The sequence below is a fragment of the Mustela nigripes genome, chromosome 10 (assembly GCF_022355385.1).
Source record: "Mustela nigripes isolate SB6536 chromosome 10, MUSNIG.SB6536, whole genome shotgun sequence".
NCBI lineage: Eukaryota > Metazoa > Chordata > Mammalia > Carnivora > Mustelidae > Mustela > Mustela nigripes.
This window is the reverse complement of record NC_081566.1, coordinates 43,146,928-43,217,072: the sequence shown is the minus strand read 5'-3', so window position 1 is coordinate 43,217,072 and position 70,145 is coordinate 43,146,928. Positions and strand designations below refer to the sequence as shown.

The following is a 70,145-nucleotide window of genomic DNA, read 5'->3' as shown; positions in this document are numbered from 1 at the left end:
TGGCTCTCTAGCACCCGAGCCTCCAACGATCGAAGCCGGGGTGAGCCTCCTCCCTTGTTGCTGGCAGATCTTTACCTTTTGAAAGGGAAGTTGATTTGAAACCACCCCAAGTCCCCCCGAAACAACCAAACCGAGTGATAAAGTAGAGATGGGCGTGGCAAAGTGATAAAGTGGGGAACGCCGGTTTGGGAAACAGGGGAGCTGAGCCTACCACACACGAGAGCGGTGTCCTGGAGGCACCTGCAGGAGGACGCCCTTCCTGGGCCTGGGGTAGAGTCAGACAGACGCAGGCCACCGGGCGCCATTGCAGCCACTCAGCCCGTGTTCAGGGTTTGAGGCGAGGACAGAGTAAGTTTAAGACCAAATAAAAGAGGATCTGTCCCCTTCTGTCCCCCAGAACCCCCCCCCCCAAAGACCTGCAGAAGCAGAAGGGAAATCCCTTAATAAGGCAAGATTTAGAACCAAAAGCCCAGGTGATGGGGGTAAGTCATGGAGCCTGCCTGGACTCCATCGCCCTATTTGTGAAACGGGGCCAGGGTGACGAGATTAAGGCACCACTGCAGAGATAGCCGGTTCTTGTCACCAACGCATGTCCTTGCCTCCTTCTCGTGTCCCCTCTGCACATGGCCCCATGCGCATTATACATTCCTTCTCATAGTCCCACCACTCACATAGTCCTGAGGACTCTTTGGAGAATAGCCTTTCTAAGAGTTAGGAATCGTTTTATTTTTAATTTTGAAGGGAGGAGGAAACATCCTTCATCTTTTCGGTTTGGGGCTTCTTTCAAAGTTTTTGTGTTACTTATTTTATTATTTATTTATTTATTTATTTATCGGTGAAAAGTTCCTGTTTCATCAGGGAGCTTTCAGATCATTCAGAATTTAAAAGGTACAAAAGGAGAGTCTTTGAAACACTGCTTTCCCACACCTTTCACCCCAGTCAGCCTGTTCCCCTCCCTGGAGGTAACCAGCATTTCCAGTTTAGCATACAGCTTGTGTATACATAAGCAGACAGACAGACACACACAGACATACAGACACACACAAGCAAAACAGTTTTTTCCCGCCAGGTGATAGCATGCTGTATCTGTTGTTCTGCCTCTGTTATTTCACTGAATATATCCTGGAGTTAACTTATTATCAACAAGTTCCAGAACTTTCTTTCTTTCAGCTGCTGAGTGTTCTATTCCACGAATGCACACCATTTATTAAACGGGTCTCTGGTAGTAGACATGGAGATAGTTTCCAATGTCTGCTCTCCAAATGATGGCACAATTCTCAAACATGCTCGAACCTCGCTTTGCACACATATAAACATTGGTGTAGACCCGGCGGATGGCTATTAAGGTAGACTTGCAATCCAAATTGTAAGGATTCGGTGTTACTTTTGAAAAATCCAAAATGTAGTGTTACCCAATTGGCTACGCATATTATTAGCCAGACTTCACTCTACATGGCCTTTGGCTGTTCCCCCAAATCAAAATGCTTCTCAAAACACAGAGATCTGAGAGCACAGAGAGTACAAAACAGAACTGCCGGCGCCTCTTGAGGCTGGCCCCCCCCCAAAGAATCCAAATGCTGTCGGCCTCTGTAACATCACCTAAATAAGTGCAGTATTTCCCCTATTGGGCTACTGCCATGGCGGGGGAAGGGGGGGGTGCCCCCAATGTCACAGATATTTCCAAGTATTTCAAACAAGATTTACTGAGTCATCACCATAATTTGCTTAAAACCCAGGCTATAAGGATGAAAAAAGGTGGCCTTGCCATCAAGAAACCAATGGTATCAAGCAGCAGACAGTTCTCAAAGTAGAGTCCGGGGACTCCCTGGGGGTTCCAGAGATCTTTTCAGAGGGTTGGTGAAGTCAAAACTATACCCATAGCAGTACTAAGATGCTGGTTGCCTTTCTCAACTGTTGAGAGTACTTTGTACTCAAGTGTAATTTCCCAAGGCTGCATGCCGTGTGATTGGGCTACGGACTGAATGCAGAAACGTATCAGAGAATCCAGTTCCCAATGATCAAGCCAGATATTAATAATGAGATTGGCAAAAATGTAAATCAATGCCTCTCTTGTCACTGCAGTTTTCATATCTTGGGAAATAAGGTAATTTTTTTCATAAAACTATGTTATTTATGTTAATACAAAATGGTTTTAGTATTATTTTTTATTAAATTAAATAGTTAAATATGTTCTTGGTGGGCACCTGGGTGGCTCAGTCGGTCTGCCGTCAGCTCAGGTCATGATCCCAGGGTCCTGAGATGGACACCCGCATCGGGCTCTCTGCTCAGCAGGGAGCCTGCTTCTCCCTCTCCCTCTCCCGGCTGCTCCCACTTATGCTCACTCGCTGTCAAATAAATAAAATCTTTGAAAAAATATTCTTGGTTTTCATCTCTAAAATGGAAACTATAGATAGATATAACCTGCATAAACAATAGCTTTTTGGGTTCCTTAATAATGTTCGGCTCAGGTCATGATCCCAGAGTCCCAGGATCGAGTCCCGCATTGGGCTCCCAGCTCCACGGGGAGTCTGCTTCTCCCTCTGACCTTCTCCTTCTCATGCTCTCTCTCACTGTCTCTCTCTCGAATAAATAAACAAAATCTTTAAAAAAATAATAATAATGTTTAAGAGTATAGAGGGACCTTGAGACAAAAAGTTTGAGAACCTCTGGTCTGGGGGACTCATGGTGTATTTGCACCAGAGAGTGGGAGGGGGGCATTTCTGCAAGCGGTGCAAACCACAAGCCACAGGAGAATCAGACTTAGCTGTCCTCGAAAGGCTATATATGTCAAGGACAGAATCTCTTGGAACAGAAAACTCTCCAAGCCTCCTGGCTGACAATGCAGCAGGCATGTAGACGGCCCCGCTAGAGCCGGTAGACACCAGGGGTGGGGGAAACACGGCTCTGAAGTCCAGGAAGTCTCTGAAGTCCAGGAGGGAGGAAGAAGCACACACCAGGCTAAGCTGCTGACCGCCTCCCACTGAAATTCCCAGGGTCACCTGCCCTGCCCGGAACCCTTCCTGGCTGGCTACCAGTGCCTGAAATTCCAAGGCGGTGTTTCATTCCCTTAGTCAATAGGCAAATTCACTCCAAAACAACATCAAGAGTCATTCAAGCTGACACAAACGTGTAAATAACTTTATGGTTATTTAGACAGATTAGAGGCTGTGCTTTTATTAATAAAACAATGGCAGGAGTGGGGTGGTTGAGTGGGAGGGAACGGGCATGCGGCAATATAGGAGACCAAAAAATAATACATGACTAAGCCATAAGAGCCATGCCTGGACTCAGGAGGGCAGAGAGCCGCCAACAGAAGGACGTAATCGAGCTAATTCCGGGCAGAGTCAGGGAGGAGCTGGACATGGCCCTGGCACAGAAAGGGAGCTCCCAGATCCCCCGTCCCACCCCAGAGAAGAGAGACGGGGACTCCAACAGTTGTAACCAAGGGCAGGTGTGGGTCAGTGTGAGAGTGACACACAGACAAATGGCTCTTGCATCAGAGAGGAAAGACGGTTCCTTTCCAGCTTGGGTGACAAGACAAGGCTGGTGTGGAGCCGGGGGAGGTGGCGTTCGTGCTGGGGCTGGACAATGGCAAGATAACTGGGCAGTGCTGGGGCCACGACATCAGAGAGCTACAAGCGACACTGAAAGAAGGAGTGCCAAACTCCTGAGGGAGGGAGGGAACCTGATGCCTTGGATAGAGGAAGGAAGGAGGGACAGAACCCAGCAGGACAGGGTGAAGGAAAGACCATTCACAACCTCGACTTCAAGAGCCCCGGGCGTGCGGACCGAGGTCCTGTCTGATTTGATTTATCTGCCCCAGGGCTAGGCCAGCGCCTGGAACGGAGCCGGCCACGGTGAGCGCTTGGCGAAGAGCTGGAACCTTGGACACATTCCTTTTCCCCAGGATGGCCAAGGACACAGACGTGTCGCTGTCATCGAGCGGGGTCAGCAGAGCAGATAGGGCCCGGAAATGGGGGGAAGACATTTAGGCCCATTTCCTCCTGGTTTCCTCTGAAGTAAATACTCTCACCATTTCTGGGACTTTGACTGTTGTTTTCAGGTTGTTTTTGCCAAATTTCATTTCTCAGAATAGAAACCCGTGTGTTCTTGAGGTTTGTGACAAGGCCATTTATTGGTTGGAGGCTGCTTTAAAGATCTTTAGGCTTTCAGTTTGCACAGTAGCTTATTCGCAAGCCTCCGACAATTGCCTTAACCTTCGCTTCCTAAGAAAATCAGAATATCAGCTTCTTGGCTGACAGTACTTACTCTCATCTGTAGATGGGGTGACTAAGGTTTCCTAGGGAGTAGTGAGTGAACTGCCCAAGGTCACAGCAAACAGGGTGACTGGCATCCAAACACAGGTCTCACGATCCTGTAGTCACTCCTGCATTTCCTATGTGGGCTGTTTCTATGCACGTGGGAGCACTGTATTCCCTGTAATGGCCACATAAATGTCTAGAGTAGTGAAGCACGGTTGTTCAAGTTGCTTATTGCTCAAGGACACGGCATCTAAGACAACTACCGGCTTCAGAAACATCATTTAATTTTGAAATTTTTTCACATTTTTATTTAACTGCTCATTCCATAGGTAGGAGTATATATACACCTATACCTATATACTATATAAAAATATATATAGTATAATATATTATATTACTATATATTATTATATATATTTTTAAGATTTATTTATTTACTTGAGAGAGAGAGAGCCCAGGGGAGGAGGCAAAGGAGAGGGAGAGAGAATCCCAACCACACTCTGCACTGAGCATAGAGCCTGAACCAGTGACCGATCTCAAGACCCCAAAATCAGGACCTGAGCAGAAACCAAGAATTCTCTGGTCAACCAACTGCACCACATGGGTGCCCGAGGTGGTTTATATTCTTATTAATTTTCTGGTGGATAACAAAAATAAATGTCTAAAATCTAACCAAATCCATTTATTATGATAAGTTTCTGACACATGGAAATAAAAACTTTTTCTAACAGTGTTGACATTTACTTACTTCACACAATGAAGCAGAATGAGTTGATAAAGAGCTCGCTGATCTGAGACATCTACATTAACTGTTTCAAAACAAGAGCTGCTTTTCCAACGGCTATTTTGATTTTTACCTCAACTAAAAAAAATAGTAATAAATAAATAAATCCTCTATTAGTATTGGTGTATCAGTAAATTTGAAATTCTGCACTAAAATTCAAATGGATGCCTGAATAGTAGTAGCTTGGAGCTCCTAATGATAATCTATCAGCTTTCATTATACCATAACTCATGTTTGTAACAATTAATGCTCATTTTATTTTGTCTCCATAAAATAATTACTTTAATTATTTTTAGTATTTCATTTCTTTTTAACATTAGTATCTTGATTTTAATATTATTCTTTTAATTTTCATTACCATACGTTAGAAGTGTCTACATAATGGACTGCGAATTAAAGCACAGCTTTTGGGCGCCTGGGTGGCTTGGCTGTTAAGCATCTGCCTTTGGCTCAGGTCATGACCCCAGGGTCCTGGGATCGAGTCCCACATCGGAATCCTTGCTCAGTGGTGAGCCTGCTTTTCCCTCTCTCACTCCCCCTGCTTGTGCTGTCTCTCTCTGTCAATTAAATAAATAAGATCTTTAAAAAAAAAAAAAGCACAGCTATTATTTATGGGTTGTAAAAGGAAGTTTCTTCAAGATAAAAATTAATTGCTATTAAATGTCATAGCTTGCTACATACTATTTTTTAAAGTTACAAATATCAAAATTAAATACTAGGTTCATATGCTGCTTTTCTAAGATATTGGAGTAGAAAAAAAAAGGTATTGAATGATAAATGGGAAATGAAAAGCTGCCTATAGAAGAAACGAAATGCTTTGAATTGTTGAATAAAAGTGGGGAGAAAGAGGTAAAAGTCGAAAAAAGTAATAAAAGAGCACACTACCGTTGGTTGCATGAGTCTCTCACAGAAATGTGAGCAGGAGGTGAAATTACCTTTTGGCCCCATTGTCAACCATAACTGACGGATTCCAAGAAGAATTAGGAAAAAATGCAAAGAACCCAAACACATGACATAGAGTTTGAATATGAATCTAAAGAAACTGTAGTCTCTTGACATTGATAACAATTTCTCCAAAAGAAAAAATTGTAGAAAAAGGAAAGAGGAGAGTCATCTCAACCATGAATTCTAAGACCAGCCGTGTCTCGTGAATCCTTGCACGCTGCCCTATTTCCCAGTCTCCAGCGCTGAACCCATGTTCAAGATATGTCTGGACAAAGACATGCAAATGGCCAGATCCATCTATAAAACATTTATGAAAGAAGGTATAACCCAGTCATAAGCAAAGCAGTTAAATTAAAACAATTTAAAACCGTTTTTCTGGGGCGCCTGGGTGGCTCAGTGGGTTAAAGCCTCTGCTTTCGGCTCAGGTCATGATCCCAGGGTCCTGGGATCGAGCCCCACATCGGGCTCTCTGCTCAGCAGGGAGTCTGCTTCCTCCTCTCTCTCTGCCTGCTTCTCTGCCTACTTGTGATCTCTGTCTGTCAAATAAATAAATAAATAATCTTAAAAAAAAAATAAAACCATTTTTCTGTTTGTTTGTTTTGTCTTGTTTTTGTTTTGTTTTTAAGAAGGAAAAGGCTCAGTCCTGGCAAATGTTCTCGGGTTGGACACTCTGGCAGGAAGTCAGTTGTTAGAATCTTTGTGAAGGGAAATTCAGTGGTGTATATCAGAAGACCCTACAGATGACCCTATTTCTTTGGCCCAGCAACTTCACTGAAAGGAATTTATCCTAAGAAAATAGCCAAGAATGTGGGTTGTTCAAAAGAAAACCGCAGACCCAGAATAGTGTCCCTAAGGCCAAGTCTCCAAACGGGGACTTGAAGCCTACTCGAACTGCAGTTTCCACCTGCCCCAGAAATCTAGTCTCAACCAGTCAGTTTTCCCGTCAAGACCAAGAAGACAAACTGTCACATTGGTTCTCTCCATCCCCCAAAGGAAGATCAACTAATCTACCTTTTAATACCCTTTTATCCCCACATGAAAGTGACCTCTCCTGAACTCATTTTTTTTTTTTCTATTTATGACTTCTTTGTTCTGCCTTTAAAAACCTTTCCCTTTCTGTAACACTTTGGAGCTCCCCTCTACTTGCTAGAAGAGATGCTGCCCAGTTCATGAATCACTGAATAAAGCTAATTAGATCTTCAGATTTACTCACTTGAAATGTGTGTGTGTGTGTGTGTGTGTGTGTGTAAGGGGAGGGGACGGGGGAGGGAGAGAGTGCAGGAGGGAGGAGCAGAGGGAGAGGGAGAGAATCTTACACAGGCTCCAAGCCAGTTCCCCACGCAGGATATGCTCCCAGGACCCTGAGATCATGACCTGAGCCAAAATCAAGAGTTGGACACTTAACCAACGGAGCCACCCAAGCACCCCTTGAATTTTGTTTTCTAACGATATGCAAACATTTGGGTGTCAGACTATGACTGTTAAGTCATTTACAACAGCAGCAGTTGAGACACGTCTTTAATACCGAGAAATGGATTGTAGGACATCCATAAAGTGAAATAACATTTGACCATTAAAGTGATCTATGAAAACTCATTTATTAACGGGGGAAGAGGCTTACACTGTTGTGTCAAGTCCATAAAAGACAGATAACACAGCAGAATGTCAGATATGTCCCATTAAAATCAATACGCCAGACGCATGTGTGTCTGTGCATGTGTGCCCTGAGTATCCTTTTTCCCCCACTTGGCCACATATTATGGCCATCTTTCCATGTCCACATCAGGGAAAAGTAAGTACCCAAATGTTAGCAATAATTATCTTGCGGTGGTGAGGTTTCTGGTGAGTTTCCTTTTCTTCTTTCTTACTTCTCCATGTTTTTCAATTCTTCTGCAGTGAGCATTTACCATGTTAAAAGAGAGTGAGGGGGCGCCTGGGTGGCTCAGTGGGGTAAAGCCTCTGCCTTCCGCTCAGGTCATGATCTCAGGGTCCTGGGATCGAGCCCCGCAAAGGGTTCTCTGCTCAGCAGGGAGCCTGTTTCCTCCTCTCTCTCTGCCTGCCTCTCTGCCTACTTGTGATCTCTGTCTGTCAAATACATAAATAAAATCTTTTTTTAAAAAAAGGGGAAGGGGAGCAAGAAAGAAGAGAGGGGAAAAGAGAAAAGGAGAGAGGGCAGGGTGGAGAGAGAGCTGGCCCCCCGCCATCAGGCTGGAGATGAAGGGGCAGTGAGCCTCAAAAAAGGGAGGGAATCAAGATAAAGGAGAGGAAGCCGGTGTGAGGTGCCTGAGTCGAGAACCCTAAGAGGCCACTTCTGATGGAACAGAAGTGTTGGAAAGTGAAGACTGTTTTTAACAAGAAGGATTCAGAGGCGAATGGAATTGCCAGAAGCAGCCCGGGCATCCTTGAAGCTGCCTGTGAACCCAGCGCCTGGAGGAGAATAAAAATTTCTCCTGATGGTCAAGGTTCTTTCAACAACCCTGGGTTTCCCCTTCTGCTCACAGAGCATCTCCCCTTCTTGCCTCTGGTGAAGCCCGGATGCACGTGCGGCTCTGACCTCCTTCTAGTACTGTCTGCTCTTAATGTAGGTCAGTGATGCAGCTGTGCAATGAACCTGGGTTGTTGGCTGTTTTGTTTGTTTGTTGCCCTGTATCGATTTTGATACGTGATGAGCGAGGGTTGGACGATCTCCACGTTCCTGAGACCCTATTTTAAAACACATTCCAGTAAACGTCACCTTAATAATCAGGTGCACCCAGTGCCTGAGCCTCGCTGGAGTCACTTTACATTTAGCTCATTTTGAAATCCAGAGCTGCCGGCAGAGTAGATGTTAAATAAGCAAGACAGGGGCCCGCTGTGAAAGAGGGAGCAGGAGAGCGTGGCCGGAGGCCCGGGAAGAATCCACAGGGACCGCCCCGTTTAGTCCCAGATTCTCCCGCCTCCCACCCTCCTGTCTGACCCACCCCTCCGCCCCCCACCGGAGGCCAGTCTGCCTTCGTCTTTCTCTGTCTGTGCTACTAGTAGGAAGGACTTGCTGGATGGCCCAGAGGGAGGAGGAGCATGACCTTGTCCCTCGGAAGCCTTCCAGGCCCGCCCAGAGCACCATCAGCCACCACCCGCATGGGAACAGCGCTCCTTCCAACACCCTTCCTCCCTCCCTCTCTCATCTCCGTCCCCGCCCAGGGATGCCCTGGGCAGCACTGCCAAGCCTGCTCCATCAGGATCTCAAGACTTGCATCTAAATGGGGATGTCACTGTGAGGAAGGAACATGAATGCACCTCACTCCCTCTGTGATTTAGAGCATGCGGGGTGCTTCAGAAGCAGCTCCAGGAATCAGCGAGAGCCCCAAGAATGGCAAATCAGCCAAGGGCTGGCTCCCTACCACATCCTGATTATTCAGCATCTATTGAGTGCCTACTGTGTGCTCTCTGCCTTGGAAGGCTCTCAACCCAGTTAAAAGCACACGTAAATTTGAAAGTGCCACACTGTGCCTTGGATGACATGTCCTGGTAGCCATGTTAATAGTGAGCCTTGTCCTTTTCCTTTGGAGTTTTGTTGGTTTATTTGTTTGTTTGTTTTGAGATACAGTCTGAAGGTTATGATCTTTTAGGAGGATATAGATAACGGGCTTTAGCAAAGCAGAACAACATCACTGTCTTTTCCTCCCCATCAGAGCTGCTGCCTGCAAAGTTGACCAACAGATTCTTTACTTCCGGATTTTCACAGCAAAAAAAAATTAATTCAAGGGTAACATATATCTTGATCTTCATTGTTGACATGTTAAAAGATTTTTTTTTAAAGATCTTATTTATTTATTTGAAAGAGAGAGAACACAAGTGGGGAGGAGAAGCAGAGAGAAAAGGAGAAGCAGGCTCCCCTATGAGCAGGGAGCCCAATGCAGGGCTCTATCCCACGACTCTGGGATCATGACCTGAGCTGAAGGCAGAGGGTTAACCGACTGAGCCACCCAGGCACCCTGACAGGTTGAAAGATCTTCAAAAGAGCTCGTTCTCCAGAAGTAACTTAACAGGGCTTTCGTTCATATGAAATGTTTCCCTCCTTTTATTTGCAGCTACCCAGTTTCGAGCAACGATCCTTGATTAGTTAGTAGTCACGGAATGTGTTGAGTGACAGGAACTTGATGCTGATAAGCACACTCAAGAAAGAAACGGGTTCAAAACCCCGAATAGCCAATGCAATCTTGAGAAAGGAGGATGAAGCAGGAGGCATCACAATTCCAAACTTCAAGATACAATACCAAGCTGTAATAATCAAAACAGTGTGGGACCAGCACAAAAGTAGACAATGGAACAGAATACAGAGTCCAGGTATAAACCAACGCTTGCATGGTCGGTTAATCTATGAGCAAGGAAGGAAGAATATACAATGGGGAAAGTCTCTTCCTCAACAAGTGCTGTTGGGAAAACTGGAGAGCAACATGCAAAAGAATGAAACTGGACCACTTTCCCACACCACACACAAAACTAAACTCAAAATGGATTAAAGACCTAAATGTAAGACCTGAAACCACAAAACTAGAAGAAAATGTAGGTAATAATTCTTTGACATCAGGTGTAGGAGCATTTTTCTAGATATGTCTCTTTGGACAAGGAAAGCAAAAGCAAAAATAAATTATTGGGACTACACCAAAATTAGAAGATTTTACACAGCAAAGACAATGTACTGAATGGGAGAAGAATATTTGCAAATAATATACCTGATAAGGGGGTTAACACCTATAATATATAAACTTACGCAACTCAACAACAAAAGGAAAGAAAGAAAAGAAAAGAAAAAGAAAGAATCTGATTAAAAATGGGCAGAGGACTTGAATAGACATTTTTCCAAAGGAAACATACAGATGGCCAATGGACACATGAAAAGATGCTTAACATCACTCATCATCTGGGAAATGCAATTCAAAACCACAGTGAGATACCACCGCACACTTGTCAGGATGACTAGAATCAAAACGACCAGAAACAACAAGTGTTGGCAAGGATGTGGCAAAAAAAGGAACCCTCGTGCACGGTTGGTAGAAGAGCAAACTGGGGCAGCCACTGCGGGAAACCGTATGGAGCTTCCTCGAAAAGTTAAAAATAGAACTATCCTATGATTCAGTAATCTGTAACTGGGTATTTGTCCAAAGAAAATGAAACAGCATATGAAAAAGGATAAATGCACCCCTATGTTTATTGTAGAATTTAGAATTGCAAAGATACGAAGCAAGCCAAGTGTCCATCCATTGATGAAGGTTTAAGGAAGAGATGGTGTATAAACACATTGGAATATTACTCAGCCATAAAAAATGAGATCCTGCCATTTGCAAAGACATGGATAGACCCAGAGGGTATAAAGATAAGTAAAATAAGTCAGACAGAGAAAGACAAACACCCTATGATTTCCCTCATATGTGGAATCTAAGAAATAAAACAAAGGAACAAAGAAAAAAGAAGAAAATAAATTTTTTTAAAGATTTTATTTATTTATTTATTTGACAGATCAGAAGTAGACAGAGAGGCAGGCAGAAAGAGAGAGTGGGGGAAGCAGGCTCCCTGCTGAGCAGAGAGCTTGATGTGGGGCTGGATCCCAGGACCCTGAGATCATGACCTGAGCTGAAGGCAGAGGCTTAACCCACTGAGCCACCCAGGTGCCCCTAAAAGATTCTTAAATGCAGAGAACAGACTGATGGTTGCCAAAGGGAAAGTGGGTGGGGGGATGGGTGAAATAGGTGAAGGGGATTAAGAGGTACAAACTTGCAGTTATAAAATAAATAAGTCAGAGAGTTAAGTACATAATAGGAGCTATAGTTAGTAAGATTGTAATAATATTGTTTGCTGACAGATGGTGACAGCAGTCAGCATGGAGTAATGTATAGAATTGTTGGATCATTATATTGTACGCCTGAAACTAACATGACTGTATGTTAATTACACTTCAATGAAAAACATTCTATATCCGGTGATAATATTCCTTTAACGTGAGAGTAAAATAAATGTATTTTCAGATAAATAAAAGCGGACAGAAATCATCGCCTAATATGTAAGGGAAATGATACAAGGTAGAATTCAGTAAAAACGGGCCAACTAAGAATGTTACAAAATGTGTATTTAAATAGAAACACAACTTTAAAATAATGCCAAATGTTCAACAGTATACAGACCATGATCTCATAAAATTCAATTAATGAAATTAATAACAAAAAAGAAACAGGCTTTCAAAACCTTACTACCAGTTCTGTCTGTCCCTTCCCCCCATACCCACGCTTTTGACCCCAGAGTCAAGTTTCAAAGGGATTTAGATTAAGGGTATATTCCCTGACCCATTTCTTTTAATGTCAAAGCCTCAAAAACTGACAGCGAGTTAAGGTATGGTTTTGCCAAGGTGGAGAGAGAAAAATCACTCTTCACCCTGAAATCCATTCAGAAGAACTAACTACTGCAGGATACTTAGACTGACCCTCCAGAGACTGGCGGCAAGGAATGGCAGAACCATCTGGAAAATGAATCTTCAAAGGCCTTGTCCTAAGCCGTTAGCGCTCATTGGATCAAGAGGTTTGAGCTGGGTCTGCGCTGGGGCTGGGGGAGCTTCCAGAGCTGAATGGCCTGCAACGGACAGATTAGAGCTACAACCAGGAGAGCCCCGGGACTTTGTTTCCTCCTACGCTCAACTTCAGCGAGGGGACAGGCCCTCGGAGTCCTGAAGACAACACTCCTCGGGGCATCCCAGATTTGATGTCACTCTTTTAAAATGGCTATTCAGGGGGCGCCTGGGTGGCTCAGTGGGTTAAGCTGCTGCCTTCGGCTCAGGTCATGATCTCAGGTCCTGGGATCGAGTCCCGTGTCGGGCTCTCTCCTCAGCAGGGAGCCTGCTTCCCTCTCTCTCTCTCTGCCTGCCTCTCCATCTACTTGTGATTTCTCTCTGTCAAAAAAATAAAAATAAAAAATAAATCTTAAAATGGCTATTCAGGGAGGATTCATAAGCAGGTTTATGAAGAGACTTGGCCTTCCCCTCCCATCTGCTAAACAGATAATGAGGAGTTCTAGTCATCGGAGCAATGAGACCAGATCGGAATTTGCAAGGCATGAAGCCGTATGTACGAATCGGCTCTGGAAAACACTAGCTGCCTGGAGGGGGATCCTTGAAAATGAACTTGAGGTTTCCTGCCCACCCACACAACGCAGACTCCCTTATCTGGAATTTGGTTTCCAGCACATCAATAGCAATCTCGACATAAGGAAATAACAGGTTATCAGACTGTTTAAAAAAAAAAAAAATTCTTAAGTTAAAAAAAACTCAACTCTAGGTGTAACCCAGGAGGGATTAAGCAACAAGATCAGTCTCATTCGGTTTCCCCAGCCAACAGGATTGGGATCACAAATGGTAAAAGTCCTCTTTGTTTTCAGAGGTGGAAGCTATGCATCCTAGGCCACTTAGTTACACTGGGGCCATGCCAGGACTAGAATGTTCCCAGGTGTTCTGAGAACCAGCCCTGGGCTTGTTCCTTGTACAATTTAGAAATCGGTGACAAAGAATAAATCATCCAGGGTCTCCCTAATGACTTCCTTCTGTGTGCAAGCATAATAGGACTTATGAATAAGGGGGTGGGGGGATGGGAACCTCCTGCAAACTCTATTTCAAATATGCAAAAATAAAGCCACATGCTAGGAGTCGGGGGAGGGGGGGGGGAACTGGCCTTCTGAGCCAGGCACGTCAGGTTTTGAGTCCTGACCCTGTGCTTCTTTCCAGGCGGGCGATATTGAGCAAGTTGTCAGAGCTCTCTGAGCTTCAGTTTCTTTATCTGAAAAAAATCAATAAGGTCTACCTCGCAGAGCTGTCCTGAAAATAGACTGAGCTGGTGCTTAATAAAAGTTAGTCCCCCTCCCACTTGCTGCCACCCAAATTCCTTTATCCTAGAACAAAGGGATAGATTACATGGTACGAGCAACACATTTGCGAAGGTGTAATCAGGAATTCAACAAGTATAAAATACACAGGAGATCTTACTCTGGCCAATAAAAGATTCTGAGGCCTTTACATGCCCCGGGCTAAGGGCATCTCTCTTCTGATCAGAGAGCTGAGAAAGAGAGAAGGGGAAGCAAAAGTCAGGGCAGCAGAGACCAGACACGTCCAAGAGAAATGTAACACGAGTCACACATGAATTTGAAATGTTGTAGTAGTCACACTTTAAAAAAAGCAAAAAGAAGCAGAGGACTTAATGTTAATAGTATATTTTATCTAATCCGATATATCAAAAAAAAATGACTATTTCAACCTGTACTGATATAAAAATTATTAGGATATTTTTTTGTTCTCTTTTCCTATCAAGTCCTTGAGGTCAGTATGCATTTTACACCTGCAACACATCCCAGCTCGGACTAGTCCCCTTTCAGATATTCACCGTCTCGGACCCGGCAAGTGCAGATAAATTTCCAAGTGCCAACCACTGTGCTGGGTTTCGGAGGACTGGAATGTCTAGACTAGGGCACGGCTGCTGCCCTCAAGGTGCCCACCGTCTAGTTTGGGATCGAAGACCCATGGACCCATATACGTCTGCCCAACAATATACATCTGCCTGCTGTTTCCCAAACCGCTCATCATAAGGCACTAAGCCTGCAGCTCAGTCCTTTTCCTGTAAGCCTTTAGACGTACCCCAACCACAAGGACAGAATTCCTCTCCATTATCCGCATACACAGTTGTCAGCCTACGCCTCTGGTGAGGGGACCGAGGGTGTATCACAGCACCCTAGGGAGCGGCATAAGGAGAGGGGGGTACGTTGCTCTCATCCCGTTAAGCGGCAGAGCGTGGACTCTACGACAGGCGCGCCCCGGGTTCCAGGCACGTAGGAAAGAAACTGAAAGCGCGCTCGGAGCGCTCCACGGAACCACTTACCTGACTCGGGGAGCAGCATCAGCGGCCGCAGTCTTCCATCTGGAAGAGGCAGCTGCTCTCACTGTGGCCGCTCTCCTCCGCCCTACCCCATCCTCTCTCCCCTGCCCCTCCCTCGAGAGCCTCTTCATTTCCTCCCCGGCCTGGCTGGGCTCAGAGGGAGACTCACACCCCACTCCCCACCCCCCCACCCCCCAAATCAGAAGCCACTGGCTGATGTGGCCCATCTCCAGGCTGTGCAGGTGTGGGCCTCTGCAAAACCACAAGCTGAGATTTGCTCTAGATTCTCTAGCATCCGTTTGGAAACACTTTCTCCCTTTCCGCATCTCCACCCGGCCCACACCCTTTTAAATGCTTTCTTTATTCCCACTTGGGGCAGTTGCCTGCCTGGCTCAGTCAGAAGACCATGGACTCCTGAACTCAGGGTTGGCAGTTTGAGCCCCAGGTTGGGTGTAGAGATTACTAAAAGTAAATAAACCTTAGAAAAACAGAAAACCATTTCTTTCAAGAAACTAATTCATTCTTAGGAGTTAGTGACTCCATGAGTCTTCTTTCTCTGGGTATTTGCGTTTTCAAAAGCTCAGATAAATAGCTAAGATTTATTGAGAGCTTGCTAAGCACTAGCCCGAAGGAGAATGTCTAGCTCTAGGGGAAACATGGACAGTGATAGAATTCCAAGCCAGGTGACATCAGGTAGAACAGAGGTATCTTCTTTCTTTCTTTGAGGATTTTATTTATTTGACAGAGAGACAGCAAGAGAGGGAACACAAGCAGGGAGCAGCAGAGGTTAGAGGGAGAAACAGGCTTTCCTCCAAACAAGGAGCCGATGTGGGACTGGATCCCAGGGTCCTGGGATCATGACCTGAGCAGAAGGCAGACACTTAACAACTGAGCCACCCTGGTGCCCCCCAGAGGTAGCTTTTATTTTTTTAATTTTTTAAAAAAGATTTTATTTATTTATTTGACAGAGAGCGATCACAAGCAGAGGGGCAGGCAGAGAGAGAGGGAGAAGCAGGCTCCCTGTTGAGCAGAGAGCTCAATGGGCTCCATCCCAGGGGCTGGATCCCAGGACCCTGAGATCATGACCCAAGCTGAAGGCAGAGGCTTAACCCACTGAGCTACCCAGTCACCCCCAGAGGTAGCTTTTAAAAACATACTCTGTTGACAGCTCCTGTGGAGACTTACCCATGGGGAATGGTCACCGGGGCATTGAAAAGCCTGTGCTGCTTTCTTCTCTCTCTTTTAGATTTTAGAGCCATCTTCATTATTTATGGATTGGGGGTAGAAGGATTAAGTTGGTTTGTTTTCCTCCACTTGTTCATTTAACAGATGTTTGAATGCCTACTCTGAGCCAGGCACCGGTGCTGGGGAGACAACCCTGATGCAGACCACCAGAGCTCGGCTCTCGGGGACCTCACGGCATGGTGGGGACACCAGCAACAAGCGTAACGGGCAAAGCAGGCAAGGGAGCGTGATGGAGAAAAGCAGAGTGGGTGATGCTTCTTCCAGTCTGGGTGACTGAGGGGTCTCTGGGAGGAGGTAATGGGGTTTCCTGCTTGCCCACCAGCCTCGCTCTTGGTTTCTTCAGCTCATTCTTTCCCCTCACCCACCTGCAGGCTTCAGAACACAGTTCTGGAGCTTCTCCTCCTCCCCATCCCCCACACTCTCCCTGGGTGTCCTCAGCCCCTTTCATGGCCTTAACCACTTTCTACACGCTGATGTCTTCCAAATTTGTATCTTCAGCTTCAACAAGTCTTAGGAGAGCACAAGAGCCACACAATCACGCATCAATCTGCTATCACTCCTGGGAAGTCTATGAGCATCTCAAAAGAATTTATCCAAAACAGACTGATTCTTCACCTCTCCCAACCTGTGTCCACTCCCCTAATCCTGTACTCAGGAAAGAACACCATTATTGCTCCCCACCAAAAGTTTATACCCAAAGTGGAGGAATTATTATTATTATTATTGCATTTAAAATGTTTTTGAATAGGTTATTGTGGTAGGCAGAATAGTGGCCCCCCCAGAGATGTCCGCATTTTGATCCCTGGAATCTGTGACTCTGTGAATTACATGACTAACCCAGGTGAAATCAAGGACTCGATGTGGGGAGATTATCCTAGATTACCTGGAGGGATAGGGCTGGATCTACTCCCACGAGTGCTGAAAAGATGACTTCCTCCACTACAGTCAAAGGGGGATGAGTCTATGGGAGAGTGCTCAGAGACATGCAATCCTGCTGGCTTTGAATGTGGAGGAAGAGACCAAAACCTGAGGCATGCTGATAGCTTCTAGAAGCCAGAAAAGGCAAGGAAATAGATTTTCCTCTAGAGCCTCGGGAGAGGAATGTAGCCCCGCCGACCCTTTTATTTTAACACAGTGAGACCCAGGTGAGTCCTCTCACCTGTGGAGCCATAAGAGAATAAATTGTCACTGTTTTAAACCAATGCGTATGTGATAATTTCCTATAGCAGCAAAAGAAAACTAATAAAGGAATAAAGCCACATGAAAACTAATGAAGGGAGATAGTCAATGCCTCAAAACTCAAAAAGTACAATACAGTATCCAACAAGCCTCTTCACCCCACCCCGCCCACCTTCCCAGAAAGTACCTGATGCTACTGGTTTCTTGGTAGAGCCTACCAGAGGTGTTTTATGCCTATGAAAGCAAAAGGGACTATACACCTTCTCCCCCTTCTGTTTTCTACAATGGTAGCCTACCAACACAATGTTACATGCTTTTTAAGCCAACTATATAGACTACAGATTCTTCTTTGGAGTTTTTCATTATTTTGTGACTGTCCCACTGCATTCCATCGTAGAACTACACCATAATCATTCAGCATCTCTTCCTGACCCCCTGTTTCCAAGGTGTCCCATCACAAACAATGTTTGATAAATAAATAGCCTGGACCCAACAGCATTTCACACAAGTCTATGTCTGTGAATGTCTCTGTCTATGACTCTGGGGTCCAGGGTCATTCTTGATCCCTCCTTTCCTCCTCCTCCTCTTCCTCCTCCTCCTCCTCCTTCTTCTTCTTCTTAATATTTATGTATTTATTTGAGATAGAGCAAGAGAGAGAACAAAGTGGGAAAGTGGGTAGAGGGAGAGGGAGAAGCAGGCTTCGCACCAAGCAGGAAGCCTAACGCGGGACTCGATCTCACGACCCCAGGATCATGACCCGAGCCGTAGGCAAACAGTGCCCAACCGACTGAGCCACCCAGGCGCCCCTGATCCCTCCTTTCTTTCGTCCCCATCCAACTCAAGATTGGGGCCTGCGTGTTCTATCTCTGGAAGAAATCTAAGCTCACCACACTTTCCCAGTGTTCCATCCCCACTCCCGTCCCAGCCACTGTCACCTCCTGCCACCGCCCCCCAGAGAACTGCATGCGAGAGTTTGGTGTGAAAGGCCCTCGTTCCTGTCCTTACTTTCCACCCTTGAGGCAGGAAAACTCTTCTTGGAGCCTTGGATTTCTTGTCTCTGAAAAAAATTGGTGAGATTCGGTGTCCCAGTTTTTGTGTGAGTAAATGAGTGGTGTTTGCCAAGACTTGGGAAATGGAGCTCCGTGTGGAGACTCTCTGATCAGAGAAGCTTGTTAAACTGGACAGGAAGATCAGACGGGTATCTTGGCGTCCTGGAAGATGCCTCACCTTAACCACATCTCTAGAATGTGTTTTCCCTCTGGTGGGTTTCCAAGGCATTTAATGGAAGAGGGACAAGAGTTTTTAGAAATGGAGACACACACACTTTACAAAGATCCCAAGATTAAACTTGCGCCTTTTTTCCTATTCAGCCGCAGCCCAACTCCTAGCCTGGGGCCACTTGCAGGAGTTCAGGATGGAACCAGTTCTGAGGCCTGCAGAGCTGGTACCAGCAGGAAAAGATTGAAGAGCACCGTTGGCTGAGTATCCCCAGGCCACTAGAAGTCTGCAAACGAAAACCCACAGAGATCACGGAGGAAAGGCATCCATTTCTGTCATAGTTGCCGGAGTGCACTCTCTCTTCCCCTTATAATAAAATTTTAATCAAGTGTTTACGACACACTCACTGTCCTCCATCCATTTTCCCAGATGCTTTTATTAATCTTCCGAACAAATTCATTGTGCAGATAAAGAAACTAAGGGTCAGAGAGCATTTTCACTTCATACATTTTATTTATTTATTTATTTATTCCCAGCCTTTAAATAGTCTAGCCCCTGATCATACAAGAAGAACTAGGACAGACAGAAGTCTTGATCGCTTTTGTGAAACGTTAAAAGACATAAAAGCATGGTGGTCTCTGCAACGTATTTCAGGAGCTAATACGTATAGTAACATGGGGCACCAGGGTGGCTCAGTGGGTTAAGCCTCTGCCTTCGGCTCAGGTCCTCATCTTGGGGTCCTGGGATCAAGCCCCACATTGGGCTCTCTGCTCAGCAGGGGGCCTGCTTCCCCCTCTATCTCCGACTGCCTCTCTGCCTACTTGTGATCTCTGTCTCTCTCTCTCTCTGCCAAATAAATAAATAAAATCTTTAAAAATATATATATATACACACAGTAACCTATATATAGACTACAGACAGCAGTGAGAGTTGTAAAAGATCGTGGATTCATGGAGAGACTCTTTGAGTTTATGCTCAGGTCCATCATTACCAGCTGTGTGACCTTGGACAAATTCCTTTACCTCTCTAGGACTATTGACCTCATGGGATTATTGGGAGAATTGCACGAGTGAGGATTTTTAAGGCACTTCGCACAGTGGGTGGCATAGAATGAGTCCTAGTCCAGGTCCAGCACCTGCCCTGGTCCGTATGGTGTAGCCAGGGCTCTAGAACTAAGTGCTAACTGGGTGTCAAGCCCTGGGCTGAGAGACACCCGGAAAGCCTTCTTCCTGAGGATGGTCCCACAGAGTCCTCACATCAGTCTGCAAGGAAATCCTTCCTCTTCTACCGCAGAGCAATCTGATGATCCTGAACAATGCCAATATCACACGTCCCCCAAATCCTGCTTTGTCTACTTCCAAAGCCTGGGCTCGGTAACAAGCAGAGAAACAGACCCCTTCAGCATGCCGTCCTTCCCTGAACCAAGCCCGCGGCAGGAACTGTCCCTCCTGTTCACAGGTATAGGGACAAGCGCACATGCGCACATGGGCCGTGTTCAAGCGAGGAACGCCCCAGTGCCTGTGTCCTCTGCAGGGCATATGGCAATCATTTCTGGTCTGAGAGGCGCTTTCCCAGAATAGGGTTGACAGTGGTTTTGGAAATGACTCACGCGAACTGAATTCTTGACATGGCGAGATGCTGGAGACATCCGATCCTTCTTTTTTTCCAGTTGCATGAAAACAAGAGGCTTTGCCAAACCGAAGCAGATGAAGCCACTGGGGAAAGAACACCTTTGTGTTGGGAGCTCTCTTACAGCAACAAGCAAAAAATCAACTTAAATTTTAGTTTTCAGACGTCATTGTCTGGGTCAGCGGTAACTAGTGGGGGGGCGGTGGTGGGATTTCTGCACCTGTCAGCGGTACAGTCATGATCCTTGCTCAGAGGCTCCTTGAAAGCAAAATAGGAGATATTTGCCAAAAAGAAACAATGACAAAATTTCTCATTACACAGCGCCTCACCTCCCCCGCCACCCTGCACACACCCTTCTCTCTTCTTACAGTTAAAAGTCAAATTTTCCATCAGGCAGAAAATTATTTTCTCTCCTCCGTTTCCCGTCTCCTCCTCCAGCCTCTCTCTCGGTCTTTCTCTTACAGGAAGAAATTCTTGAACGTCAGACCCTCAAGATCACCCAGTACAGATCATCAGCTTTGAAGTCCGACAAACCTGGGTTTGAATGCTGATTACAGCACCTTATGCAAGTTGCTTAAACCCTCTGTGCTTCAGTTATCTCATCTGTAAAGTGGGTTTTAAAATAATGTCTACCAGCTAGGGTCGGTATTGGCGTAGAATGAGCTAATGCTTCCAAGGTCCTTAGCTCAGAGCGTGGCACTTAGCGTGTGTCCTCAAAATGTTCCTTGTTGTCCACCTTCTTCATGGTAGAGACAAGGAAACTAGATTCAGAGAAAAGTGATTTTGGTCATACGGCCAGTTAGTGGCAGAGCCAAGACTAGACCCAGGCAGCCCAGCCCAGCTCTCTTTCTACTGTACCACGCAAAGCATTGTTGACTTTCCTTCATTTATCAGCTTCGAGCAGAAGTGAGGTTGGGACATTTTCTCGTTGGTCACATTCGTGCTGAGGCGGTCATGTTGCCGGAGCCAGGGCTCCGAGCATCGCGGATTCCTCCTGCCCGGCCATCAGGAGCCAGCCGAGCACGACGGAGAAGCAGCTGCTTGGGTCTTACACGGACACACTCTGTCTCCGGAGCCCTGATGAAGCTGATTTCCACAGAGCGCTGAGTAACCGTCCTCTTATTACTTATTTATCTTCTGAAGCTGAAGCTCCAGAAACGAGAAGTTGATTGGACGGTGTCACACCAAGAGCTTTCAGATGTTCTGGAAACAGACAAAAGCTCTGCATCTGACCAGCCTCCAACCCACATGCCTGAGGATTTCTCGTTCCAAAGACCTTCTCCCAGGGCTAAAGGACAGGATCATTGCCCATACTATGGCCTGTTTTTGCCCACATGGTACCATTTCACTCCAAAGGCTTTTCCCTCTCTCTTCTTAAAGGACATACACACAGACACCACAACAGGCACATATCCAAGGGCTTTTTTTTTTTTTTAAAGTATGTTCCACACCCAGCATGAGTCCAACACACGGCTTGAACCCTGACCCTGACTGAGATCAAGCCTTGAACCAAGATCAAGAGTCGGATGCTTAACCGACTGAGTCACCCATGCGCCCCCTAGGGCTTTTGTTCCCAAATCATCTGCAGTGATATTTGGTTCCAGCCTGAGAGGCTCCCCTAATCTGCCACCATGGGAGGCGAGCTTTCTGTCATTTCCAGAGAGAACAGAACCCATTCGTCTGACAGACATCTCCATCCTCCTGCCTCGAACCTGCGTCAAATTTTCTGAAACCCAGCCAGACCCTGCGGCCCCACCCGTAGTGGAAAGATCTTCGGACTGGGAAGGAGGAGGCCTGGGTCCCAACCCTAGCCCTGCCACTAAAGGAATCACGCGCACCTGGGGCTGTCACTCTGCCTCTCTGTGCCTCAGTGTCCTCATCTGTTACGTAAGTGGCCTTGCCCTAAAGGCAAGAAGAAGTCTCCCAGTTCAAGGATTTTATAGCGAAGATCTTCAGTCGGGTGACACGGTACAGTTTTTTTCAAGTGCTTCCATGTACCATATTTTGTATTTTTGATCCTCCTTAAATAAAACTCAGCAATGTATGTGGGCTCTTTGCCAGGTAAGAGATCTAAGGGACGTAGCAGTCGGGCAATCATGGGCAAACCATGACAGAGCAAAATGTCACAGTGGCTTATCTCAACGTCTAGCCTCTTCTGGCTCAGGCTGCCCTCCTGGAGGTAGGCGTCGGTCCCCAGTGAAGGTCAAAGCCAACAGCCAAATGGGCAAATGTTGCAGAGGCTCTGTGCCTTTGGGGTCAGCACTTCCAGGGTCCAGGCTGTTCCCTAAGTCCCTTTGATGTCCTCCTAAGCATTTTTGGAGCCCAAGGCAGCACTCTGCTTAGCTGCAAACTCCAAGTCTGTCTGTGGCTGGGGCTCCTCAGATGGAAACAGAGCCAAGGAGGTAGCTAAAACACTGTGGAGATCGCTGGCTCGTCGGAGCAAAGCTGACCCAACCCTGGTTCTCTGCCTTCACTCCGGAGCCTCGACGGCCCGGGTTCAGAGTGTCCCATAAACCTGGATTTGGGTCCTGGTCAGGCGAGGGTGCTCCTCCCACCACCCTCCACCCTCACTCAAGGCGATAAAGCCCTCCCTTTGGTTAGGAAGTTGAATGGCCATAGAGATGGGTTCATAGCAGTAGCTAATCGGGCTGGGATAGCAGTAGCTAATCATGCTGAGCCCCCACTGCCCCCTACTCCAGTAACAGACTGAGGCTCCTGCTGTCTTACGCACTGAATTGTAGCCCCCAAAACTCTTATGCTGAGGTCTTAACCTCCAGTGCCTCGGAATGTGACTGTATGGAGATATCAGGCCTCCGAAGAGAAATTAGGTTGGAATGGGGTCTTTATGGTGGACCCCAGTCCAACATGGCATATAAGGACAGGAGATCAAGACGCAGACACACTCAGAGGAAGAATAGGGAAGGCAGCCATCCCTACAAGTCAAGGAAAGAGGCCTCAGGAAAAAACAAATTCTGTCCGTACCTTCATCTTGGACTTCTAGCTTCCAGAATCCCGAGAGAATAACTTTCTGTTAAGCCACCCAATCTGTGGTAAGTCGTTATGGCAGCCCTAGCAAACGAATACAGGCACCCGCTCCAGAATCATTCCCCCCTCCCCCCGCCCCACCAGGAGCTGTACCTCCCCACCCCCATCCCCAGCCCAGGGCTGCCTCTGTGTTCTCCAAACCTCCCTTCACAATGCAGTCCCACATTCATCAAGCCTTCGAGATGCAAAAAACCAGCTTCACAGCCCAGTCTCCCACGTCAGCGGCTTTGAGGAGCACTAGTCTCTGCCTCAGAGTGGACGGCGGGGGAGGGTCAACCGCCCTGGAGGCTCCTGAGGGAATGAGGGGAGAGACCTGATTGATGGTATTCTGAGTTAGGACCTGTCCCACAGGTGACGACCAGGCTTCCAACCCCACAGGAGTCCTCAGCCAGACCAGTCGTGGTGACACGTAAGCGGAGGGGTCCCGGCGTCCGTGGCCCAGGGCTCTCCCAAGTCATAATCACAGGGTTTCTAGGGGCCAGGAGAGGACACCCAAAATTCTGGGAGAAGCTGAACCTGCGCCGCCATCCTTCTCTTAGAGGGTGCGCAGACCCCCAAGTCCCACCCCAGACCCACGAAGCCTGCGCCCCGGCCCCTGCAGGAGGGAAAGGGGGGCGGAGGGGAGGAAGGGAAACACCCCGTCATGCTCGCTCTGTTTGCTCTGGGCCTGGCCATTGACGCAAGAGGCCTTATCATTGGGTCCTCAGGCTGGGTTGGGCAGGGCAGATCAGATCCGAGAGTTCGCGCGATTCGTCCCCGCTGGCTTGCGGGAGAGAGGAAAGGAGAGGGACCGGGGAAGGCCACGGCCGAGCAAGGAGGAAGCTGCCGGCAGGGCCCATGATGAAGACACTCATTCTTTTGCTGCTGGTGCTCTTGGACTTGGGGCTGGCTCAACAGCGGCTCCACAGGTGAGGCCACGTCCCCAGCACCCTGTCTGTCCCCAGACCCACCATCCCCCAAGCCCGTCCCCAGATCCAGTCCAGCGGGCGCTGCTGCCTGCGCCCGAGCTTAGGGCTACCCTAGAGAAAAGCTGACGGGGAAATAAAGAGGAGAACGAAGGGCTGGGGGAAGCGGCCGTCCTGTGTTGGCCTTGACCTCTAGCCCATGACAAACCATCCCTCTGCCGCGACCTCTGACGGAACTCCCTGGCCAAGCCCCAGGGAGCTTCTCACACTAGTGGAGAGCGGGAGCCTGCTGCTGGGGTTGGGGGCTCGAAGGACCGAGCATATCCCCGAGGGAATGACCGTGGCTGCCCCCAGGAGTCTTTCTCTCCCTTTAAATCAATCCTTTAAGAGGTTCACACACAACGCGGACCATTTTCCTAGACGGCCTCGAAGAGCTCATGTCTGAGAGGGAGGGGCCACTTCAAGTCTAAGGTTCTAAGACTCTTAAGGAGCAGAAACAAGACTGATAGGCCAGGGGCAGAGAGGGCACGAATTCTGGCCAAACTGTGGCCAATTCTGGCAACTCTGCTGCCTTGCAGACCTCCTCCTGTGTAATTTCCCTGTTTACCTCTGGAAGAATGGGGTAGGGAGGGGGAGGGTCTGAGGCAGAGCTGCACCTGTGTCTCACATGGGCTCTGTCCTCAGGGTGCCCCTCAAGAGGCGACAGTCCCTCCGGAAGAAGCTGCGGGCACGGGGCCAGCTCTCTGAGTTCTGGAAATCCCAGAATTTGGATATGATCCAGTTCACTGAGTCCTGCGCAATGAACCAGGATGCCAACGAGCCCCTCATCAACTACTTGGATGTGAGGCACTCCTGGGGCAGGGGCTGGGGAAGGGGGAGAGGGGGGGATGGCTTGGCCCCTGGGCATGGCCAGTGTCAGGTCAGTGACACTGAAGGCCAGGGAGGATTTCTCTTCTAGGATAACCCATAGGGACCGACCCCCTGTGTCCCCGTGGATATGACCGAGCAAGCCCCGATGCGTCCAAATGGGCAGAGCTCTCTGCAGAAGAAAAGGTCTCCCAAACAGAAGGGTCCTGCTCTGTGTCCTTGGCCAAATGATTTAACTTTCATGAGCTTCCACTCCCTGATTGTAGAACAAAGGCATTACAAGTCCTCGGTCTTGCTCATAAAGCAATTAAGAGAAATAATGCGAATGAGAGCTAAAGAAGTGCAGGAGACTTGATGTCCCCTGTGTCTGCTCCTCCTACCTTCCGTTGCCACTCCCCAGGCTCTGTGAGCTCCAGTCCGTGCTAACCCAGGCTCTGGTCCCAGAGAGCTCTCCCAAGGCCCCCTGGAGAGCACCTTCCCCTTTCCCACGCCCACCCTCTGCTGCCTTCCCTCCCTCCCCTGCAGATGGAATACTTCGGCACCATCTCCGTCGGCTCTCCGCCGCAAAACTTCACAGTCATCTTCGACACTGGCTCCTCCAACCTCTGGGTCCCCTCTGTGTACTGCACCAGCCCAGCCTGCAGTAAGTAGGGCCGGGAGCCCCAGCAGGGAATGGCAGCTGGGGTCTGGCACTCTGGGGGAGGGGCCCTTACTTCCAGAAACTGGCATGCATGCCACACCACCTTCCCCTCTCCACCTCGAGTCTGCCCGGGCAGTGCCTCTGGTAGAGACAGTGCTGGGCCAGGGAGAGAGCTAAAATTGACTGCTAGCCAAGCTAGCAACTCTCATACAGATCAGAATTAATAGGAGAAAACTCAGCCACTGAAAATACAAACTCAGTACAAATCTTTGAATACACAATGACTCACTCTCTTTGGAACACCCAAAAGAATGTTGGGGGTAGGGAGAGTGCCATTCAAATGCCTGTTTCTGGGCAGGTAGGTGGGCTGGGTTCCAAGGCTGCCTATTCACCTGCTTCAAGAGGGTTTGGTGGCCCATCCCAGGATATCAGAGGTTTGACTGGTGGAGCACAATATAGGGGTGGGTCCATTGGCCCAGAGGTAACTCGGGCGTCTTTGTTAGCATTGGAAAGGGTAGAGCTAAAGACAGATGCCCTAGTCTATTCTGGATAAGTTCTAGAGACACGATGTCTCGGAAAACCTCAGGATTAGGTGTCTGCAGGCTAAGCAAGGAGTTGAGAATCGTTGCCTAGAGTGGGGTTTGTTTACCCCTGGGTTTCTTTTGAATGTCAGGCTTGGAACCACACTAGTCGACAGAGACTTCTGCTGGCATCTGATACAGGACACTTATCTCAGTGTGCCTCATGAGGTCACTGTGGGTGGTCATGTTTGCCCAGAGATGACTAGTTGGTCTCTGATTAGGCCACCACATGTGGCCTACAAGTAACTAACTAAGGTGGGTCATGGCCAACCTTTCTAGAGGCCTCCACTCCATCTTGGGAGTTGAGGGAAGAGAGCTTGCATCTGTGGGGTATCAGGGCAGGAAAAAGGGAGTGAGCTGGCAGCCCAGGCAACAGCAGCATCCTTGCTTTTCCAGAGACACACACCAGGTTCTACCCTTCCCAGTCCAGTACATACAGCACACTGGGGAGTCATTTCTCCATTCAGTATGGGACCGGGAGCTTGTCTGGAATCCTCGGAGCTGACCAAGTCAATGTGAGTACAATTCCTTCATCTCTTCTCTTTTGGACAGAAGCTTGGGAAACAGAATATTCTTCAGAGCCATTAGGGGAACACATTCAGATCTGCCTCAGGAAGAGGTGGAAACAAGGAACTGGCTTCCAGGGAAAGGGAGAAGCCTGGCCAGGCGGGAGTAGTGCTTCCTGCTTGAGATCATGGCTGCGGGCCAGTGTGCTCAGGGTCCTGGGTTCTAGAGTGGCAGCAAGGACAAATTCCACCGAGATACGGTGCACAGGGAATGAGTTAAGGCAAGAAGGAAGGAGAGGAAGGAAGAAGAGGGCGGAATTAGAGGGAAGAAGGAGAGGGAAGCCTGAAGAAGGAGAAGAAGAAAAGAAGAAGAATGAGTCAAAGATGCTCTCAGTGCAGTAAGGCGAGAAAATAGAAACTAGGGGCCTTAAGATTGTAAAAGAAGAAACTCTATTGTCATTATTCACATATAACAAGGTGCTATATGTAAAAAGTCCGAAAATATGTACAGACCCTTTGGGTTTAATAATTATTTAGCAAAATTGCTGAATACTAGATTAACAAAATCATTTCTATTTCTGAATATCAGGGAAAAACAAATGGAAAATAGATTTCAGAGACATTTGTGATTACATCAGAAACATCAAATACCTACAAGTAAACTTAACCCAAAAAATGTGCAAGATCTTCACTCTAAAAACTGCAAAACATTAGTGAGTGAAATTAAGGAAGACCTACATAAATTGAAAATGACTAAGTATTTCATGACCCAGTATTATAGACAAGTCAAACTTTTTCAAATCCACTTATATGTTTTAATGTCACCTCGGTCAAAACAATAATGATTTTTATTAGAAATTGATGAGCTAATTCTAAAATGTATGTGGATACATAATACGCCAAGACAGCCTAGATGAAGGAAAACACTACAAATATCAAGGCTTACTTTAAAGCTGTAGTAATCGAGGCAGTGTGGTATTGGCGCAAGGTAAGCCAAAGGACAAAAGGAACAAAATGGAAAATTCAGAAACTACTCTGAATTCTGTTGACCATGAAAACTGCAGGGGAGGAAATGAGAGTGTATTTATTAAATACAGTGCAAGGTCCTTTGGATAGCCACATAGTTAAATTAAACTAAAATTAAAGTTAAAAAAAAAAAATCTTGACTCTGACCTCACACATTATCAAACTTACAATACACTGTAGATGTTTTACCTCTAGGCATGGATATGTCCAACAGAGGTCTGCGCACGTGTCCACCAGAGGACATGTCCAGGCAGCACTGTTAGCCATAGTCTAAACAGGAAACAACCCAAATTCCCAACAGTGGTAGAATGGATAATGACAGTGTATTCATACCATGGGATACTGACAGTGAACGAGATTACAACATAGTACCTGGAAGCCAGCAGACGGGTGTTTTTGAGAAAAGGTACAACCAGTTAGCAGCATGCCTAAAGCGGCTTCTGGTCTGGGAGCTCGCTGACCAGGGTGAGTTTGTGAAAACTCACCGAACTATACACTTAGGATTTCTGCATTAAACTTATATATATATATATATTTTTAAAGATTTTATTTATTTATTTGACAGAGAGAAATCACAAGTAGTTGGAGAGGCAGGCAGAGAGAGAGAGAGGGAAGCAGGCTCCCTGCTGAGCAGAGAGCCCGATGCAGGACTCGATCCCAGGACCCTGAGATCATGACCTGAGCCGAAGGCAGCGGCTTAACCCACTGAGCCACCCAGGCACCCCTAAACTTATATTTTTTTAAAAAGATTTTATTTACTTGAGAGAGAGAGATCACAAGTACACAGAGAGAGGCAGGTGGAGCGGGGGGATGGGGGGGCGCAGACTCCCCACTGAGCAGAGAGCCCGATGCGGGGCTCCATCCCAGAACCCTGAGATCACGACCTGAGCCGAAGGCAGAGGCTTAACCCACTGAGGCACCCAGGCACCCCTAAACTTCAATTTAAAAAAAAAAAAAGTTTACATAAAGAACATTGAGGGTGTGGGAACGTGGTGAAACCCCTGGGCTCATGTAATCAAGGGAAGCTGGGTGGGGGAAGAATGCGCTTCAGACCAGAGGGAGAATCCGGGAATCTGAGACTGTGCCGGAGAACTCCCGTGCAGTTTTCTTTCGGGCTCTCTCCCGTCAGGTGGAAGGACTGGTTGTGGTCGGACAGCAATTTGGAGAGAGCGTCACGGAGCCCGGCCAGACCTTTGTGAACGCGGAGTTTGATGGCATTCTGGGCCTGGGCTACCCCTCCTTGGCTGTGGGAGGGGTGACCCCGGTGTTCGACAACATGATGGCGCAGAACCTGGTGGATATACCCATGTTTTCCGTGTACATGAGCAGGTAGGCCCGTCAAGCCCACCAAGGTGAAGTTCAGTGACAACCCCAGGGAGATAACATGGTGCAGCCAAGGGAGCATCAGCATTTGCAGTCAGACGCCTGGCGTGGGTCCCTTGCTTCTCCTATTACCAGCTGCGTGACCTTGGGCTTGCCCTCTCTGGGCATTGAAGAAACGAGGTTTGCCTTACTTTGTAAACTGTAGTGCACTGAGCCAATGGGAGGAATCTCTGGGATTGGCTCTTTGTTTGTGCAGTGAATAAATATTTATCAAGTCCCTATTACATGCCGACCACAGTGCCAGGCACCGGGAGCACCAAGGAAAGTAAATAGATTTTCCAGCTCTAGTCAGTCATGTTGCATTCCCATGAAGTCTTCCTTACCTTGGGTCGCTGGGATGAGTCATACGGAAACTCCAGGCACCATCAAAACAAAAGTGGGAAAGATACTTAGGGGAAAAGGCTTTTGTGGGGGGGCGGGGAGCATGTAAGTCACGTGGTGTGTGCACACCCCAGTGGTCCTAGCCTTGGTTCTGCATGACAGAGCAGCGGTCCCCATCTATTTCCTCCCTTGCCCTTTTATCAAAGAAACAAGAAGACGTCCACCAGCGATCAGGCAGAGCTATTTCTTATACTTCAACCTTTTGCTCAAAAAGGCCCAGATTAATCAACTTGCAGTAATCAGGAGCCCTGATCTCAAAGCCCGGGCTGATATTTCTGCCTGTCTAGATGCTTGAGGTAGGCGACCAGCTTGTTCCCACACTATCCCAACGGCCCTTCCCCGACGATCTGCCTTTCTTTCCGTGTAGTGACCCAGAAGGCGGTGCGGGGAGCGAACTCATTTTTGGAGGCTATGACCACTCCCATTTTTCTGGGAATCTGAACTGGGTCCCTGTCACCAAGCAAGGCTACTGGCAGATTGCCCTGGATGCGTGAGTATTCTCCCCAACGTAGTTACGGTACGAGGCAAGAACTCAAGACGGGCTCGAGGCAAATCGGGTTCAGTGAGTTGACCTGAATCAGCGTGCTGGTCCCCAGGAGAGGAGCGGGGGGCGGGGGCGCTCGCCGCATGGGGCTGGAAATGTGGAGGTGCAGGAGGGGGCCGCGGTTGCCAGGCCAATGGGTATGTGGTACCACCTCTCAGCTTCCCTCCTGGTCCACGTGCTGCGCCCTCAAGTCAACACGATAAATACAAACCCTCCGCCAATTATCCGAGGCTCGTTTCACATTAATTCACACACAAGGCCTGGAGTGGGTGACACGGGGTGCAGGAATGAACCAGACTCAGATTTTGCCTCCACGAAGTATGTCCGGAAGATCACACACACACGCACACACACACACACACACACACACGTCCCACTACCATCGTGAAATGCATGGTGGTCAGTGGTCTGAAAGACCGCCAAAGTGGCCCAGCAGACGGGGCGGGACAGCTCCTATTCTGCTCAAGCAGGGGTTTCCCAGAGGAGGTGGCCTGGACTGGACCTTGACTTACATACATGCAGACATTGGTGGGGGGGGGCATGGAGCAATCAGGGACATGGGACCAGATGCCCGTCACATACTGAGCACTGTGTCAGATAATGCAGGAATTTAAAGAAATGCAATTCACGCTTCAATTCTGCCAAGGACATGTTTCTGTGAGGTGAGAGCCTGTGCGAGCCACGAGGGACAGAACAGTGGAAAGCCTCAGGGCTCACTGTCTGCTCAGGGTTTTTCAAGCCAGCGGGGCTAACCCACTTCTGGGTCATGGTCTCATTTTAGGGGATCATGACATACATTTTTAATTAGATGGAATAAAATAGAAGATATCAGAGTGCACTTCACATACTAAGATTAAGCCCTATTTTGTGAAATTTTTATATTGTGTGTGTGTGTATGTGTACGGAGTCTAAAAGTAAATGTATTTCCAGTTATGGATCTCAGTTACAGAAAAACTGACCAATATTGATGGGTGAGACCATCAGACTGGGTATCATTACTGTATGTTTGAGAGCCCGGCAGAGGGTGAGAGCCACTGGGGAGCCTGGGGAACTCCATGGCTGAGGGGAAGGGGGACTGATGGGGTGGAGACGGGGTGAGGGGTTGGCTGATGACATTTCTTTTGTCCTCAGAATCCAGGTGGGAGGCGCCGTGATGTTCTGCAGCGAGGGCTGCCAGGCCATCGTGGACACGGGGACTTCCCTCATCACAGGCCCCTCGGACAAAATCAAGCAGCTGCAGAAGGCCATTGGAGCAGAACCCATGGATGGAGAAGTCCGTGCCTGCTGGGTAGGGAAGAGGCGGGAGCGGGAGAGGGGGAAGGCCTCTAAAGGCCTCTGTGTTGTGTTTTAGTACGGGGTGGAGTGTGCCAACCTCAACGTCATGCCGGATGTCACCTTCACCATCAATGGCGTCTCCTACACCCTCCAACCAACCGCCTATACCCTGCTGGTAAGAACTGTTTCCTTATTCTGCAAGTCATAGGGCCTCCCCCACCAGCCCACCACTTCCTCTTTTCAGTCGCCTGCACTCAGGCTGCATTTACCCTGAGCCCCCCTCCCATCTTTTCCTGCACTGAAGGGGCGTTCCCTCCAGAAAAGACAGAGCTGCCTGTGGTGGAAAGATGGTGGCCAGGCTGATTCTCTCTCAGTTCCCGTCCTGCCACGAAGCAGCAGCAAACCTTGGACAAGCCATTTAGTGACGTATTCTGACAGGATTGTAGACTTTTTAACGGCCAAAACTTTAGCCCCTCAAACACCCAGTAGGATTGGATATTATTATCCCATTCTGTGGATGAGGATATCGAGCCCCGGAAAGTTAGGAGGCTCAAGATAAGAGCTACTTGGGAAGGAGGGACAGAATGAGGTTGTAATCGCATTCAGATGAACATTCTCCTCAGACAAGTAAATGTCTTTCACTGCAGTAGATTCCTAAGTTTGTAGGGAGAGGTAGAATTCCCCAGAAAGAGAATTCCTGGGGGAAACCTGTGATCTCTTCACACGACAGTTGGCCCAGATTTTCAATGTCACATGCGGTCCTTTGGTGACACTCAACATACAGACTTTACCAGAAAGTCACCCAAAGGCCCAGGGTGATTGCATCAGAATGGAGGTGCTAAAGTGTAGACACTTCAGAGACTTAACTACCCCCCATACCTTGATCTCCATTAACCCCTTCCCCAAGCCGCCAAGCATAAAGACAGTGCAAGTGAAAACAAATGTTCTTTTAAAGTTTTTATTTAAATTCCAGTTAGTTAACATACAGGGCAATAATAGATCCAGGTGTTACAATATGGCGGCTCACCACTTCCATACCACCCAGTAGTCAACACAAGTGCCCGCCTTCATCCTCAGCACCTGTCTCACCCATCCCCCCACCCAACTCCCCTCTGGTAACCATCAGTTTGTTCTCCGTAGTTAAGAGTCTGTTTCTTAGTTCACCTCTCTTTCTCTCTCTCCTTTCCTCTTTGCTCATTTGTTTTCTTTCTTAAATTCCACAAGTGAATGTGATCATATCATAATTGTCTTTCTCTGACTGACTTCGCTTAGCATTTTACCCTCTAGCTCCATCCACAACATCGCAAATGGCAAGACTTTTTATGACTGAGTAATATTCATCTATTTATATATATATATCCCACATTTTCTTTATCCATTCATCAGTCTGTGGACACTTGGGCTGTTTCTGCAACTTGGCTATTGTCTATTGTGGAAAATGCTGCTATAAACATCGGGGGGCATGTATCTCTTTGAATTAGTATGTTTGTATGCTTTGGATAAATACTTAGTAGTGCAGTTGCATAAAAATCCTAGAAGAGAACACAGACAATAACCTCTTTAACACTGGCCACAGCAACTTCTTTCTAGATACGTCTCCTGAGGCAAAGGGGGAACAAAAAACAAAAATAAACTATTGGAAACTCATCAAAGTAAAAAATTTCTGCATGGTAAAGGAAACAATCAATGGAACTAAAAGGCAGTCTATAAAATGGGAGAAAATATTTGCAAATGATGTATCCAATAAAGGGTTAGTATCCAAAATATATAAAGAACTTATAAAACTCAACACCCAAAAAACAATTCAATTAAAAATGGGCAGAAGGCACAAATAGATATTTCTCCAAAGAAGACATCCAGTTGGCCAACAGACACATGAAAAGATGCTCAACATCACAGATCATCATGGAAATGCAAATCAAAACTACAATGAGATGTTACCTCACACATACCAGAATGGCTAAAATCAACAAGGCAAGAAACAACAGGCATTGGAGAAGATGTGGAGAAAAGGGAATCCTCTTGCACTGATGATGGGATTGCAAACTGGTGCAGCCACTCTAGAAAACAGTATGGAGGGTCCTCAGATAGGACAACCCTATGATCCAGCAATTGCACTACTAAGAAAACAAATTTTTGCTTTAAAACACAGCTTCATGTCAAGCCCCCTAAGCTTCTCCGACAAAGGGATTCTGGAGATGCCACTATGAACACCACACTGGGGACGAGCTAGACACTAGCTGTGCCAAGCTCATCAGCCTATATACCCACTGGCCCCCCATTACCCCCAGTCTCTCCCACCTGCACCCTGTGTGAGTCCCTGCCCACCCCACTTCCTTCCCATTGCCCAGCGTGGTGCCCAGCAGATTTCACTCAGAGCCCCCTCAGTCAGCCAAGAATCCTGTAACAGCATTGCGTGGTCATCCCCTTCCTCCCCAGAAGGTGCGTTAAGCCCTCTGTAAACTTCCCAGACACTCATCAGCAACCTCAAATCTCAAAGAGTTGTTGGAAAGACCACACCTGCCTAGTAGACCCCAAGTTTCTGTCAAACTGAAAAGTAAGTTTGGGGGAAGTAACACTCTTTCCACAGGACACTGGATGCCTGAAACATCAAGAAAACAGCTGTGTAATTTCTCTCCTTAAAAAACGAAGTTGCGCTTCCCTAGAAACTAAAGAAATCGGAATTTAAACCAAGATCTTTTAAAGCCAACCCTTTTGCTCTTGCAGTCATGCAATAAGGTTTCGCTTTTTCCAGTTGTAAAATGGGAGGCAGGGGGCATGTATGAGAGGTGAACTAGTCTCAGAATTGTAAAACTTAGAAGCCCAGGTCCACATATATGAGACTGTGCAGACACTTTGCTGAGCAAACAAGTGGAGGGGTGTAGAGCAGGAGGAAGATCAAAACGAGCCAACACTGTGACTGTCCAAGGCCATTCGGTATAGTCACCACCACTACCACACAGTACAGCCCTCCTACTTCCCTATTCTCCCTCTACGTCACTTACACCTCCTTCCCCTCCCCAGGACTTTGTGGATGGAATGGAGTTCTGCAGCAGCGGCTTTCAAGGGCTTGACATCCAGCCTCCCGCTGGGCCCCTCTGGATCCTGGGAGATGTCTTCATTCGGCAGTTCTACTCGGTCTTTGATCGTGGGAATAACCGTGTTGGGCTGGCTCCGGCAGTCCCCTAAGTAACAGCCTTGTGCCTGTGCCTGCGTGTCTGACACCCCTTGGAAATCCAGCTGCGCCCGTTGGGTTGGGGCACCCTTCATGGAAGATCAAAAAGTCATTTTCAGGAAGCTACAGTTCTAGAGCTGCAACTTGAATTAGGTCCAAAGAGAGTAAGAACACACGCACACACTGACACACTTCACACACACCTCACACACACCCGCGTGCACCCACCTCCACTGCCATCATGATGGAAACATTAAGGTGTAATGCTTCCTATTGTTGCTAACATTGCCTTTTGGAAACCTCCAGACATGTACGCAAGCAAAGATTGTACACAGAGATGACCTGCACGTGGCCAGGCCTGTTGTATCAGTACCCGCCACCTCTCCTTTCCCCAGCCCACCTGCTTGCATTATCCGGAAGCAAATTCCTGGCATCACATCATAAATCATCACATCCAAGATTTATCCATAAATCCTTGTAATACTCTTAAATAGGCAATCGGTGTACAGATGTTCCCCCATTGTCGGGGAAATGTTGGGTCATTTTTATCGGTGACTTGTGTGTATCAGGATGCAAGTAAAATTCAAATTTGAACTGTCTCTAGTCGACCGCATTCTGAATTTTGCAGGTTGAAAGCCCGAGATGTCCAGCGATGTGGCTCTCTGAGTCCATCTTTCCTACAAAATGGCTGTGGGCTCTAGAGCCTGGCCACAGTGCCGGGCACATTCCCTAGCAGCCCATCAGGAGGCAGATCATGCCTAGAGCCTCTTTACTCACAAGGTTAGGACTGATGAGTGGGTTCGGGAGCTGTTGGGCTCACACATCCATCCATGAGCGATTTCCTTCAGCATTTCACCCAAAGATTTCAGCAACCACTAATTATCATGGCCGAGATCCACACTATCATTAGGGCTGCAAAACAGATTTTTTTTCGAATTCTAATTTTTTTTCACCTGGGTTTTTTTGTTTTGTTTTGTTTTGGTCAGAGCTGTTCTGTTAAAAAAAAAAAAAAAATGTGTTCATCAACTATTTGCTTACTGTTAGGTATAGTTCATATAGAAAAGGCAAGCTTACTTGGCTTTTTCCCTTTATTTACCGGCTTTCAGAAAAGTGAGTGTGCTTCAACTTACTGTAGTCTTGTCAATATTCAAAGCACCCCACACTTAGCCAGAAGGTGCCCTTTCAAGGTAGTTTCTGTGAACTTTTGACTTGACCCCAATATGAAAAGATGTTCCAGGCACAGTCCCAAGGAATCCTGGTTCCTGGTTGTGCGCTCTTAAGTTTATTGTAAATGAAAATATTTCAGAATGTGCAAGGAGTGGCTATGGGGAGAAAGGGGCTCTGAATGAACCTTTTTCTCCGATGGGGCCACAGGGCCCATCCTGAGGGAGCTGACCTGGTAAATCCAGGTCCAAGTTGCATCCTGGTGGGATGGTGGAATCTATTCTGGGGGGATCTAGTGTCACCAGGAACAACATGACTTTCTTTTCCTTCCTTTTGCTCTTGCTTTTTGCAAAATTCAACTATCTTCAAGGATTTTCTTATTAAAAATGAAGTGAAAGTCCTCAATGATCCTAACCCTCAAAGATAAGCATTATTATTAATTTGAAGTTGTTTTATGCAGACTTTGTATACACAGAGATAGCCATAGGTAAGGAATTATTTTTTTCCTGCAAAAAAAAGGAATCATGGGGGACGCCTGGGTGGCTCAGTTGGTTAAGCAGCTGCCTTCGGCTCAGGTCATGATCCCAGCGTCCTGGGATCGAGTCCCACATCGGGCTCCTTGCTCGGCAGGGAGCCTGCTTCTCCCTCTGCCTCTGCCTGCCATTCTGTCTGCCTGTGCTTGCTCTCTGCCCCCATCTCTCTCTGATAAATAAATAAAATCTTAAAAAAAAAAAAAAGGAATCATGGGGTGCCAGTGTGACGCAGTCAGTTAAGTATCTGTCTTCAGCTCAGGTCATGATCCCAGGGTCTTGGGATCGAGTCCCACATCGGGCTCTCTGTTCATTGAGGAGTCTGCTGCTCCCTCTCCCTCTGCCGCATCCCCTGCTCATGCTCTCACTTTCATGTGCTCCCTCTCCCTCAAATGAATAAACAAAAATTGGGGGGGGGGGTGATGCTACACACTCTTGTGTCTAAACTGCTCATGTAACAGATTCCACATCAGCACAGTCAGCTCTTGGAACGTCTTCGAACATCTGCACGGTGTCTATTTATTGATCAGATCCTCTCTTAATGAACATTAGATTTATTTGGGTTTAATCCAACCCAATCCCATAAGTATTTTGTGCCAGGCACTAAGTGAGTTACTCTATGATCGGTGGGACAGATCCCAACTGTCACTTTTGGCACAGAGGTCATGAAAGACATACCAGGTTTGCATTTGAACTTAAACCTGGATTCACATTTGTGCCCTGCCCGGATCAATCTGGTGACCTTGGCTAGTGACTTCATGTCTCTGAGATGCCCACCTCCCAGAGCTATGGGTTTTCCTGGATGGAAGGACTTAGCTCATCATGTTAGCTCCCCTCCCCCTTCATATTTAAAGTATGAAGTCATGGTGATCCCAGCTTCACAGATATACACACACACTTTTTTGGTTTTGTTCATTTTTTTTTTTTTTTACTAAATTATTACTTCCAGAGTTAATTCAGAACAGCCTGATCCAAATAAACTATCAAAGGAATATACTAGAGCAGTCAGAATTGCAGGCTCCGGAGTCGTACAGGCCTGGGCTGGCTTCTCGATACCAGTTGTGGGAGCTCCGCACCTCAGTTCCTTCATCTGTAAAATGGGCATGTTAACAGTAACCACCTCATGGGTTATTCTGAGGATCCAACAGCTACAGTGCCTATGTGTAAACACGCATCATCACCCAGGGACCAGACCCACACTCAGCATGAGCAGAAGGGCCTAGAGCAAAAAAGCTTTATGACGCCTCTAAAACAAGCACCCAAGAGCCATGTGGGAGGTCACCGGCACATAGCATCCCAGCAGGCTTGCTCCCTAAACGCGATCTCCGTGCAGCGGGCTCTCCCGATGGATTGCATGTGCCTCCATGTCCCTGCGGACCTGGGGCCTGAGTGCTGGAGGCCTGGGGCATGAGGGCGGTGCTGGCTCTGTGCCCGCAGGAAGTGAGAGCAGGCCCGAGGCTGCCGAGAGCCAGTTCTGCTCTGAGCGCGCTGTCTCTCCAGGCAGAAGTGATGCTTTCCATCCATGTGGACTAAACTCTGCTGGTTCGGCACCAGCTTAGCCCCATGGGCTTCCCAAACCTGACCTTTGCTCTTTGTGACCCTCATATCCGTGCTGTTACCCCTGAAACTCGGGTCCTTGTCCCGTGTCCCATGTCTGATCTTAGGTCACAAACCTCTCCTCAGTGGTAGGTCAAGAGCTTTGGCCAAGCTTTGCGGCACCTTGGGAATCCGTTAAAGGATGTGTATTCAGTTCCCTGGAGCTTCCATGAAACAGTGCCACAACAGGGTGGCTTAAAGCTACAGGAACGGACCAGCTCACAGGCTCCCGAAGCTAGAAATCCAAGATTAAGGGCTCAACAGGGCCATTATCTCTCTGAAACCCATAGGGGAGAATATTTCTTGCCTCTCCCAAGCTTCGTGAGAGGGCTGACAGCCCTTCATGTTCCTTGTCTTACAGCGACCACACCTCAGTCTCTGCCGGGTGGTCCCTTGTGCATCTGTCTTTTTGTCTCTTCTCTTCTCTTCTATTGGCTAAGGGCCTCCCTACTCTAGTACGAGCTCATCTCAACTTAACTAACTGCATGTTCCAAGACCCTCTTTCCAAATGAGGGACTGGGGCTTATGACTCAACATGTATTTGGGGGAAACACAATTCAACCTCTAACAGATGCGTCACTAACCAGCGGCTCTTATGTATTTATTTTCGGCTTATGGAAGTCCTTTCAGGAGCTTTTGGTATTTTGTACTTCTTCCCTTTTTTCTCTTTGTTTTCCCCACTCAAAAAAAAAAAAAAAATCTGTAAATTAGAGCAGGTCTTATTACCCCGTTCTCTAAATGAGGAAATTGGAGTGATGAAATAATGAAATGACTTGTCAAAAGTAATAGTGAAATTAGAATCCACGTCTCCAGGCCCCTCATCCCCATTGCTAATTTTTTTTTTAAGGTTTCACTTATTTATTTGCCAGAAAGAGCATGCATGCACAAGCAGGGGGAGAGGCAGGCAGAGAGAGAAGCAGGTTCCCAGTCGAGCAAGGAGTCTGATACAGGACTCTATCCTAGGACCCTGGGATCATGACCCGAGCTGAAGGCAGCCACTTCACCGACTCAGCCAGCCGGGCATCCCCTCTGCTTCTAATTTATTCCCCTTCCCCCAAGCCCAGGTATCTGTCAGTTCAGGATGTCTCCAGGGCAAGGAAGACAGGTAGATTTTGGTCATTCCCTCCAATAATAGTTACCTTTTAAAATAAAAACGCATTTGCTACCAACAAGTCCACGGTTGCTGATCCCAAGACGCTCCGGTTGCTGATCCCAAGACGCTCCAGACAGCCTCTTCCTGTCTGTGGAAGAAAGACCTCACTGTGAGGGTTCCAGGGAACCTGTTGTGTCTGGGCTGGGCATCACCTCTTTGGAGGTGCTCTCTCCTGTTCCCTCTCCTGTTCCCAGGTCCCTCTCCTGTTCTGTGGGAGGCTGGTGGGCAGGCAGTCCTTTCATTAGCATCCACATTCCAGGCACAGGCCTCAGTCAGCCCACCAGACTCTCTCTCTCTCCTGGGAAGCTGGATGTTGAGGGGCCCCACAGGGAGGACGGGCGTTGGGGCCTGGCAGGCACCCGGGGAGATAGCTCCCAAGTCCACAGTGCTGAGACCGCCCCGACTACCCTGCCTCTGTCCTTCCCAATGTCCTGTCGTCTGTCTCTTCCTGCTGCTTCTGTGTTCTTGGCTGAGGAGCTCCGGCACGTGCATCTGCCACAGGAGGGTGACCAGATGACTGTCTCGCGGTGAGAGTCAGAGGTCTCAGGACTGTGAAGCCTGATCCCTTCTGTAAGTGAAGCTCGAGGGCAGGGCTCGGCCACCTGGCTGGGCAGCTCTTCCAGAAGAATCGTACCCACGGGGATGGTGAGGGAAAAGACACATGGGAGAACTTACTCCCGGACCACAAACCTGGGGTGTGTGAAGGACACACAAGGCCGGGCCTCGGCCTTGCTTCTGCTCCTCGGCTTCACCATCCACCTCTTGCTTTTCCAACACTCGCCAGGTTATGACGCAGCACCAACTACTGTAACAGATAAACCCCGAATCGCAGTGCCTCGACACAGTAAAAGTGTCTCTCTCACGTGAACCGTCCGAGGGACGAGTCGCACAACTCAAGAATGGGGATCCCTTCTGTCTCGTGGTTCCCACAGCCCTAGGACCTCAGGGTCATTCTTTGTGTCCCACAGACACAAGGAGGGTGGCCGAGCTCGCTGACACAGCAGATCTGAAGGAGGCGAAAGGACCAGCAGGACATCTCCCCCACGTCTATTCAACTCAAGCTCCATAAGGCGGGAACTCTGTCTGGTTGTCAGTTCTGTCTACCAGCTCAACCGTAACCCCTGGCCACACGTTATCTGCAGGTGGCCTGACGTGGGGGGGGCTGAATGAACACCAGTGGCGTCTGCCTCTGCAGGCCTGCGGCTGGGATCTTTTTCTTTCTCCTGCTTCTCAAATGTGAGCATGTTTCCAGTTCCTCCTCTGCCTTCGTCTCTCTCCTGTCTCTCCCCTTCCCTTAGGAGATGAGGTGCCTCTTGCGCGGGTCTGAGCCACGGACACAACCCCCATGTCGACCTTTCCAAGCAGACGGTTTGTAAATGTCTGACTTTTTCCAGGGAAGTGTTCAGTCTTCAGTCGTTCCCTGCGTGGTGGAGCCGGAGTTCAAGCCCTCTAACGCCCCCGTGGACCCAGCACGTATTTGTGGAGCCCTATCCTGGCCCAAGTTCCCTAACAGGGAATTTTTTTTTTTTTTTCATTCTTGAGTCAGAAGCTTCTATTTAACATTTAACTGGGAAGTTCAATGTGGAGGAAACAAGAGCAGACAAAGGGCAGTGAGGAAGAGAGAGAAGGAAAACGTACAGGAAGGTGACTCGAGCCGAAGCCACATTTGCAGCAAGCTCCTGTGCTGCTCGCTTCCCCAGGCATCGCTGCAAGGCCGTGGGGACTGGGTGCAGCTCAGAAAGGTCTCATGACCAGGTGGCAGGGTGGTGGGTGAGCGTGAACTCTCTGCAGGTTTCTGCTTTCTCCTGTCCCTGTCGGTCAGATTCTTGCCCGTGGGCACGGAGTCCCTGCACTTCTGATGTCTCTGGCCTCCCCAGGAAACTGCTGGGGGGCCAGGGGCTCTGCCCATCTTCCAGCCCAGATGCAGCCCTGTGTCTGCTTCTCCTGCCCTGGTGCCCTGCTTGCAGGCTCCGAGACCTGCGGTGGCTGCGCTGGTGGATTTGAGACGGGAAAACAGCAAGAGCCATCACCAGAATTGCTCTGGCGGGATGTGAGAAGAGGGGCAGGGGCTGGGCCTGGGTAGGGTCGGGGGGGGGGGGTCAGGGCCGAGCACTGAGCATGCGCCCCCCACTATGCCATGGTCTGGGGACAAAAGCATGCACAAGACAGGGAGAGCCCGCCCCGGCAGACCTTCCAGCACCACACGTCCCTGGTGCCACAGAGACGTCCTGCTGGTGTCTCAGCCTCAGTTTAGACAAAACAGAAGCTCCCATATCCCCTTCCCAGCTCTCTGTTTCCACTCTCAGCGAGGGCATCGGCATCCCCGCGGTTCCGCAGGCTCAGGGAGCAGAGCCTGACCCAAGCTCATCCCTCCATCTGCCCGCGCTCCTTCCTACTCCTGTAGCACGTCTCCTGTGGTAATTAAGGTTTACTGAGAGCGTGGGGCGCCCGCGTGGCTCAGACAGTTAAATATCTGACTCTCGATTTCAGCTCAGGTCATGATTTCCAAGTTGCAGGATTGAGCCCTAGGTCAGGCTCTGTACTGGGTACGGAGTCTGCTTAGGAATCTCTCTCCCTCTGTCCCTCCCCTACTCACATGTATGCGTGCGCTCTCTCTCTCTCTCTCTCAAAAATAAATAAATAAAGTCTATTAAAAAGGAAAAAAAGACTTCCTGTTGCCCACTGAACACGTAACACCTGGCTCAGGGCTGGCTGGGCAGGAAGGACCCCTGTGACAGCAGCTGAATGACCCAACAGTCAGGGATTGAATCTTCACGACAGCCATGTTGGTTGTTTTGTGTGGTATTTTTTTTAAGATTTTATTTATTTATTTGACAGAGAGAGAGTACAAGCAGGAGGAATGGCAAGCAGAGGGAGAAGCTGACATCCCGGTGAATAGAGAGCCTGATATGGGGCTCGATCCTAGGACCCCAGGATCATGACCTGAGTCAAAGGCAGACACTTCACGACTGAGTCACCCAGGCACCCTGCCTGCCATGTTGGTTCTGTCACAAAACTGCCTCTACAACTTGTTTCCTTGTCGCCATATCCCTGGTCATTACCTTTCACCAGGTGTATTTCAAGATCGTCATGATGCTCTGAGTTTGGTCTCTCCTCTGTCCACACACACTTCTGAAACCCAGCTGGACTCCCCAGTGGTCCCACTGCACGCTGATGGAATCCGAGCTGAGATGAGGGCTCTCTAGGGCCGTGCCTCGGTTTGACCTCCTGTCCTCCTCTCACACCTGTTCTACTCCGGATCCAAACCGTCCCCATGTTCTCACTCACACACTTCTGCTCCAAGGAACCCTTCTATCCTGTTTACAGAGGAGCAGTTCCCGCAAAATCATCCCTTTGACAACAATTGTTAAAATTCTAGGGAAGAGCCAGTGCCTGGAGAAACCAGACTGAAATCGCTGTCCTGCGTGGTCAGCCCTGACTCGGAGCCTCCTCTCCGCACTCTCTCCTGCCACGCAGACAGTCGGCACCTCCTTCCCTCCATCCACCGATCACTTCTTCCGTTGAACTTGACTCCCTCCTCTGCTTGTCGCAATCTGCGCATGGTCATATCCTGCCCGTCCTTCAAGCTCCAATTCCAATCCCTCCTTTCCACAAAGCCTTCTCCTCCTCCAAATCCTCTAAATTCTCACAACTCCGTAGCTGCACTTCTTTTTTTTATTTTTATTTTTTTAAAGATTGTATTTATTTATTCAACAGATGGAGAACACAAGTAGGCAGAGAGGCAGGCAGAGAGGGAGGGAGAAGCAGGCTCCTCGCTGAACAGAGAGCCTGAAGCGGGGCTCGATCCCAGGACCCTGAGATCATGACCTGAGCCGAAGGCAGAGGCTTAACCCACTGAGCCAGCAGGCGCCCGCGTAGCTGCATTTCTTAAAGCATTATCAGTACCGTGTCTTATTTCCACTGATCAAGTGCATGTCTCGTGCCACAAAGGGCTGGACATACTCAGATGACTGGATGAACGCAAGCAAGAGGAAAGAAGGAAGGAAGTTCCGTGAAGGCAGGGTCGGGGCCGCCCCTGCAGGGGAGAGGCGGCCGGTCACCATGTTCCACTGCGGCATGTGTCAGAGGAAGAGAAGGAACGCTGCTGACCCTTGATCCATGCGGACAGAAAAAGTGGGAACTAAAGCCTGTCGGTGGCTTTCAAAGGTGTTAGGGACGGTTCTGCAAACATCCCCTGAAAGTCTAAGTTTCACTCCTGTGATCAGAGACTGTAAGGACTAGGCAAGGGGACTTCACTTCCCCTCCCCGAACGCACCCACCACGGCAGACCCTGCGGTTGGTGACTTTTACGTGTTCTTTCCGAGAGGCTCACGTCTGTCTCCTCGCTCTGTGGGGGTTCGGCCTCCCTCCCTCTCACACACACACATTCATGGGGAACCTGGTCTCAGGAATTCTATTCCAAAAACCAATATGGCACTGCATGTTAACTAACTAAAATTTAACTAAAAAAAAAAAAAAAAAAAAAAAAGAAAAGAAAAATATAAAAAATAAAACCTAGTCTCAGAAAAGCAGAAGAATGTAGGGCAGGGAGAGGCCGGTGGATTCTAAAGAGCAGCCACGTAAGAAGAAATAAGATGTCCTACACCGGGGTCCTCCCAAGGGTGGATGGGTGCGCCCTTTCCCAGGCAAACAAAGCAGAATGTGATGCGTAAACGTGCTCGGGAGTTCTTCCAGTGTGGTGCCTCCTGTCCGCTAGGGAGCTTAGCTTCGGGAAGATCCGCCTTCCGGGAGATCCGCGTGCCCTCCCTGCAGCGCGTATGCTAACGGGAACAAGGGCCTGAGCTTCAGCCGGAGCTTTTGTCCCACTGAAAACTCCTTACCCAGGCCTGTCCTGGTGCTGCGTGTGGCAACGTGTGGGGTTCGAGGTTACTGGCTCTGCCTCTGCGGAATGGGAGCCCAGCGGACCGGTCAGACACAGATAGTAACAAAGGGGCGGGGCCAGAGGATCAACAGTCGAGGAAGATTGAGCAGAGTGAGGACCCTCACACTAAGGGACAGCCCACCAGGGAGGAAACAGCCGATCTAGGAAGGAAGGAACGTGGGGCAGGAGGGCGCCATCGAATGTGTTGCAAGCCTTAAGAAGAGCCCCGCGGAGCTGGGAACCCATTTAATGCAGGCTTGTCTAAACTCACTTTATTCCCCTTTTATCTGCCAGCCGTGGTTACCCAGGGCATGGTTCCAGCAGCTCCAAGAATACCAAACTTGGCCGCGTGCTAACAGTGCTGAAAATTACTGCAGTCTCTTTAAGTACTTCAAGTGGAGAGGCACACCTTCATCAGAGAGCCCAGGGAAATGTCAGGACTTGCCTCCCCGTCCTGAGGAGGACAGGGTGCTGTGTGCTGTGTGTGTGCATGTGTGTTTGCGCGCCCGCGTGTGTGTGTGCGCGCGCGCGGTGGCCTGGTGGTGCGATGCAGTGGACCGATGGCACTAGGGTGAGGACAGGCTTGAGGACCAGAACATCTCCCTGCCAGGCTCGTGGTGGGACTAAATCTGCTGCACATGGGAATCCAATCCTTCCACAAAGAAAAGGTCCCCTTCCTGGGGGGCTCCCAGCTGCCCCGGCAGAGGTTCCTAACCCAGCCGGAAGGTTTGCACGGCGCCCACAAACCTGTGTGTTTCCCGGCGGGCTCCGACCGGCACGCTCCCACACTGGAGCCTCCCATTCCCTGTTCCTCCCCCCCGCCCCACCCTCGGGGCCAGCATCCTGTAAACCCAATTCTCATGGGGCCCACCCCACCGAGGGAGCTCTGAAACCGGGCTTCCCATTCCACCCCACCCCCTCCACCCACGCAGCTGAGCTCACCCGGGGCGGCCTCTTTTGCAACTTTACCAAGTCTGTGCATGAGAGGGAGAGGAGGAAAACAGAAGGAAGTCGCTTGGCTTCAACAAGCCATTCTGATCCAAAGCCTTTTTCCTCTGAACCGGCCGAGATCTTTGCTCTAAGAGGAGACCCCCGGACTCAGAGAGAACGCCGCCTGCCCTCGGAGGCCGGATGCTAAGCAGCCACAGCTGTGAGCGCCCTGGAAGTTCTTTTCGGTTCTTCTGTCTGTCCCAGCAACCCCCAGAGGTACTGGGGTTTTGGGGTGGGGTTGGGGTGGAGGAGAGGCAAGGCACGCAAGGATGAGGCTTAGAATCTGGCAGCTGCAGGGCTTAGATCCAACCCAAAGACCCCCCACCCCACGCCAGAGGAACGTCTCCGGCTGGCAGCGAGCCCGGCAGCAAGGACTTCCCCGCCCAGCCCAGGGAGCTGGGGCCCGGCTCAGGGCTCTGCACGGGCCATCATTCTCAGCGGGAAGATACAGCTACTGGCTCAGTAGAGGAAGGCCAGCTAACGCCCTGGGTCGCCTTGCCACATCAACGGGGCACCGTCTTGGGTGGAACCTGCTGGCCAGTGGATCTCATCAGGGATCAAGGAACTCCTAGAGTAGGAAAGCATCCTTCTTGTTCTAAATCAAGACTGTGTCTCCCGGCACAGCTCTGCAGTGCTAAGTAAGCAATGAACAGAGTTGGACAGCTCTGAATTCTGGTCTCAGCTTGCCACTAATTCATTGCTCTTGACTCAGGAACCCACCAGACAGTGCGGGCATTTGTAAACTGCCAAGTGCCCTATAACTGCAAGGCATTATGCATTAATAAAAATAATTCGAGCTTGTCAGTCGATGCCCCATCACAGAAGTCCCATAGACATAGTGACTTGTCTGTAGCCTCAGATCTATACAGTGCTGATGCCCGGTAGACACATAGTACATGTGCTAGATGGATGGACGGATGGATGGATGGACGGATGGATGAATGGATGGAAATGAGTGAATGACTATTTATTGAAGATTCATTATTCCGGGCATGGGTCAGGCTCTATGGAGGGATAGAGAAGTGGGAGGCAGTGTCCTGTCCTCGGGGCACTGACAGCCTACTTAGCGAGACGGGACCAACACTTCAGGAACTTAAAGAACACTAGCAAATACTGAGCCTCCTGAAACCAGGGCTATGAGTACGCTTCCTGGAGTGGAGTGGAGGGAGCAGGTCTAGACCTGCTGGGATTTAGGAAGGCAAAGCAGAGTCACGAGCCTTCCCTCAAAGCAATAAAGCTTTTCACTCCATAGATAGCTTCCTTTCAAATACAAACTTTATTCCCAGGATCCTAAATCCCATTATTTTTAAGGCGGCTATATTTATCGGTTTCCAAGATGTGGGAGCAGGGAGGGGAGGCAGTGAAGGTGCGGTAAGGCGGTAGGAACAAGGTGGGGAGACTGTCTGCTTCGGAATTCACACCTGCCCCTGCTCACTGGTCTCCTAGTCCGCAGAAATGACACCGCACCCAACACCAGCGACGCGGGAGATTGTAATTGGGTCCTGATGGGGGCCAGCTGGATAGGGAGAGAAGGGAAGTGTGGGGGTGAGAGGAAGGCAGATCCAGGAGTTCTTGTAAGGCTGGCCCCGAGCCCCAGGGCTGTTGGGGCAGACGGGGGGTGGGGTGGGCTTCAACCCACTCTTTCTTGCTCCCCAGGGACTGGGCTACAACCATAGCTTTGGCTGGTGGGCAACCAGGGCTCCAGGCTTAGAAGGGATGTCAGGCAAGAAGGGGAGAAGAGTTAATCACGTGCAGTAGAAAGTGAGTCTCCGCACACTCGGCTCTGGGCGGACCAGGGCTGGCTGGAGGCAGGGCTCTGCCTCCCAAGCCAGCTTTTCCCTGTTACTTAACAGTGGAAGGTGATGACTCAGCCTGAACTTTAAGAGGATGCCCAGCTTTGAAGCATCCGAGGCAGCTGAGGGAGTGGGAGGAGGCTCAAAAGGACAGCTGTTGCCAAACTCCGGCCAAGGGCAGAGCCCAGAGGACATGGGAAGGGACTTTGGCCACCATCTGAAATCTGCCCATGCCTCCTTCATGAGCCCAGCCAGTGTCTTCTGCCAACCTGCCTTCCCTTGCTAATGATACGGTCCTGGTCACCCTCCTGTTCCTGCTAGTTATCCTGAGTGCAAGGACCAGGCTATTGTAAAAAGCCAGCTCAGAAAATTCTGCCTTCTTAGGGTGGGGTAGGAGATCTGCAGTGGCAGGATACTTCCAGGGCAAATCTGTGGAAGGGGACTGGGGTGGGGGTAAGGGAGGGAGCTCAGAGTCAAGGCCAAGGTGAGTCACAAGGGTCTAAAGAAGAAAAGACTCAAGAAAGAGTCAAGGAGTAGACTTGAAACCTCAGAAGGTCTGGCATGTGGCAGAGGGAGGGAGCATGTTTGTGTGGCCCCAGGAGAAACCCACCACTGGTGGAGGGAAGGAGTTCTATGGGGCAGGTCTAGTTCTGTCTTACCATGATGCAGTCAAGATGGCTCAGACACTGGGCGGTGTTGGACTAGATCATCTCTGAGGTCCCTCCTCCAGTGTGCGGGGGCGGGATCCACACCGGTGGCTTGAAATCAGCCACGGCAGGAGTGTCTACACCATGGAAAGCGGCAGGTGCAACAATTTCCGGTCTCTGCCACCAACCGCCATCCCATACAGTTGTTGACCATTTATCTGGGTCTTCCCCAGTTGGGGGAGCCTGTGCTGCTCTAAGAAATGAGGCATGCCGCCCTGCAGGATAAGCCAAGGCCATGAACCACGTTCGTATTACGCAGGAGGGAACATACTCACCAAGGTCAAGCAATTCACCAAGGTCACGAATGTGTGGAGAACTTGGACTCCAAAACTCGTGATCAGTCCCTGCTACCAGGGATTTGTCTTTTCAGGAAGTCACATTCAGATGACGTTGGGCCATCCACCCATGTGCTCTTTTTAAAGAAATTGTAAGGTTTTGTATTTGATATTGTTTAATTACCGTAACAGCAGAACCTTATGTAACAAATTTTAAAACAAGATGCACATAAAATAAAACAATAGCTCCCAGCTTCTCATCTGCCTTTCCCCAGCTCCTGTCAATCATTTAGATGGAGAGTATCTCTCCACAGCTTTCTGGGTATACAGGACAAGCAGAAATATAATACTAAACATATGGTCCACAGCGGGAGGTGGTTGTTTTTGTACAACTGAGATCATAGTATACAAAATGTTCGGGGATGTTCTTTTTAAATTGCTCTCATATTTTTCTACTTCATTACTTAACTCTTTTTAAAACGGCCTCATATTCCAAAGTCTGAATGGATCACGATTTATGTAGAGAATCGCTCATCGATGGACACTGGGTCACAGCAGTGTTCTCCAGTGTTCTCTCCAGTGTTCTCTTTGTACAAAGATATGTTTGCGCATAGGTGCATTTCTGCAGGATAGATTTCTAAAATTAGAATCTGGGATATGACATTTTGCCATTATCTAATTTCCCTCCAAAAAAGGCCGTGCTATTCAGTCTGTCCACAATATACAATAGCAAATCCTCTGTACATTTGCCTACACTAAATGTAACCGTCGGTATTTTTAAATTTGCCATTCTCTGGCAGGTTAAAAAAAAAAAAGGTATTTTTCAATTTGTAGGTCTCTAAAAATCAGTAAGGTTGAGTATCCTTTCAAAGCTTACTACTTACCATTCACAAGCCTTTTGCCGGTTACCCATTCCTATGCCTTGCCCACTTTTATGTTGTGTATTACCTTTGATTACCTGTAGGGTGCTTCCCCAGTAGTACTACTGATTCTCTGTTACACACGTCTACTGTCTACCTCCCCTGCCCTCACCACCAGCTTCCCCGTCGTAAGCATCCCAGCTCCGCTGCCCCACATCAAACCCACACACCACCCAGCCTGTAGCCTCGCTAATGGGGCTCTGAGTGGCTGCTGTCCTAGGCTTGTGAAGACACTAGAACAAGCAGGTAGGCCTAAATTCAAATTCTACCTCCAAGTCCAGGCCCTACCACTTCCAGGCTGTGTTTTTAGAGAAAAACTACCTCCTGTCTATAAACATCTGTTTCTTTAGTGGTAAAATAGAGACTGGTTGTGTTAGTCCCACAGGTGCCTTCTGTGTGCTAACAAGAGTCATAAAAGAGCTAACATTTTTTGAACCTTTCATTTGGGCAGTACATGTATTATGATAATGTATTCTCTCATTTAACTTCTCCGCGAGATGCCTATTTGTATTTTTATATTCACAAAGTCCTCCATACAGTGCCGGGCAAACAGCGTATGGCGTGAGCACAGACGACTCCAAGATGGAGGCATGGCCCTGTCACAGCCTGCGAACCCATTGCCCCCCACGTCCTTGTGCTGAATCTTGACCCTAGTTTTCAGTCCTCACACAACAGCTCTCGTTCCGCAGACTGGTCCCCTCCAGTCCCATTTGGAACCTCTTGTCAATGTGGCTGCTTTTCTCTCCATCTCCTCCAACTCTGCTAGGGTTTGGTTGGGGCGCACCACACCCGAGCCCAGCACCCCAGATCCCATGCACGCAGATTCTATGGGTCCAGACTCAGGAGGTCAGGAAGCAGCATGGCAGAGGAGCCTTCTGTGGCCTTCAGTTCAAACCCTGGCTTGCGCTCCTACTACCTGGATGGCCTTGATGGGGTATGAGTGACTTGGCTTCTCTGAGTCTCAGGTACTCATCTCACAGGACTCTTGGAGGATTCCCCAGGCTCTGAGAGAACTCAGAGCAGCCCGTGCAGGGGTCTGCAGGCTCTCATTCCTTTGCCAGTTGTCCCTGCCTCCCTGTGGTTCTGACTCCCTTTCTACGGCACTGCATTATCTTTCGAAGCTAAGTTAGCATCTTGCACCAAAGCCTTTACGAAAGAGCTTACCATGGCTCCCACTCCCCTCCTGATATTGAAACTGATGCTTGGAGACATGCTACCTTTCAGCAGCTTCTGAGCCATTTCTCCCGTGGGTGGTTTCCCTGTGAGCAGTGATACCCATGATAAAAAGTCACCATGACTAATACCTGGAATGATCTTCCTCTGCCTGTCTGGAGCATAGGGAATGTTTGCTGAAGGAACAAAGGAATGAATGGACAGAATCTTGGCCTGATCCCCATGACCCCTCTTAAAACTTGCTGCTTCTCCCTGCTTTTTCCTATCTCCATGCCCTTCACCTCACCCTTCCCTGAAGCAAACCAACCAACTTGCCCATTCACCTATTCCCAGAGTTCTGATTACTTCACTCCTCCCTCTGAAATATCACCCCCTAACCACAAGTCTCAGGGCCCAGTTGGACTGCCAGCTTGTCTCCCTACCTGCAGATTCCCACAGAACTTTCTCTGTGCACCCGTTAGGATGTAAAACTACACCTTCTTTCTGGCACAACCACTCAGCCCTGTGCTTTCTCCCATAATGACTCCCTAGTGGGCAGGTCCTATTTGTTCCATGCTTGTGCTCCTCCCTGTATCTAGTGCAGGGCTTTGCAGCAGGGAACAGGGAGGTATTTCTGGAATGACTGTCATGGATCACCAGGACCTGTTGCCCGCCATGCCAACCCAGCCCTCCTGGGTTATGACAGAAGGTCCAGTGACACCAGCTCTGGCTCTTGGGACAAGCAGCTCTGAGCAGAGCCTCAAATCATTCTTGGGCTATGACATGCTCATGGAAGGACACGAGCAGCCCTCAGCCTCCAGGGCTCATTGTTTTAGCTTTGCACTCACTAGGCACCCCAGGCAGGGCCCCTGTGGCCAATGAGTTATAGCTCCAGTAGATAAAGTATGTTTCAACCAGAAGGGACCTTGAGTCTTTGGGGCCCAACCTGTCCACTCTCCAGTTGGAGAGTCAAGACTCCAAAAGTGGAAGGAACTGGCCCAAAGCCCCTCAGTGGCAGAGTGAGAGAACAAGACCCAAGGTCCGAGGACATCAGCTGTAGAGCTTTTTCCCAGTACCAGGGGAAGCTCAAGCTCTTCTGACACCTTAGCCAGGACGAGTCAGATCAAGGTTTGCTCAGTACACCTACCGAGTACATCCAAGGACGGGAGACTCAGGAGCTGGGAATTCTGTTTGTGTAAGTGCGCCTGTAAGGGTAGAACCCAGAGAGCCAGTTAAGCAAACCCCTTGCAACAGTTTTGCTGTAGCTTGTTAAATAATAATAATAATAATAATGATAATACACGCATGCTAGAGAAAATGCACACACACAGGTGCATGTATTTCTCTTACAGGAATAATACCTGTTTGCCATGTTATTTTAAAAAAGGAACATACTAAAAAGCAAAGAGAACACATGTTAAACTGTGTAATTTCCTACCACCCAGAATTAACCACTTAAATTTGTTGTATATTTCTTTCTAGACCTTTCTCTATACCAGTGGGAACTTGTGTTCATAATAGTTGGGGTGGTATCATATATACAGTTCAGTGTCTTCTGTCTTTCATTTAGACCTTAGGAGGTTGAGCCTGGGTGGCTCAGTTGGTTGGACATCTGCCTTCAGCTCAGGTCATGATCTCAGAGTCCTGGGATCAAACTCCACATCAGGCTCCCTGCTCAGCAGGGTTCTGCTTCTCCCTCTGTCCCTCCCCCTTGCTCTTGCTCTCTCTAATAAATAAATAAAATCTAAAAAAAAAAAACAAAAAAAAACTTTAGACCCTATGGTATAAGCGTTTTTCCACATTAATATAATATTCTCCAAAACTCCACATTAATGACTCATTGCATGCCATGATTTATTTGCTCACCTCCTCTTTTTTTTTTTTTTTTTTTTTTAGATTTGTATTTATTTATTTGACAGATACAGCAAGAGAGGGGACACAAGCAGGGGGACTGGGAGAAGGAGCTCAATCCCAGGACTCCAGGATCATGACCTGAGCAGACACTTAAGGACTGAGCCACCCAGGCATCCTTTCCCACTTCCTTGTTGTTGAATGTTTATAAATAATACTGTGAAGAACATTCTTGAACAAGAATCTGTGCCCGCATCTCAGATTATTTCCTTAGGACAAATTCCTAGAAATGGAGGGCAGAAACATTTTTAGGGCTATCAATACTTGCTGCCAAGTAGCTTTCCAGAAACATGTACCAGTTACACCCCCACCAGCTGCATTGGAGAAGAGCTTTTTGATTCTGGGATAGCAGCGACACCTCGGGCTGGGGGAGGGGCGCTCTCCCATCTAAAGCTTCCCGGGCAGTCCTGACAATAGACCCCTTGTCCTGCCCCCATCTCCTCTTCCCACACTGCCCTCCATCCCTGGCTCCGGGCTTGACTGTCCTTGAGGCCTCTGTTCAGTCCTGTCTGGTCGTCTTGGCGCTCCAGGCTGCCTCCAAGAGCAGGGTTGGTAAAGCTGAAGGGTAAGCCATGTGCCTGTCCTGTGGGACCACCACACTTACAGCCTCAGGGAGGCCCCAAGAGGAAGCTGGTGAGGGGGCGTAAGGATTGCTGATCATCCGTCTCTGTGGGCGAAGAACCCCACCTCACTGGGCCCAGAGCAGTGATCTGCACATCAAGGAAGGGAAAGCAGAGGCCAGCCCCAGCAGCAGCGGCTGCGGGAGACTCTGACCAGCATGCAACTGACTTCTGTTTCCCTGCAGGCTCTGACATCCCTCCATGAATCCCCGGAAGAAGGTGGACCTGAAGCTCATCATCATCGGAGCCCTGGGGTAAGTCCAGATCGGCTCAGGGGATGGGGGTTGGGAAGCGGCCCCTACCCAAGGGCAGGGAGACCTCCCGAATAATTCCCACCTACCATGGGTCCCTCTCTGATTCAGAGTGGCACCAGGGAGGACATCCCACCCCCAGGAAGAGAGAGAGCTCAGATAAGCAAAAGAGCCTGAGAGCTGGGCTGCCTAGTTTCTGGTTTATGTGGATGAGTCCCGGCTTCTTGAGTCCATTCCTTAGTCTCCTACTTCTCACTGTGGTCACGGGACTGCAGGTGTTAGATATTCAGACTCTCGGAGAGATGGCGGCAGGAGGGGCATGGCAAGATCTGAGAATGGTGGGCTGTGTATGTGTGTGCGCGCGCACGCGTGCATGCATTGCTCACATGTGTCTGGGGGTTTGTCCTCAGTGTAGGAAAGACTTCCCTCCTCCACCAGTATGTGCACAAGACATTTTATGAGGACTACCAGACCACGCTGGGGGCCAGCATCCTCTCCAAGATTATCATCCTGGACGACACAACTTTGAAGCTGCAGGTGAGCAGCTCAGACTTTCCCTCTTCAGCATGCATGGCTGGCAGTCATCCCACATTCCTTAGCTAGCCACTCACGGAGCAGTGTGCACCAGGAGCTACAAAGGTCTGGAGCAGAGATCAGCAGACTTCAACTCAGGGGCTGAACGTGGTCCACTACCTGTTCTTAGTAAATTAAGTTTCACTGGAACACAGCGTGGCCGCTGTTTACTTACAGTCTATGGCTGCTTTCCCCGCTACAGCAGAACTGAGTAGTTGCAACACGCAGTGTGGTCTGCAAAGCCTACGATATTTACAACATGGCCCTTTAAGAAAAAAATTGCTGATCCCTGATCTGGGGGCAGGGGGTAGAAAAAGGACAAATCTAGGAGTTGGGAGGCCTCACTCCTAGTCTCAGGTCCTCTGGAAATCTTGGTAAGTGGCCTTGAGCAAGTCACTCCCAAGGTCCAAATCTGACAGATGAGAATAACTGTGCTTGTCCTAATGAGCCAGGGGAAATGTGCGAGCTCAGACGATGGTGCAAAGATGCTGTGGTGTCCATGGGCGAGAGAGCGAAGATGCCCGTGTGTAGAAGGACCCCAAGTACCTGTGCCAGGGCTGTCTTGCCTCCGACCCAGAAAAGGAAACTTTGACATCATGTGGCCCTGTTGGGCCTACCTCCAGGCCCTCATCACGGCCTGATGGGGTGGCTGCTCTTTCCCTCCAGATCTGGGACACAGGCGGACAGGAGCGGTTTCGCTCCATGGTGTCCACATTCTACAAAGGCTCCGACGGCTGCATCCTGGCTTTCGATGTCACCGACCTAGAGTCCTTTGAAGCGCTGGATACCTGGCGGGGTGATGTTCTGGCCAAAACTATTCCAATGGAGCCCTCCTACCCCATGGTGGTACTGGGAAACAAGATTGATCTCGCAGACCGGCAGGTACTGTCCATACTTTCGGTCACCAAACATTGTGTGAGCACCTACTATGTGCCAGGCCCCCTAGTAGGTCCCACACATACCGAGCTGAATCAGACATAGTTCTTATCTCTAGAATCTCGCAGTCTAGCAGTGGATACAGAGACTCTAAAAGATGATTATGATAAATGCAATGATAGAGATAGACCTATATTTGGGGACCCCAGTGAAAGGATCTACTCAAGCCTAGAATAGAGAAAGGGCATCTGAGAGAAGGTGGGTTCCAGGCTGAAAAAGTAGCCTGAGCAAAGGCAAGAAATAGCATGATGGGAGCTGAGAAGTGGAAGCAATTCTATCTAGAGACAGGGAATGGAAGAATTAAGACCTCAGAAGAAGGCAGGTGGAATTTGAATTAACTTGTAGAATAGTATTTCCACCCAGGGTCAGACAGGGGATTGCAGTTATATATTCTTGACTCTATAAATTTTCTGGGAAAGTTAGTAATACATATTTTTATTAGCATTCACGTATTCTGGATCATCTGGCTAACTATATGACAGCCTGTCTACTCCATAGCTATAGTGACCCCACTCATGTAGGTGTTTACCGCTGTAGTGGGATTGATTAGAGCTCTTTTCTTCTTGCATACTAATGAGATAACAATAGAGGTAGACTTAATTTGTAAAAGATGCTCTTGTGCCAGATGAAGCTTAAATGACCCTGAAAAGAGCCATTTGAACAAGGTTGTCTTGGTGTTTCAAATAGAGAAATGAGGGAATGAGCGGTCATCTTTGAGCTATATTTTCACAACGGTTCAAACAGAGAAAAGGATAGAACTGAGGCATCATTTGGAATGATGGGTGGATAGACAGACGAACAGATGGACAGGCTGGATGGATGGATAGATGGGTGGATGGATGGATAGATGGACCAACACGTGTATGGGTGGATCGATGGATGGATGGATGGATGGATGGATGGGTGGGTGGATGATGGTGCTTCCAACGAAGTTACCACTGTCATTAAGAAGAGTCTCCTGTTCAAAAAGAGTTTAAGGAACTTGTAGAACAACGAATTGGAGATGACAGTAGGATGTAGAATATATAAGAATAAAACTTCAAAGGAGATGTCTGTGCTGGGAATAGAAATCTAGGCAACATCGATTCTGTGGTCACTTCAGGTTGCAAATTTAGGGTCAGTTCTCTAATTGCAAACATCCGGTCTCAGGTAATAATCAAAGTCCTAACTTCATTGAAAGACCAGGTGTCTCCCTTTCTTTTTCCAGCTTGGGGCAGTTATAGGTGAGAACACTGTGGTCTAGGTGGGGGAGATGGTCCTTTACATCTCATTGCCAATTGTATGTGTCCATGCTTCCTCCCCCTCCCCCAGATAATTCTGGCTTCAGACGCTGTCAGAAACCAAGCAAGAGGGATGGGGCGCCTGGGTGGCTCAGTGGGTTAGAGCCTCTGCCTTCGGCTCAGGTCATGACCCCAGGGCCCTGGAATTGAGTCCCCCATTGGGCTCTCTGCTCAGAGAGGAGCCTGCTTCCTCCTCTCTCTCTGCCTGCCTCTCTGCCTGCTTGTGATCTCTGTCTGTCAAATAAATAAAATCTTTAAAAAATTAAAAAAAGAAGCAAGAGGGAGAAGGCAGGAGATCAGGAAAATCCTGGTTTGATGGGTACTATCATGAGATACTTTCTACTTTCTGGTCCTAATAGGTGTTTCAAGTTCTCTCTTCCACAGGTTATCTTTGGGTCCTTAAGCAGCCTCCACGGGAAGCATTTATTGCCCCTCCCATGACCAGGATCATGCATTCCCCCCCCCACCCCCCATCTCCTGAGTTTCCATCCTCCACACAGCTGGGGGCACCAGATCCTGCAGGCAGTGCTGCTGAGGGAATTTATAACAGCTCCAGGCTGGCGCTTGCTGTGGAGTCACCACCCCACCCCCACCCCTGTCTGCTTCATGAGGCCTGCCCTTGAGCTCTGGCTCCCTCATGGGCGGCGAGGGGGGGGGGGGGGGGGGGGGGGGGATTCATTCTCCTGGCAGTCTGTTCTCTCTCTGCCCTGTCACCTTTTGCCTTAAACCCCTCAGGGGCATGTCAGGCACCTGTCCACTGTACCCACCAAACTGCAGGGGTCGGATGCTGGGCTTTTCAGGGGGCCTCCTTGTAGCCTCCTTCCGGCAGAGGCCAGGCTTTACCCTGTTCTCTTTTGCAGGAGGGGAAGGTGTATACCCACAACACAGCTATTTCCAAAGAAATCCTTTTCAATCCTTTCCTATCCATGCTGTGGGTCTTAGAGTCATCTAGCAATTGCTTGGTCATGAACTTTCGGAAATGGGCAAGCTCCTGGGACGGTCTGTCCCCCAACCTGCTTTCTATCTGACATCCACCAAAGTGTAGCACCTCTGCCGAAACTCCCATTTTAACATCCTGCTTCATGAGCCTGCAGGTCAGAGCGGGAAGTTGAAGGATTTCAGGCCTGAGAGTCTGATTTTTTTTTCTCAGTGAAATCAGAGGCACCAGCTTCTATTGAGCAGGAGGAGGAAGGGAGCCAAGTAGAAGTCTTCAGGAATCACGGTGAAGCTTTGCCAGTTACCCTGGAGAGAAGTCAAAGTCAAGGATAAGAAGGGGTGACACTAGAGGCTCAGGTGACGGAGACCAGGAGTTAGAGCTGGCATCTACATGGGTTTTTCTCCAGTAGCCACGTGCGGGTTGAGAGCCAGGAACGAGGGACCGAGGACTGAGGTGTTTCCAGACAGGAGTGGCTGAAGGGTAGCGATGTGGGGGCATGGACAGCCACCAAGGGAAGAAGAGAGCCGAGGAGAGGTTTGAAGGAGCCGGCAGCTGCGGTGTCCACGGCGGAAGGGCAGGGCAGAAGGGGGGGGGGGGGGGGGGGGGGGGGGGGGGGGGGGGGGGGGGGGGGAGGAGATTGAAGGGAAGGAGACTGTGTCGCAGAAGGGGAGTCCAGATTCAACACTTGACAGAGGTCCCCTGAGTCAAGACCTGGGAAGAGGAGGCTGAGCTGGAGAGAAGATTCAGTCTGTGTTCCGCTGGAGGGGCAGGGACGGCGAGGCTGCCCTGGGAGGCGCAGGCGACGGGGGTCAGGATGGCAACAAGCAGGCTAGAAAGAACAGGTGATGACTCCGAGGGGTGGACGGGTGTCTGTCCAAGCCTCACGGGCATGGGAGATGTCTTCGCTCTGCAGAGAGGAAAGATAGAGACTTGAAAGAAGCAGAGAGGACCCAGGCAAGCCCATCCCCCCTCTCTGGGGTCTCTAATGAGCATCATTTGGAGATAACCCCCCACTGGTGAGGGTGACACGCCAATCAGAGACTCCAGGGAAAAGCCAGGGCTCAGCCAAGGTGGAGAAGTGAGAGAGGACCCTGGAGGAGGGCGGGCGAGGGGAGTCGGTCTGTCCACGGGCAAGCCCTGGGGAGCGCATCTGTGGAGGGAGGCAGAGGCTGGAGGTGGGGAAGCACTGGGCAATAATGAAATGCGAGCAGAGAAGTGGAGAGTCAGTGAGGAGAGGGAGGCTGGGAAGCCGCTGCCCCTCGGTGTCCTTGTTCTGCTCCTGCTTAGCAGAGGGTTTGGGGACAGAAAAGGCCAGCTGAGATAATGCTCTGCGCTCTCACTTGCGCAGGGCTGAGTGGCTAAGAGCCAGGGGCCCCCTGAAGAAGTGCCTTCCCTGGGCTCAAATCCAGGGGACAGGGAGCTCAGACACAGACCTCAGGAGCTGGCCTGGGGCTTGAAGGAAGTGGCACCATAAGGCACATGAGGGTCATAATACACCAAAGTCGCTGTCAGCCTCCCTCTTACTTCCTCCAACCGATGGACTGGAAAAACTGAGTTTTTCCCACTTAATAAAAAGGAAGTAAATGTTTAAAACTGTATTGCTAGGTTTAGGATGAGGAAAAAGTTCTGGAGACCCATCCATTCCTACCCACAACACGAATGTGCTCAATGCCACCGAACTGCACCCTAAAATATAGTTAAAATGGTAAATTTTATGTTTATGAAGATGCTGTGTATGTTACCACAATAAAACACATATGTGTTATATATGTATGTATCATATATACATATATTTACCACCAGAATGATTTTAGAGAGATTTGTTGACTTAAAAAAACAAAACAAAACCCTATTCCTGCTATAGAAGGTCATAGTGGGAAAATACCAGTTTGGTAGAAAGAACAGCTCCACTAGAACCCATCCTTACAAGGAATTTATTCACTAGAATGTAAATTCTTTGCTCTGTGCCCAGGTAGGCAATTTCTGACTCATCACCAACATGGGAATTCTATTTTCTGAAAATATTCTCTCTTATTTTTGCTAGTGGTTTGAGATGTATCTGACACACTGTTAGCATTTATACAGTTGGTTGTTTAAAATGTATACTAGGGGTGCCTGGGTGGCTCAGTCGTTAAGCATCTGCCTTCGGCTCAGGTCATAATCCTGGGGTCCTGGGATCGAGTCCAGCATCGGGCTCCCTGGTCAGTGGCAAGCCTGCTTCTCCCTCTCCCACTCGCCCTGCTTGTGTTCCCTCTCTATCAAATAAATAAAATATTTAATAAAATAATGCATACGAGATGGAAAGGCATCATACATAAAATTATGCAGATTGAGCTAGATTTATCAAACATTTGCTCTCTGACAAACAAGACTGTAGCAGAAGAAAAATGTTAATAGTATATATTGTCAGCCAAAAGCAAAGTTAACCAAAGTAATGCTTTCAAAAATTTCCTATTTCCCAAGTCCCCAAGCAGCACACCCTGAATTGATTTCCACAGTCCGAGCCTAGAGTATAAAGATCTGTCATTTTATAAATAAAAGACAAGATGATTGAAACAATCATGAAACCACAGCAAGAGCTGGAAGCCAGTAGTGAAAGGCGCGTCTGGGAGGCTTAGTTCCCAGGCCGGCTCACTGAGTTTGAGAAGGGAAGGGGAAGGGACCTTTTTAAAGGTTTTTTGTTTTTGTTGTTTTGTCTTTGTTTTTTTTTGAGAAAGAGAGGGAGCATGAGTGTTTTGTTTTTGTTGTTTTGTCTTTGTTTTTTTGAGAAAGAGAGGGAGCATGAGTGAGTGAGAGGCAGAGGAAGCAGCAGGCTCCCTGCTGAGCAGACAGCCCAGTGTGGGGCTCGATCCCAGGACCCTGAGGTCATGACTTGAGCCAAACCCAGGCGCCCCAAGAAGGTTAATTTATGACATAATCTCAGCTGATGTTTTGGAGCGTGTATTTAACTATTCAGTATCAACCCAACAGAGGTTGGGTGCTTAAGATAAAACGCCTGTTAGAACCAGGCAGGAGACAGGCCCTGTCACTGTCACTGCCCAGCCCGGTGTCCAGCGGTGGGAGAGGGGAGAGAGCCGAGCCAGGTGGGTTGCCGCTGCAGGCGTCCGGGCTCTGTGGTGGTTGCTGGGCCCGTGGGCACTCATCCCACTTCTGCGTCTGTGCCATGAAATACAAGAGATGTCCCTGTATCCTGGAGAAGCGGAGGCCTTGACTTGTTTTCACTTGACTTCCGTTTTTACTGCATCTGCCTCCTGTGTATCAGTGTTGAGTCTCGTCAAATGCTCATCACCTGGGGTGGGGCAGAGGGTTGGGCGGGGGCGCAGAGGGGCTGGACAGAAAGAAGGAAAGCAGGAAGGCACTGGAAGGAGTGTCGGTCCCGTCCTCGTCGCTGGAGGACTTGACAAGGCAGGAAGCCCTTTGCGTTACTAAGGAGCCATCCAGGTACAGTGAGGAGCTCCTCAGGCCTATTTATTTGTGGTTACCGGTGAGGACACTACAAATCACCAGGCACCCTTGACCCTTCCTCCAAAGAGTGCAGAATGAACTCCTGAACTGTGAGCCTTCGTGGTTGCTCACCAGGACTTGGGCATCCGTGCTCCGTGGAAGGAAGCAGTCCGGGCCAGTTCTGGGGCCCTCCCCAGAAAGGCAGGAGGGTCCCAGAGATCAGACGCCAAGACCAAGGCCTAGGCATGGGGCGTGGAGGTGTCTGCTAGCACCCCAAAGGACAGGCTGCTTGGCTGACCCCAGGCTTTGCACCCCTCCCACCGCCAGGCGATGCTGGTGTCAGCAGAGGCCCTGGGAGGGACAGCTGGGAGCCCCCGGTGCTGCCGTCACACCCGAGACCCAGGGAAGCAAGAACCAAAGAGACAAGGGACAAGGATCCTTCCTTTATTTAATCCCAGTGAGACAGTCATTGCCAGGACATGCAGGGGTGAGGGAGGCCGTCTCTGATTTCCCCCCAGCTGCGCTGTCTTCTGGGAGAGAGGCAGAATGTCCTTTCTCCATGTTAACCCTGCCCCCTTAAGTAAAATGAAATCATGGTTTCAAAGTACCAAGCACAGCAAATGTTCGCTCTATGGCCATTTCCTCCTCCCGGAAATAATTCGGTGTTAAACTGAATGGCTCCAATTGTCTTTGGAAGGAACTCGCAGGGCTGCCGGGTGCTTTCCAACATGCTCAAACCCTGATGGGCCTTTTGCAGTCAGGGAGAGATGTACTCATTCCACCCGCATTGAGTGGCCCATGGTGCCAGGTCAGTAGCTGAAAAGACCTTGAACCGGAGCTCCAGGAGCCAGTGGTCTAGCGGGGGAGGCAGGAGGGGCACGGTCCTCATGCGGTGCCCTACAGAGGGCGGCCCTGATGTCACTGGAGCCCTGAGCTGGGCTGCCTTCCTGCTTTGCCTTCTTAGCTGTGTGACCTGAGGCAAGTTGCTAAACCCCTCTGAGCCTCTTGTTCTTATCTATAAAGTGGAGCTGATAAAACCCATCTCACAAGGTCACGGGCAAGACTGAATGAATTAATAGGACAAGACATCCAGCCCATGGAAGCGGCTTACCCACTGTTCCTAGGACTCCACCCTGGGGAAGGAGGGTTAGCAAGGACCCGAGTCTGTCCTCAGCAGCAGACCTCTTGGGCACAGGCCCTAGTCAGCCAGCTCCGGGGATGGAAGTCCTCCATCCCGGCTGGTGTCTGCAGTGTTCATCTCCTTTTGAAGCGACAGGAGGAGGAGCCAACGGCAGGAAGAGGTGCCTAGTGTGAACCTTAGGAAGGTAATATAGTACAGTGAGCGCTAATTCTCTTCCAGGTCTGTGCTCAAGTCCTGCTCAACCCTATACACTCTGAGCACGGACCTCAGTTTCCCCATTTGGAAAATGGAGCTAACAGTAACCACCTCATAGATCTATGTTAAGAAAGAATGTATGTAGGAGCACCTGGGCGGCTCAATGGGTTAAGTGGCTGCCTTTAGCTCGGGTCATGATCCCAGGGTCCTGGGATCGAGCCCCACATCGGGCTCTCTGCTCAGCGGGGAGCTTGCTTCTCTCTCTCCCTCTGCAGCATTCCCTGCTTGTTCTCTCTCTCTCTCTCTCTTCCCTCCCCCATCTGTTTGTTTGTTTGTTTGTTTTTAAGGAGTGCATGTCAAGTTTCGGAAACATGGAAGATTCTTGATAAATGGGAGCAGAGGTGCGGATATGGTGACGGGCAATATGACGACGGTGGGGATGGTGGCGGTGATGATACAGGGTCAGTGATCACGTCTTCCCTCATTCAGGTGCCCCAGGAGGTAGCCCAAGGCTGGTGTAAAGAGAAGGATATCCCCTACTTTGAAGTCAGTGCCAAGAATGACATCAATGTGGTGCAAGCCTTCGAGATGCTGGCCAGCCGGGCTCTGTCCAGGGTGAGTGGCTGTGGGGACTGTACCTCTAGGACCGGCCCCCAAGGATGAGGAACTTGGGAGCTTCCAGAGAATACACTGGGTGCATGTAGGACCACGGGTAGGACAGGCTTGCTCGTCGTCCTAATGAGTTACACAATGGGCTCAGCCGTACCCTGATTCTGAGCCCCAGAAGGCCAGAAGTATGAGGCTTCCTTGGGGGAAGGGCTGGTGCTCCTCTGTCTGGCAGAGTATCATCTATGCAGTTTCTGAAACAGACGGTTCTGCCCCTCACCTCTGGACATGCTCATGCAGTAGGGTTTGCGAACAATGATCTAGCTCAATCCGGGCTGGTGGGAAAGAAGCCCCACAGGCCCAAGCATCTGTCCAAGGGGAGATCAAGTCTGCCACAGTTGCTGACATGCTCCAGTCAAACAGCCAGGTAGCTGTGGCCCCCGTGTTGAGTGTGTCATCTGTGCAGGGCAGTGCGCAAGGCTCGGGGCCCCTTGCTCTCTGGAGGCAGTCCGATAGGCCCACGCATGGTCACAGTACAGGTGTGTGCTGGGGAAGGATTTAGTGGGGGGCCCCTGAGAAGCGGCGCGCACCCCAGCTATGGGGGGCGGGGAGGGCGGGACGATCAGGGAAGACAGGAGCAGGGTTTTCATCCCCTTCGGATACGGAGTCTGGAAACTCAGAGGAGGGTTCCTGAGTGATCAGCACAGGGCACGGATCAGCTTGCCTCATCAGCCTGCCACATGTAATCAGGGTGGGCTTCTCAGAAGAAGGGAGAGGCTCATGGCAGCAATGATTTTGAATTGAGGAAAAGAGCATGAGAGATGGAGGGTTTCCCCTCCATGCAGGTGCCTGCTGATGTCGTGGGTGACCAGGTGCCAGGCCCCGAGGCCCTGCCTGGGGGCATCGCAGCAACCCCCTCCTAGCAGCCGCCCACCCGGAGAGACACCCCGTGTGTGCCCCCCAGACATCTCCAAGCCTTCATCCTGGGGTTTGCCCCCACAGGCTGTCTTTGTGCTTCCCCTCAGCCCCCAGCTCCTGCTGCCTTGTGTTAAAGGGAAGCTGGGGGCGTCTGTCTCTAGCGCATGATCGAGAGGTGTGGTTTTATGACACAGTCCGCAACGTTGGCTCTTAACCCACAGCTGTGCCTGCTCATGCCGTTCCGCTGGAAAGCGGAGGAATGTTGTCTGACCCTGTATGGCGCTCTGATTCTCCGCAAACACTGTGCAATGGTTGCCAAATGCTGAGTCACGGGGAAGCACCATCTGCCCACAGCCCGTGTCTGTGTATGGCCGGCATCCACCCTTTCTGAAGAAGGAGTGTCCTTTATTCTTAAAGTTACATCTTTCTTGCTGTGTCCACTTTATGAAGTTCTCTACTGATGGTGGTGGTGGTGGTGGTGGTGTGTTAATATCCTACCTGGTAAGAGAATAGCATAGCAAGCCCAGGTCAGTCCCTCATGTCGATGGTGGAAACTTACCAATGAGAAGTCTGGAAGTCACAAATACGGTGTCCACAGCAGGCTGACCTACATTCGAATCCCGCTCTGGTGCTTCCAAGTGGACCCCTGGGCAAGACATGGGACTCTCTGGGCCTCAGTTTCCTCGTCTGTAAAATGGAAATAATGCAATCCCAGAAACATTGATTGAGTTCTCAGGCTAGGGCTGGAGCTAGGGACCTCAGGGGCTCTAAGGTCAGGTAGGGGAGTAAGATGTTCACAGACAGGCTGTCGTGGAGCTACGTGCCCCAGAGGGAGCAGGGTCAAGGCACAGAGATGACTCAGTGCAGGCTGGCTGGTGGCAAGGCGGGGTGAGGATGCTGTCTACAAAAGGGGCATGTGACCTGGGTGTTGAAAGACAATACGCAGTTTGCTGGTGGACACGGGGGGCGGGGGAGCGCAGGAGACGGACGGAGAGAAGGGCATGGCCAGAGGCCCAGGGACCAACCCACAGGGCTCACGTGAGGAACCAACTGTGGGTCGGTCTGTAGAAGGAAACATGGCATGAAGGGAAGCAGGGGTGTGGTGCAAGCAAGGAAGATCCCCAAGGTCAACAGCAAGGATCATGAGGTCCTGGAGAGCCCCAATAGGGACTTGAAATTCACGCTGCGGGTGCGGGCTCTCCAGACTGCACCACTGGACCCGAGGCATGTGGGGGCTCACCCAGCACCTTGACACCCCACCATGCGTGTCCTTTACTCAGAAACTGGAAGGAGAAATATTTTCACATTAAAATGAAACAAACATAATTACTAGAGCGTAGAATCTAAAATTCACGTGGATGTTTAAAGCGAAACTGGAGATTGCACATTTCTAGTTTAAGGTCAAACATGTTTTCAAAGACATTTTCTACCAAGGGCTTTTCTCTCCTTCCCAGGGAGGTGGTGAAGGGAGTGAGGGAGATATGAGGGGTGGACGGGGAGGAAAGCCCCAGGCTGGGGCTCCGAAGCCCAGTGCATCTGATATTAAGTCCAGACTCTACCTCTTAACTGTGTGTCCTAAAACAAGTCATGCAGCCTCCATCAGCCACCACTTCTGTCTCTTTGAAGTAAAAATAATAATATCTTCCTACTGGAGTTATTGCAAGGGCCGAAGAAAGCAATTCATCGTAGAGAGACGGCACTGAACAGAAGGTAGCTGTTTTAACACAGGAGCTCTGCATAAGGGTTTCCGCCAGGGGAGCTCCCTGCTTCGTGGAGGGCGGGCCCCAGGGGCAGATGAGAAGGTACTGCAACAGTCCAGGCATGACAGAATGGAGGTGGCAGGACTGGGTGGATTCAGCAGACTTCGGAGGGAGAGCCTCAGCGGTTGATGATGGATGTAGGAGAGAAGGAACCAGTAGCTGTTTAAAGTCGATGACCAGGTTCCCAGCTTGGCAATCGGAGGCAGGATTAAGTACAATGCTAGGGATCAAGCTAGAGAAGAGAGGGGAGAACACAAGCATCTAGAGGAGGGAATGCTGCGGTCCACTGGGGCACATGACACACTCGTGGTCCCTCAGAACATCGGAGTTCTGCAGCAAACTCTGGTTGGAAAGTGATTTGTGAGTTCAACACCAGAATAGATCCGTGGCTAACATTTTGAAAGGAAAGGTGGTAAGTACTTCAGTATCCTGATCTGGCCACTTTCAAGGATGGGGCTACTTAGCTATTCCAAAATACTAAGAATGCCCTCATGATCCAAGAAGGGACACCACCTGCTTCAAGGGTTCTGGGATGATGAGAGGTTGCTCTTACCAACTTGGCACACTCTCTGGGCTGAGAGCGGTCAGGCCTGGCCCCCGTGGGCGTGACCTGCAGCCTGGAGGCCCAGTTCCTTCTAAGCTAACAGGAAAAAGACACAATCGCCAAGTCCAGGAGGGAAGCAGGCTGGCTGGTGAGCAAGTAAGCTTGGTGAAGGGGCAGGACCTTTCTGAGGTCCCCCAGAGGCAGGATCTAAAGGCAGGGCCATAGCGGTGACCAGGCTTGCGAGGACAGATGCCACAGTCAGTCACAGCGCTTGGGCCCACAGGTGCGTGCGTGAGGATGGTACTGTGTGACTTTCCAGTTAGACGCACACATTGCCAGGGGCACGGAAATGATGTCAGAAATGGGAAGGACTCTGGTGACACGGACCCGAGGAGGTGTGACTATTAGTGGGTGAAGATGGCTGGTGTGAAGACCTCAGGTTTTGCCAGTGTAATGAATGAGGAGGTTTCTCGCACCTTCCAGAGGCAATGATCTGTTTGACTCTAGAATAAAATGCAGAAGAGCCAGAAAGCTTGGCTGCAGCGCCCCCGGGTGCACCCAGTCTCTTTCCCCAGAGGTTAGCATTGTGGACAGTGGCACAGGCTTCTGGTCACGAGGGGCTCTGGGGTCCCATCGGGGCCTTGCATGGACGTGAGGGTGGGGCACACTTGGGGGGATGAACCAGCAGGCCCTGCCACCTGGGCCCGAAGATCCGGTTAGGAAAGTTCCAGATCCCAGCCAAGGTCTCGGGCTTTCATGATGAGGGAGGGACCCAGAAAACAGCAGACAATAGGAGAATCCTTCTGAAACCTTCCTCTCAGCGAGAGCCGGATCTCTCGGTGTAATGGGGGCCTTAGTCAGGGACACTGTGCTCTTCCTTGGCCATCGCAGGGAGGTTCGGAAATGTCAGGATGGTCACATTTCGTTCTGTGGCGTGAGGGGACCCTGCACCCAGCAGAAAGGGCCAGCGGGAGGACTGGACACATGGGGAGCTGCCCAGGCCGGAGCCCGCACGCCAGGCTGCACGGTGCTGGCGAGAAGGAGCCACCCAGCCCCATTTACTCTTCTCAGACACCTTGGGTGGGGTTCTGTTCTCTCAGGGAAGCCCTAGGATGGCCCTGGGTCAAGTGTGGCATCCACCCCGGCCAGGGGGAGACTGATCTGGGGTGTGGAGACATCTCCAGAGTGATGGACCCCTTGCAGAGCAAACACAGCCCCTCACCCCCGGCACTAATCCTTCCTGTTAAAATTATTATTGTTATTATTACATTATATACATTCTAATAATTCTAAATATTAATCTGTCCAGGGATACCCAGGCTGACGAAGGCCCCGTAAGACCCTCCGTGGGAGAGCTGAGGGACAAGGGCTCTCAAGAAACAAACTATGTGGAAAAGGGCCGGGTTCCGGCTCTGCACGTCAGGCTAAATGACCTCGCTGTCCGGGGGTGGCAGGGAGTCCTGGGGCCTCAGGGGACCATCTTCTGTGTCTCAGGGCGCAGTAGGGGAGCCCTGACACCACATCCTGGGACCCAGGGCCGCAGCGTTAAGGGCTGTGACATTCACCGGGAGTGACGGGGGTGCTTGGGTCCACGCCAAGGCAGCAAGAGGCCCTCGCCGACTCGCACACTCACACACGCAGTACCAGTGGCACGGGCTCGGACACCTAAGCCTGCTGACTGGTGAGAGCCGGGCAGAGTAAAGAGGTGGGGTCCCCGGAAGTAGAGACCCTTTCGCCCTTGAATTCATCTCCTGGAGGAAGGGTCCCCTTACCCATGCCGCCCTCACCCAGAGCCAAGCAGGGTGGGTCCTGGGAGAGAAGCGGCCCCCCTGGGTGGGGAGAGGCTTTCTCTGGACATTGCTGGGACACAAGGGTTTGGGAAGGTGGGCGGAGAAGCAAACAGGCCCCTCAGAAATGCTGAGTCTGTTTCAGGGGGGACAGAGGCCATGGGAAGGGCCGAGGACTGACGGGGGCCCTCCAGGTGCCCTGGCGGCGGTGGGGGAGGCTGGGAGGCAGACGTGGTGGGTGTTTGTGAGGAGAGGTCTCCAGCAGAAAGGAGTGGGTTGTCATGTCTGCCTGAGGTCCGATGTCACCTCGGTTTCTCCCTCTGGAGAATGGCGAGTTGTGGGACCTCGTTGGAGGTCAGGAGACTTATGCCGTCCACCTGCTCTGGGCTCCGGGGAAGAAGCTGGAGGAGGGGAGGAAAGAAGCAGGTGGGGAAGATCAGTGCCTGCCCCCCCCACCCCCCTGCAACCCCCATCCCCCACCCCCCATCCCCCCACCCCCCACCCCCGCTCCACCAGGACCTCTGCTTCCTCCCAAAGCATTAGGGAAGGAATAAAAAGCCCAACCACCAGCAGCCAGACCGAAGGTAGGTGAGGTGCTTTACCTCTCAGGATGTGAGCTCTGGCTTCTCTTTTCCCTCCCCAGTATCGCAGCATCTTAGAGAACTACCTCACAGACTCCATCAAGCTCTCACCAGAAGACCAGTCCAGGAGTAGATGTTGTTGATCCTTCAGACTCCCGCCCTGGTGCTCAGACGAAGCCTGCTTGGGACCTGGGCATCCCGGCCCCCGCCAGCCGCCCCCCCCCCCCCCGCCGCACCTGCCGGAGCCCAGCCCCAGCAACCCAGGCTCTGCGGCTGGAGCCCCCAATCCCCTCGCATCTGTGCCGGGCCCAGATCAGAGTGCAGCCCCCACCTCGGGCTGAGTGCAGTGAGGACACAGCTGGGCCCTCAAGGGCCCCCATGGAACCCAGAATGTCACAGCCCAATCTGGACCCCGGAGGAGTCACCGATCCCTCGCTGGCTCCAGCCTTCCTGCTTCCCGCCCTCCCCAACACAGTCGTGCTGCAGAAGACGCAGCTCTGCGGGCAGATGGGCCGTGGTCTCCGGAGTCCTGTTCTACGCTCTTGTGAGCTGGCCTTCTTCGTCCAGGCCACCACACACCCGCAAAACCACAGGACAGCTTGGGATCAGGCCTCAGCTCAGGGTCCCTTGGTGACCAGGCCAGGAGAGAGGGCCTGCTTCAACCCTTGGTGGCCATGGTCCAGGCCTGGAACATCGCTCTGTCCCCCCCAGGGTATGGAGCCCAGGAAAATGCACCAAGGATTGGCTCATTCCTCTCTGCCGGAAGCTCAGACGACTCCTATAAATCTCTCTCAGCCTCGGCTTGCTGGTTGGCCCAGTGGGAGTGGTGTGTTTCCCGCCCACCTCAGGGTGTGCTTTCGAGGACCTGAAGGTCAGCTTAAATCTCAGTTGCTCTCGTTGGTACGCATTTATTTATTCCTTCAGTGAGTATCATTGAGTATCTCTGAGGTACAATGCACGGAGGTCCAGTGACAAATGAAACCGACAGGGACCCTGCTCTCTGGAAGCCCACGTTCTGATAAGGGAGAGAAGTCACAGGCACAGAATTGAAACCTATTCTCAAATAGTAGATACGCGCTTGAACAAAGCATACAAGGAAATGGGGTAGAAAGAAACAGGAATGGCAGTTGGTGCTGTTTCAGACAAAATGGTCCAGGAAGGCTTCCCTGAGGAGGCATCATTTGGCATAAGGACTAGAGAATGCACAGGAGACTGGCACTGGAGATCTAGACAAAGAGCATTTTAGGGAGAGGAGGTAGCAAGAGCCAAGGCCCTGAGGTGAGGACAGGCTTGCTGTGGTCCAGCAACAGTGCAAGGACAGTCATTTACCTGAAGACTCAAAGCTGCTGCTGTCCCAGAGACAAGCAAAGGGGACCCCAAACCCCCACAGCGGCTCCTTGAGCCGCCACTGATTGGCCACCAGAGGGCAGCCGTGCTCCTTGCAGGCTGAGTGGCCGGTGGCCACTGCCTGACACTTGAAGCAAGGGCTTTTCTCTCCGTGCCAGTCCTCAAAGCTGGTCCTCAGGCTGTGGGCATGTTTAACCCGTGAGATCTGAGGGGTAGGAGAATCCCAGTTTCCTCCACCTGGCAAGAAATGGGCAGAAACTGAAACATGAATGATTCCGGCCAGAAATCCACATCAGTGACCCCTACTAGGATGAGGGTTCTGGAAAACTCGCGTAGACTTCCTATCTCTGCAGACTCTCTGGCAACAGAGAGTACAGGCAGGGCCCAGCTGACAGGGGTGGCCGAGATGACCATTCGGAGGCTCCCAGGCCACATGACTGCCCGCCACGGAGGTCTCCTATCTGCACCAACGTACCCTGCCCTCAGCTCCGAGCAGAGCTGGCGTGGGAGCACAGGACTTCGGATGCCCTCTGACTCCGACGATACTCCCGGAAGTAGGGAGTCCTAGGGGGAAGGGGTCAGCAGGAGAGTCTGGGGAGCCTTGTCTCCCCACCCAGCTGTGGGATAAGGACTGGCTCATCCTGGGCAGCGGCATGTGTCTGGGAGTAAGGCACTGTCTGTGTGGTCTGCAGGTCACGCGGGAGTGGTCTGCAGGTCACGCGGGCTTCCTGGGAGTCCCCCAGACTGTGGCTTGGACATATGGTGTTTGGGTATGTATCTACAGCAGCTCGTGCAATGGGCGTATGAACTGTTGCAAACTGTGCGCCACAATAATAAATGTGTACTTTATTGTTCTTCTTTTTGGCATTTTATTAAGTTTCAAAAACAACACCTGGGTGGCTTAGTCGGTAAAGCGTCTGCCTTCCGCTCAGGTCATGATCCCAGGGTCCTGGGATGGAGCCCTGAATCAGGCTCCCTGCTCAGGGGGGAGCCTGCTTCTCCCTCTCCCTCTGCTGTTACCCCTGCTTATGCTCTCTCTCTCTCTCTCTCTCTCTCAAATAAAGTTTTTTTTTTTCTTTTTAAGTGAAATAAAATGCAAACAAACATGTTGCCAGAGTTCAAAATTCAAAAGATACTAAAGAGAAGACACAAAAAGTTAGGATTGGCTTAAGTAACTGGGGGCCCCAGGGCAAAAGAAAACACCACGCCCCTTGTTCCAAAATGAATTTCAAGACGGTGACAGCGGATCTTTAAACCAAGTGCATGGTCTTTGGAGAACAGGTTACACACACCCGGAGCTGTCCTGAGGAAGCAAGTCTGTGTTCACTGTTCTCCAGAATGCCAGAGCCCCCGGCCAGGCCCATCTGGCAGCAGACACACAGCGGCTTGTAGGTGAGGATCTGTCTTTGCCATAACCACGCGGAAAGTCGACCCCAGGCCTAAACTGGCCATTCTGCATCCTCCCCAGCATCAAGAGCAGGACAGAACTTTCCAGTGACTCGGTACAGACCGGTAAGGGCAGGTCCCCGCAGAAGGAGACCTCCTGTGGGGGCTGCAACTCTGGGCTAAGTGAGACCACCAGGGCCCAGGAGGGTAGCACTTCTGGGGGCCTCTTCATCACCCTCCCTTTGGAGAAGAGGACCCCAATAAATAAGACGGCTCCGACCCAGGCCA

The 70,145-nt window shown here is 49.9% G+C and overlaps 2 protein-coding genes and 1 long non-coding RNA gene across 4 annotated transcripts; 2 read left to right on the top strand and 1 right to left on the bottom strand.

The window, feature by feature from the left end:
* Positions 1-23,915: 23,915 nt before the first annotated feature.
* Positions 23,916-35,077, top strand: CTSE (cathepsin E). The gene is made up of 9 exons (XM_059413271.1): positions 23,916-24,103; positions 24,785-24,941; positions 25,493-25,610; positions 26,585-26,703; positions 28,850-29,049; positions 29,852-29,974; positions 31,160-31,301; positions 31,380-31,478; positions 34,328-35,077. The coding sequence occupies exons 1-9, from the start codon at positions 24,033-24,035 to the stop codon at positions 34,490-34,492; spliced, it is 1,194 nt and encodes a 397-aa protein (XP_059269254.1). The 5' UTR covers positions 23,916-24,032; the 3' UTR covers positions 34,493-35,077.
* Positions 35,078-37,184: 2,107 nt separating this feature from the next.
* On the bottom strand, positions 37,185-39,691 carry LOC132026177 (uncharacterized). The gene is made up of 3 exons (XR_009406815.1): positions 39,612-39,691; positions 38,908-39,009; positions 37,185-37,262 (listed from the first exon to the last, which is right to left on the bottom strand). It is a non-coding gene; the product is annotated as an uncharacterized LOC132026177 (long non-coding RNA).
* Positions 39,692-44,744: 5,053 nt separating this feature from the next.
* RAB7B (RAB7B, member RAS oncogene family) lies at positions 44,745-69,325 on the top strand. 2 transcript variants are annotated; one of them, XM_059414093.1, is made up of 6 exons: positions 44,745-45,009; positions 52,357-52,425; positions 52,833-52,959; positions 53,662-53,877; positions 61,418-61,543; positions 67,187-69,325. In XM_059414093.1, the coding sequence occupies exons 2-6, from the start codon at positions 52,373-52,375 to the stop codon at positions 67,265-67,267; spliced, it is 603 nt and encodes a 200-aa protein (XP_059270076.1). In that variant the 5' UTR covers positions 44,745-45,009; positions 52,357-52,372; the 3' UTR covers positions 67,268-69,325. The 2 variants fall into 2 exon arrangements, with proteins under 2 accessions (XP_059270076.1, XP_059270077.1); XM_059414094.1 differs by lacking the exon at positions 44,745-45,009 and adding an exon at positions 52,031-52,116.
* The last annotated feature ends 820 nt before the right edge of the window (positions 69,326-70,145 follow it).

Coding starts and splice junctions, on each gene's coding strand:
- CTSE (XM_059413271.1), top strand. CDS start 24,033: ATGATGAAGACACTCATTCTTTTGCTGCTGGTGCTCTTGGACTTGGGG. Junction 24,104..24,784: donor GCTCAACAGCGGCTCCACAG/GTGAGGCCACGT, acceptor CTCTGTCCTCAG/GGTGCCCCTCAAGAGGCGAC. Junction 29,975..31,159: donor TGGCAGATTGCCCTGGATGC/GTGAGTATTCTC, acceptor TTTTGTCCTCAG/AATCCAGGTGGGAGGCGCCG.
- RAB7B (XM_059414093.1), top strand. CDS start 52,373: ATGAATCCCCGGAAGAAGGTGGACCTGAAGCTCATCATCATCGGAGCC. Junction 53,878..61,417: donor TTGATCTCGCAGACCGGCAG/GTACTGTCCATA, acceptor TCCCTCATTCAG/GTGCCCCAGGAGGTAGCCCA. Junction 61,544..67,186: donor CCAGCCGGGCTCTGTCCAGG/GTGAGTGGCTGT, acceptor TTCCCTCCCCAG/TATCGCAGCATCTTAGAGAA.